The following is a 72,089-nucleotide window of genomic DNA, read 5'->3' on the forward strand; positions in this document are numbered from 1 at the left end:
GAATGAGAATCCTAATCTAACTTATAGAGAACTCACTCAAGGATACCTCCAAAAATCCATTGTCAATTATTTAACGTGTGATAATCGATTATCAACTTATGATAATCGATTATGCATTTAATGAATGCTCAACAGTCAAAAACTTACTTAAAAATTCTCATTACTGCTCGCGATAATCGATTATGGCAAGTCATAATCAATTATCCTGACTATAAAATGAGGTTTTCATATTCAAAACGAATTTTAAGGCAACCTAAGGCAAACAATACATAGAATCAAACATAAACCACATCCTATACATAAATATACTAAATTACAAAAGCTTTAACACAAGACAAGTCTTCATGAAGATCTTCTTACAATAAGAGTACTCGAGACTTGACTTTGAGACATCATCAAAAATTTCTTCCCTTTAGCTTTCAGCTTTATGGAATACTCTTGTTTATAACCTTGTTTTTTGATGTACGACATTTAGGTTTCAATATTATTATGATTCTTAATAAAGGATATTTTAATTTGAGAGTTTGAAAGTGTATCTTACTATTTTGCACATATTTCTAAGACGTCTCCTTCATGACTTATTTTTCTTTTAATACAAATTTTTAAGTATGTTATCTCTAAAGCTTTTATATAGACTTTTCTCATTGATCATGCGCTTTCTGTAATATTCTCATTTAAATAAAACTATGTATTAACATTTAAACATTTTGCGAAACTTTTTGTATAAGACCTTAGGTTTTCTTTTAACTTAAACAAGTGCTTTAGACAAGTAGACACTCCTCTTCTTGCAAAAACATTTATTTAGTATTTTCAATACTTAAATCGATAGAAAATCTAATTCTTTTAAACTATTTTTTATATATATATATATTATGATTATTTTTTAAATAATGTTATTTTCTTATTTGATTTGTTTAAAGTTTTAGAAAATGAAATTCAAAAGCAAAATAATATAATATTGAATAATTGATTTGATTTTGTATACGTGGTCCATTTGTACGCAAGCAACGCTATATCTACACGGATATACACGCTTAGGTAAGTCGTTTTCGTTACGCCACCTCATCCTCTTCTTGCATTATTTTTCATTTAATTATTACCTTTAGTTTGAATCAGATTTTTGTAGCATCATCTATCTTACTATCTTCACATAATTCTACCATGGCTGCAGTGGTCCCTTTCATATCCTTATATTCCCATTCACCCTTTTTCTCTCAATAATTAGGAGTTTCAAAAACAACCATATTAGTATATGAGATACATACTTTTTCTTTTACTTTTCTGAAAAATAGTGCAAGTTATTTATACTCCTCTATTATACCAAAGAGATAGAAATGGTGATTTTAAATTTTTAAAAAGGTATTTTAGAACGAAAAATGTTACAAGACAAATTCAAAATTCAAAAAGAAATATTAGATAGGAAAAAATATTTTTATTATATATTTAAAATATGTTTTCATCTGTGGTTTGACCTTACTTGATCTTTATTCAATAATTCGTTTCTCTCTTTTCAAAAACATTAAAGCTATTCCATTGACTGCAAAATTAAACGAGAGAGTAGTTAAATAAAAATATAAAAGAAATTGATGAAAGAATTTTTTTAATGAACAGTTAATTAAAAATATCTATAAATAAAATACAATAATAGTTGGCACGAATGTAATGGAATGGAATGGAATGTGATAGTAGTACGTATGTTTGGGTGTTATCACGTGCCGACCCACCTTTATAAAAGGAACTGAATGCAATTGCCTGAAATGCAGAAGAAAAATCTAGACACAAACTATTCCACTGTCTCTGCTCTCTGCGTTTTGCTTCATATTTTGTTTTGTGTGTGATAGTAAAGTCTTGAAGCTGGGTTCCTGTTTCTGAACTCAAGCTCAAGCAGGTGACAGTGGCGTGTGTTCTAATACTAGAAAAGCTTGCGGAATCTTGTTCCTTGTTTGCTTTGCAAGATATTCCACCTCTTACACAGACACCCTTTCGCCCCACGTTGCATCATCTTCAACTCTGCAACTTATTGTGAGCATTCCAATCAATCACACGTTGCTTTCTTGTCATGATATTCATTCTAGTTAGTTGTTGTTATTGTTAGTGTTTCTGGGTAAGGCTCACGGAAGATTGAATTTTGACCAAAACATAGGTAGGAGGTGATCAAAGAGATAAATTTTGATTTTGGTGATGATTAATTCGTTTCTTTTCCTATTTCTACTTGATTTTTTGTTTGATCTGTATCATTTTGAGTGAACACTGTTTGAATGATGAATGGGGGGCGGTTTATGTTATGGAACCAGAAAGCTAGAAGTGTTATTGATTTTTGTGTTTGTTGTTATGGATTGGATGGAAGAGAGTAGGACACAAGGTTTGCAAATAATAAGAAATTAATCATTAATCAGTTTTTAAAATTATTATGGAAACAAAAGCATGTCAGTTTTCTTGTAAATTATGTAAATGTACTTATTCAATGGAATTCTGGAATAATATGGAAAATCATACTGAAAAGAAATGACCTTCTGGCAGATAAAGTTTTGGTTCAAAATTGTTTTTGAATGAATCTAACCTAACATTGCATTAACCCTTTGCTCACACTGTAGGTAGACCTTTATCCGTTCAGTAGGAAGAGATGACAACATTGTCGGATATAGGGGTTGCTGCTGCCATAAACATTTCCAGTGCATTGCTTTTCTTTGTGGCATTTGCTATTTTGAGGCTTCAACCTTGGAACGATAGGGTGTACTTTCCAAAATGGTATTTGAAGGGTTTAAGAACAGATCCAGTTCAGGGAAGAGCGTTTGTAAGCAAGTTCATCAATTTAGACTGGAGAGCATATATTGGGTTTTTGAATTGGATGCCAGAAGCAATTAGAATGCCAGAACCTGAGCTTATTGACCATGCAGGATTGGACTCTGTTGTTTACTTGCGAATTTACTTGATAGGGTATGTATGCAGCATTGAGTCAATGCTACTTCAGGAAAGCATGATACGGTTATTCTGATCTGATTTTTTCTGTTTGTGTTGGCAGGCTTAAAATCTTTGTCCCCATAGCATTCTTGGCTTGGACTATTCTGGTTCCTGTTAATTGGACTAGTACTGGCCTTGAAGGAGCCCACATAAGAAACATAACTTCCAGTGACATTGATAAACTCTCTGTTTCAAATGTCCATAGTCGATCTGAAAGGTTTCAATTTCTCCATTCAGTGCTGTTGCAATTCTGCTACTCCATTTTCATGTTTTCTACCAAAGTCTTCAAATTTGAACTGTCCCCATGCCAAGTGTATACTTATGGTGTTTTAGATTTAGCATCTAATTAGGTGAAACCTTAAGCTTATCTTAATTGCTTTTCATCTTCTATAGTGCTTATGACATACCTAAATTATCAATTCTTCCCACCAGTCTTTCTTTCTAGTTCTCGGACAACATCACTTAATTCCCCAAAATCTATTTGAATATTAACATTACTCGTTCTACTTAATTGGCATCGTCTCCCTTGTTAACATTAGCATTGCAAAGTAAGTCACTAATGTGATGCATATTGATGTATACTAAAGTTCTGTGAACTTCTTCAGGTTTTGGGGACACATAGTACTGGCTTATGCCTTTACCTTTTGGACTTGCTATGTTTTGCTAAAGGAATATGGGAAGGTAGCATCAATGAGACTTGGTTTTCTTGCAGCAGAAAAGCGTCGTCCTGATCAATTTACGGTAAACTGAAATTTTCACCCTTCAATATTAAATGTAACTATTTTATATAGAACTATGTGGTTGCAGATTGAGGTTCACTCCTTTGTTTTTTTTACTATAATTTTGTCTGGCTTTGAGCATCTCTGAAAGGAAGTAATGGAATCTGATTTGAGCTTTTAGAGGTTGGAGTTTGTATTATACTTGTTCATTTTCAATGGTAGATTTCAGTTGTATATTTAACAGTTTTTGGGGTCTTTTACTACAACAGAGCAATGCAGTTCTTGTGCATCTTTATTACTAGTGATGAATTCAAGAAAATTGCAGCAGTGATTGAGTTGTCATGCACTAGCTACTCACATTTTTGCTTATAGAAATACTGTGTACTCAGGTGCTTGTTAGAAATATTCCATCAGACCCTGATGAATCTGTGAGTGAGCTTGTTGAGCACTTCTTTTTGGTCAATCATCCAGATCACTATCTAACTCACCAGGTTGGTTCCTACTGTTTACACCCACACTGCTCAAATGGTACTTGCATCTATTATCTCCCTGATTTTCGTATTATGCATTGTGTGGTTTCTAGTTTCTAAGTTTCTCCCCGTACTACAAGGTTTGGATATCTTGTGGCCAGAAGTCACCTTGTTACTGCACTTCACCGTGTTCATAGAATTCAAGTTTATAATTTGAATTGAAATTACATATACATTATTAACTACATGTTAAATGAAACTGGCATGCTTGATTTGAGAAAGTCATTCCTTGTTTTCACCAATAATTACATGCTTTCTACTCTGTTTCCAATTTTCAATTACATATTCTACCATTTCTTGCTCAAATTGCACAAATCTTTGACAACCGAAACCAAGTGTAAAAGAAAGTGTTACTGTTGAAATTATTGGCAAAAATAGAAACCAAAACTGATAATCCTTTCATAACCCAAAATATCCCCAATTTCCCCTTCCATTGTCCTATCTTTTGATACCCAATATACTGTTGCTCTTAACTTGCTGTTTAATTTTCAATTGTCTATTTAGTTTTCTTTAAATTGGTACAAATAGTATCAGCCAATTTATTATAACGTTTATGCAGGTTGTTTATGATGCCAACAAACTTGCTAAGTTGGTTAACAAGAAGAAGAAGTTGAAAAATTGGCTTGTATACTATCAAAATAAACTTGAAAGAACTTCAAAAAGACCCCAAATAAAGGTATTTAAATAGAAATTAATATTCAGTCAAAATTTTATCAGAACCATCCAGGTTTCACTTGAGCTTTCCCTCTTATTTCGTGCTTCCAGACTGGTTTCCTTGGCCTTTGGGGAAAGAAAGTGGATGCTATTGATCACCACATCAATGAAATTGATAAATTGTCAAAAGAAGTAAGTATCGCGTATATCTTCTTTTCTATCACAAAGTTTATCTCATTACACGTGCATAATGAAACCTTCCATGCCAATAATAGATAGACAAACTTTTAAGAAATTTACTTTTATATGAAAATCTACCCTTTTTCATGGATCCACAAATGCTAGTTGTTAATATAAGGGGGCAATTAGAACCGTTATCCTATCCCTCCCTCCCATCCACTTTTACTACCAAGCCAAATCTACTTTAATTTTGCTGAGCTCATTTTAGGCTAGAATTTCCTAAACATTCTGCTAGTTTCTTTACCTTATCGCATGCATCATAGTATTCTGCTATTTTGTGGCAGCCTTTCCTTATTCATCATTTACATCAAAATAGAGAATTTTCCAAATGCTGGCTAGAGTTTGTCCTATCAACTTTGGACTGCAACAAATGCTGAAGAAACTTCTTAATTCAATTTTACTTAGGGCCAATATCAACATAATAGGTCATTTGTAGATAGCTATATTGTGTTTTCATTGCTTTAGTCTCTTTAAGTTTTCTTGATGGTCAGAGGTGATTTTGCAGATTGTTGTAGAGAGGGAAAAGGTCACAAATGATCCCAATTCTATCATGCCTGCTGCATTTGTTTCATTTAAAACAAGATGGGGTGCTGCTGTTTGTGCACAAACTCAGCAAACTAGAGATCCTACACTTTGGCTGACTGAGTGGGCTCCAGAACCGCGAGATGTATATTGGCGAAACTTGCCAATTCCCTATGTTTCCCTCACTGTCAGAAGGTTAATCATAGCTGTGGCATTCTTTTTCCTCACTTTCTTCTTTATGATCCCCATTGCATTTGTTCAAACCCTTGCAAGTATTGAAGGAATCCAGAAAGCAGCACCGTGGCTGAAGCCACTTGTTACTATGTAAGTCTAATCTAATGGCTGGAAATCTCGAGATATGATTTCACTTGCATCACTGGTGATTACTTATTCAAACATATCTCATTTTACAGCCCTTTCATAAAGTCATTCATTCAAGGTTTTCTGCCCGGTATTGTGCTGAAGCTGTTCCTTATCTTCTTGCCAACAATATTGATGATCATGTCTAAATTTGAAGGCTTTGAATCTATATCATCTCTTGAAAGAAGATCAGCTTCTAGACACTATCTTTTCAATTTTGTGAATATATTCCTTGGGAACATACTTACCGGAACAGCATTTCAACAGCTGAGTTCTTTCCTTCACCAACCAGCGAACCAGTAAGTTATTCCATATAGGGAACTCGGTTTTTTATTCTCTGTAGTAATTTTACCTTGTAAATTGCATTACTATATTTCCTGTGTTGTGGGTGTGATCTACTGGTCTTGTGTTAGTACTCAATATATCACTTCTTATTACATGGAAATGGCTTTAATGCTAAATCCATGCCAACTATTAAAAAGTAATGGTTTCATAATCTATACTATGAAATATACCTTTTAATAAACAATATTTTAACATTCTTAATCACCCTCAGGTAGTTTGATTCCATGTATTGATCCAAGATATTTTCTTAAATTTAGACTGTGTCGATAAAATTAAGCACACTTGTTAATCTTTTGGCAGATATCCGGTAACAATTGGCACGGCTATTCCTTTAAAAGCAAGTTTCTTCATTACTTATATAATGGTTGACGGATGGGCTAGTATAGCTGCGGAGGTTTTGATGTTGAAACCGTTAATTTTTTATCACTTGAAGAATTTTTTCTTGGTGAAAACTGAAAAGGACAGGGAAGAGGCCATGGATCCTGGGAGTATCGGTTTCAACTCTGGAGAACCACGTATACAGTTGTACTTTTTGTTGGGTCTAGTATATGCTGCAGTCACTCCTGCTGTTCTTCCTTTCATTATAGTTTTCTTTGGCTTGGCCTATGTTGTCTTCCGTCATCAGGTACACAGATGTTAGATTTTTAATTACAAGCCAATGGTGATTGAATTTTATAAGCACGATTATGATTCGGGTTCCATCAACCATTGTTAAAAAATGCACACGGCACATTTAGAGCTTAGCACCATAATGGCTTATACACGTGTCCCTATTAGTATACTAGTATTTTTAAAAATATTGTGAGAAGTTCCTGGCATATAGTCATACCTAGAAAAATAATAGGAACAATTAATCGTTTAATAGGAACAATTAATCGTTTGAATAGGATTTTGAAGGGTGACTCTGATAGGTATTACAGTCCTACACAAATGATACTTGTGATTAAACTGTAAAACGTATTATAATATCACTGACTTTTCCTCTAGAGAAAGGACCCAAACAACATACAACTTTCTGGTTATTAGAGACAACCAGACTCTCCCACATTAACCTTTTACAAATTACAAACAAAGATAATAACGGCTAAACTGTCCATTCTAACTTTATAGAAGTCAGATGCAACTAACTACGGACAGTTAAAATTGTCTGTCATATAGTAACTAAATTACAGTTTTCCTTCTAGTGTAAACCTTCCTTGTGAACCTATCAATATCCCCTCCATGAAGTTTCACCTTGTCCTTAAGGGGAAAAGTAGGGAACTCCTTAGCAACAATAGTAGCATCCTCCCAGCTGTTTTCAATGGATGGAAGATTCTGCCATTGAATCAAAACTTCCAAGGCACTAGAAGAAGAAGTACGAACATCTAGCACTGATTCTGGCTGAACTTCTAACATAAGATCTTCAGTCAAAGCATAAGGAAGAAGTTGAACATTGGTTGAATAGTAGGCAACAATCCCTATGCGTTGGTCCACTTCATAAGGACCATAGAATCTGGGGCTAAGCTTCTCGTTAGGGCGTTTAGCCAAGGATTGCCATTTATAAGGTTGTAACTTGAGGTAAACCCAATCTCCAACCTGGAATTCCGCCGCATCCTGATGACGACGTTTGTTGACTTGTATGCAGTTCTAGTCTTGTGCTTTATACAGATTTGCTTTTAATTCGTGCAGAATGTCATCTCTTTCCTATTGCAATTGAATTCACACTATGGACCTTGGATGGAATGGTAGACCCTTTTAGCAATAAAAGAGGGTCACGGCCATAGAGAGCCTTAAAAGGAGACAGACGGATAGAAGCATTATAATTAGTATTTAACCAAAACTCAGCCCATGGTAACCATTTAGGCCATTTCCTAGGATGTGACTCTGTCATACAATGCAAATATGTCTCCAGACAACGATTCACCACTTCAGTTTGGCCATCTGATTTGAGTGTAGTGCCAGCCTTCTTGAATAATTCACGCCAAAACCTACTGATAAAAATGTTGTTTCGGTAAGATACAATAGTAGAGGGAAAACCATCAAGCTTTACAATATCTTTGATGAATAAATGGGCAACTTCTTCGGCTGTGAAAGGATGAGCCAAGGGTATAAAATGGGCATATTTGGTTAAGCGATCCCCCACTACCAAAATAGTATCCTCCCCTTAGACCTTAGGTAAGCCACTTATAAAATCCCTTGCACCTTAGGTAAGCCACTTTATAGAAGTCAGATGCAACTAACTACATACAGTTAGAACTGTCTGTCATATAGTAACTAAATTATAGTTTTCCTTCTAGTCTCTGAACCTATCAGACTCTTCTTGATCTTGAGGTAATTGGCTAACTTGTCCATAGGGAGAAAAGAGTTCCAAATGCCCTTGTGTCTGTAGGTCTCAATGATTATCTTATAACTTGTTGTGGGGCATTTCTAATTAGTGTTTTAGAACTAGTTAACTTGATCACCCAGAACATTTCTTTCAATAAGTCAGAATGTGTTCAACTTCAATCTTATCATAACTAAATATCTGCATCACTTTTTTCCGTTGTTCATATGTGGTAATGACCTGTACCTTGTACTTTTTTTCCGAATGCAGATCATTAACGTATACAATCAGGAGTATGAGAGTGGCGCAGCATTCTGGCCTGATGTCCATTTCCGTATCATTTTTGCACTGATAGTCTCACAGATAGTTCTGATGGGGCTTCTCACCACCAAGAAAGCTGCTTCATCGACTCCTTTTCTCATTGTTCTCCCAATACTAACCATATGGTTCCATAGGTACTGCAAAGGCCGTTTTGAATCTGCATTTGTCAAATTTCCCTTACAGGTATGTGGATTTGTCCTTTGGGCCTAGTAATTTCTTGAAGTGCTTGCACTAATATTTGATCGTAGAGTCCTGGTTTCTACTTCTGTCTGTTTGTTTGTTAGACATGATTGAAACAGGAAATATATTATTCCATCTGTTCTATAGGATGTCCTTTTGCCTCTTTCCGACCAATGGTGACATGGCATAGGTTAGATGAAATGTAGTGTGTCAGATTTCATGATAAAACAAATTATGTTGTCCCAACATCTCATTGTGAAGTCTCAATTACCTGTTACAATTTTTGGAGAGTGGCTTGTATATTTGTTGAACAACTTTGCTACCTGCCAATCTTTTTTAAGACAAATCTAATTAAGTGGACTTACATGACTGATCCTCAAACTATCACCACCTTAGTTTAATCTAAAACTAAAATTGGTTTGAAGATACCATGTATCTTGTAAATCAATTTGGACTTGGTATCCAAGCTCCCTACGAGATTATCAACGTACATCTATATTTCTAGTTTCCCATTTCATGTAATTTTAATGTTGTCGGAACTACTTATGCAGGAAGCAATGATGAAAGATACATTAGAACGAGCAATAGAACCTAACTTGAATCTGAAAGGTTATCTTCAAAATGCCTATGCTCATCCAATTTTTAAGGACAGCATGGACGACGACACTGATGATGAGGAGATACTGAGTATGGACTTTGAAACCGAAAGTGCGATTGTGCGCACAAAACGCCAGTCCCGAAAGAATACACCATTACCCAGCAGAAACAATGCGTCATCTCTTTCTTTGTCTGATGGCATTCAAAGTCATCTAGAGCCTTAAAGAAAAATGGAATCACTGTACGTTTGACCTTAGATCATTATTTTCTAGACAGATTAGGATTATGTGCGATGCAATACACTATGCTACATGCTACATCAGTTGACAAAGTTGAGGAAGATGGGCTTGTCTCTTTTAGTGATTCTTGCTGAAGCGATTCATTTGGTGTTTTGGGATTGCAAGATGAAATTACTACATGCAGATCACATAAGGCAGATATTTTCCTAATGCTTAGGATTTTGTTGATTACTAGTGAATTTGCTTCCTTACTGGATGAACATAAAGGTTTTATCTTTTAGGTCTTTCTTATACTCGGGGATAATTGTAACTCGTAAGTCACAAGAAAAATTAGTGTACATAGATTAAGCTCAAATAGATTAAGCTTAAAGGATTGTGGAGGAGGAGATCGGCGACTGCTGTGGCGTCACGTTGCTCCGATGGTGGCATTCAACCGACCACGCCAACATTTCCGCGGTGATAGCTCATTCGCACAACAGCGGTGGTGGAGGGAGTGGCGATGGTTCTCAATTTGAAGAATGAAAGAAGAAGCTCCATTCACACAATCCTCAGTCTGGATGCTTATTAATTATTGTTATTTTTTGTCAAATTTAATTAATAAATATATTATTGTTTTTATGATTAACGTTTAATATTTGTGTTATTGATAAAAATAGATTAATTATAGAGAATTAGTAGTTATGTCATAATTAAAAAATTAAGAGAGATGACAAACACGGATTATAATATTAAATATTCTTAAAAAAACATGATAAAGGCATTTACAAAACTGAATTTTTTTTTCACTAATGAAGGTATTTTCTTATTTTCTTTTTATTTCTAGTAGTTTGTTTTATCTATTTTAACAAGTGCAGCTTAATTTTTGGTTAGGAGAAGAGTAATCGTAACATTAATATTGTATAATGTAACATCTCAAAAATACAGTAATAAAACCATATAATGGAATAATTACGATTAATAATAGCACATGTCAGTTTTAACCATTAGAAGAGAGAGTACGGCTATGGCCGAACGGCTTTACATAACTTCCCAACTAAAACTGTACAACATAAGAGAAATTTTGACCGAACGGTTTACAAAACCAACACCGAACGATCATTCAAAACTTAAAGAAAAAGGTGAACGAACGGCCACCTAACCACACTTACCAACTACAAGCTGAATGTCCTATTGTTCGGTTTTCACCTCGACTTCGACTAAGTTTTCTTCCTCCAAATATTGCTCTTCCAACGCCTCTTCCAGCAGTGTATTTCCTTCTGCTCACATCCACACGGATGATTATTGCAAAGACAAGGACGGACGTACAAAACGAGACAACACAAGGAAAAACACATGGTAAGCTTATGTAATTTAATTCAAGTAATAACATACATTTTCATATGCCAGCACATTCAAATACATTTCAATAAACAAATTCAATCAAAACTCTGATACTAGATCGACTGTCCGGACTGTATGAATTCTGTGTAGCTACGACGTTCGTGCACCCGGGTGATGTAGTAGTTGGAATTCTCATCAGCTGCCACCCGAGGTTAGTCCGTTCCGTCCAAAGTACCCCTAAGGACTAGGACCTCCTGTCGTTCCCACGCATGACGTACCCCCTCTACGTGAGGACGAGTACTCATAGAACATCAAGATGAATCGTCAGCCAAGCATTTCCACATTCATACTTTACCAATTTCAATATCATCCAAGAGTCGTTCCTCCCCGGAACGCTCGTTCAAATTCATAATCTCATATTCATCTCATAAACTCTTCATCCTTTAAAACCTTTCACTTTAGTGTCATTTTCATAATCATTTCTGAGAACATAAAAATACCGAACGTTCAGCCCTCTTCATAACGAGGACGAACGACTGGAACGAGGCAAGGAACTCCCTCGTCCTAGAACAGGATACTACCGAAAGGGGTTTGCTGAAATCTTTAGAAAGGAATTAGGTACCCTATGTAATATGTGACAAACATCTTCTACAACCCGAATCAGTTAAATGAACTGACTCTCGTGAACTCCAATCGAAACTCAAAGAATACATAGAACTGGGAACTCTTGATCCGAGACAATAAAGTGGACATATTAGGACGTCAAAGGACCAAACTTAGAATAATTTACATACAGAAATCTCATGTCAGTAAATGACCGAACGAGGAAAGGAAGGTTCTTCTGAAATTGGACGAACGCTATTTTATCAGGGTAGATCTACTGTAAAAATACGAGCGCTTGGTGTAAGACCGAGCACTATTAAAATTTTGAGATGCTTGGTGTGAGACCGAGCACTACTTAAAATTCAGAATAAAAGATTTATAAATAAGATATCATAGGAATGGTGTTTAGAAACAACTACCTATACAATCATATATATATAGATACCGAATTTAGGTTTACTACTGGATATTTAGAGACAACTACGCTTGACCGATCGTTCAAGCACAACATTACAATAGGGAGGCGCTCGTCCTCAACTAGAATTCTTTCCAAATGAAAGAATCCCATTTCAACTATGTTCAACAGGAGAACCGAAGGTCAATGACCGTCCAGTAACGAACGTATTTTATCATAGTATAATCTCATATACAAAATCATTTATTTCAAATCAGTTTTCTCAACCTATACCTTCATAACTTCAAAACTTTATAAACTTTCTATCAAAATCAACCTTCATATCTCATACATCACATATCATACAGGTTTCATATATTTCGTACATCATACCCTAACTCAGCCATATTTCATTTCATCTCATCAAGTAAACTAACATTCAATTCATCCAACCATATCAACCATCATGCATCAAAATCATCTAATCAACTAAACGAACGTCAAACAGTTCAACAACATACAATTCAAATTAAATTAAATAAGCTTCCCTTACCTCTAGTGTGAACGTACGTCCTTCAGACCAAAACTCAGTTCGCAGAAATAAGATTTCTTCTATCCTCAACGCTCAACCAAACTCTTCAACTAAAACAAGTTACAGAAAACCAAGATTGGTTCAGATAAGGTGACTGCATGCAACCAGAGTTTGGCTTGCATGTTCATACGGACGAACAAATAAAGACGAGAAACTTACCAGTTTCAGAATCAAGAACTGTTCGGTTCAAAGTGAAGCTTGAGACGCCGTGAATGCTTCTACGGTCTCTGAATGATGATCGAAGAAGAGAAAGGGTGAGTTACAGTAGAGAGAAGGAAGGGTTTTCTAGAGAGAAGAAGGAGAAATGGAAAGTCAGAGTTTGGAAAGGAGAAGGTGCATGCAGAAGAGAGTGGGTACGAGTTTTTCAGAAAATCACTTTTGTTTTTCCCCCGTCCAAACGGACGTCCGCTCTCCTGCTGACACCTGCCTTCCACTATCTGATTTTCAAAACTTCCATTCTTGACACCTGGCGTTAGTGCATCAGAGTTTGGGTGTGTTTTTAATGAGTCTGAGCAGGGGTTTTGGGTTCGTTTTCCGAGGTCTAACATATAACATAAACTTTATTTGTTAATTATTATTTTCTTCTTTTAAATTGATTATTTTTCTCTAGTTTTAATAACTTTATAAGCTATCACTAACAATTAATTTTGAACTTCTACTAACAATGGAGTGATGAGAAAAAAAAGATTTAAAATAAATGGTAATGGAGAATAGTGAAAAAAAAAACTAATAATTGGAAAATAGTAAAAAATCCTGAAACTAGTACTTACTTTAAAGGAAAATTATTAAAGAATTAAAGTGCAATTGTTATTAACAACTCATTTATCTTCCTGTTGGTCCTTGACAAAGTGAAAAGGGATCGTTAGAGATGAAAGTGTGAGCTGGAAAGAATAAGGAGTTAGAAGGTGTGATAGAAGATTATAAGAATGGAAAAAATTAAGATGATGTTGAGATTGGAGAATCGAAGATGAAAGATGGTGGGTGAAGGAATTTGTGAAGAGTTAAGAAATGGTGAATGTGTGGAAAGGAACAAGAACTAGCGTCGGGTAGTTGAGGAGCTCGCTTTGAGTAGTTCACGAACTCGCAACTCAATATTCAAATGTCCAAACCTTTTCCATTTTTCTTTTTTTTAGTATTTCCATGTATTGTTTATTATATTAAACATGATTTTGTTTCATGTCAAAAAAACACTACTATCGTTGACCATTAATAACTGATTTCACGAGTTTTGAAAGATCAGGACCTAGGATTTAGATAGAGTAAACTTTGAAAGATGGATTAAATCCAAATTCCTTTAATAGTTTAGGAATAAAAACATAATTAATCTTACTTTAAATTATCTTTATCTTTAGTCGATTTGGGACTACTATCGATTTTTATGTTAATTTGTGTGTGAAACTAGACATTAATGAACGATACAATATGATGACTCATAATGGATGGAATGACATGTCTAACAAACACAAATGTCATAAGAATAAACTTTAATTCATGACTTTAATATCATCAAAGGTATTGAAAGGTCATTGAAAACCATACATTATGGTGTCTCCATAATGGAAAACACGGGGAGTAAGGGAGAAACTTAGGAAGAGACAAAAAAAAAGAGATTATTTTATTAAATAACAAGAGAAAGATAGAATTATTAAAAGTCAAAAGTTACTTTATGATGTGTCTCATTAGACTTATTTATGATAACTTACTTTGTTGTGACTTGTTTTAAAGAAGTATTTCAAGTGTTTTCGGATTTTAAGAAGTGTTAACATTTCAATTTATTTGAATAAGTCATGAAGTAAAACGAGGAAGATGTTGTTTTTTAAGGTTTTAAAAGTCGAGAAATCAAGGAATAGATTCAATTTTATAAAGTTTAGTAAGTGAAGATAGAAAAGTTTTATGTAATCTTAGATGAGAAATGAGAAATTATGTTCTTTTCTTTAATAAAGATATCCATCAGTTCAAAAAAAAAAGTTTCAAATTCTATCTAAGAATTTGAAAATTATTTTAAAAAGATAACAATTGACTTTTCTCATTTTAGATTTTTAAAAAAAGTGTTAGAAGTCTCACATCGACTAGAAATAAGACAGGTGCAAACCTCACCTTACAAGCTGGTTTTGTGGGGTTAAACTCACATTTTAATATGGTATCAGAGTCATGATTAGAGTCTATCCTAGCGAGTTCTAAGTGGGCATTTCTGTTTCCACCCGTTGTCGGGCCGCTATCGGATGATTGGGTGTGTTGGAAGTCCCACATTGACTAAAGATAAGATCAATTTATTGCAAAACTCACCTTACAAGCCGGTTTTGTGGGGTTGAGTTAGGCTTAAACCTACTTTCTAATAAAAAAGACAAATATATAGAAGTCTAAATATTTTAATTAATTGAATTTTTTTAATTGATTATGATAGAATTCTAAAGGAAACACTACAAGTTTTAATAGATTAAGTTTAATTTGTTAAAATAGCTTGTAAGTGATTTTAGTCATTAATTTGTCATTTTAATTGATTAAAATATGAGGATTTAAAATATAAATAAAACACAAAGTTAAGTGATTTTCAATGATTAATAGTTCGGCTTAATCAATTAATGTAGGAAGGTCAAAACGCAAATAAAATATTAAGTGATTTTAATCAATCAAAAGATCAATTTCAGTTAATTAGTAAGATCATAATTGCTCAAGGTTTTAAAATATTTTAATTGATTGATTTGATATTTTAATTGATTAAAATGTTCTTTGCAGTCTTATCAAACTAAACATAATATTTTAATAGATTAAAAATATATTTTAATCAATTAAAGTGTTGTTTATTTCCAATAATGATTATGTGATTCGGAAGAGTTTCCTAAATGTAATATGAAAGTGTAGAAAACTACAACACTCATTCAGTACATTACAAATCACATGACAACACTCTACGTCTTCAAAGTGTCTCAGATCTGTACATATATTTCGACTAATCAAATAATGAGATCATAAATTTACAAGCTTTTTGTATTTGATGGAGATAATTAAGTAATATACTCTATTTGTGAAGACTTAACCAACACTCATGTGAATATGGATTAATCCAACAGGAAAAAAAAAAGGCAAGCAAGTCTAAACAACAAAAAAAATAAGGAAACCTACTTTACCTCCTTTGACTTATAGAAGAAATAAAAGGTTGCATAAAAAAGTACATAAGACATATATAATATTTAATGATATTTATAATGATTGAATCACATACTTAGTATTTTTTGTTCTAGTATAACGAGGAACAAACTCAAGTTCCATCCCATCCCATTTTGTGTAAGATGAGATTTGTTATTCCATGTGTCCTTCTAATGTTATAAAGTTCATAATAACATATTTTTATGTTTTTGTCAATAAATCAATTCATTTCTATTTTTTTGTTTTGTTTTCAAGTTCAGTGTATTTTCATGCTTTTTTTTGTGTTTTAGTTAGTATAGGTTTGTTTACTTCTAATATCTATTCTGAGCATGTAAAATAAGTCAATAGAAAACAATTATGATAAAGAAAAACAAGTTGAAACTCAATGAAGCATGATTAGACAATAAAAAATGATTTTTATACAAATTGTAACGCCCCGTTCGAGATGTTACATGTGATTTATAAGACATTCATTATTTACGAAAAACTTAACCATGATAGTATTGCGGAAAAACGAATTGATAAAAACTTTACTTAAGTATTACGGAAATAAACAAACCAAACGTAAGAACTTTATAGTCCAAGTTCAAATTATAAATTGTTAATCTAGAATTATTACATTATAAAAAATAATTGTCTTAAACGAATTTTAACAGAAAAACCCATAGTACTCCCATGTATCTCGTCACTCTACTCAACATCAACAATATCTGTAATATTATCCGCTCTCGAATAACAACACAAGTTATATGATCATCGCACAATCACAAACAACAACATACAAAATATGCAAGTCATAAACATCTATTTTAGTCATTAAGATGGTATTATCAAACAACCAAAGAAAATAATCATCTCATCTTATGAATGCATATTTATGCCACAATTATGGTTTAATTTTAAAATTTTGATGGAATTCTTGTTCTTAAATAGTTGACATGAAGAAGATTTGTGACAATTGGAGTTATTGGATTTCAAAATTAAAAGGTCTTAAAAAGTGATTTTTAGTTGCATAAATTATTCTTGGAGTTAAAGTTTGATTTATTTAAAGTTTGAAATTAATTGGTCCAAGTTACAAAATGAGTCCGAAATATGAAATTATGAAAATAAACGTTGAAAGAGATAAATGCACCCTTAATTTTCGTTTATAAACTCCCTTTTCCACAAATTGGACTAAATAACTAGCCTCTACTCCTACATTCTGTGGTTTGTCTAAGTTCACCCTAACACCACTTATAACACTAGATTGAATCAAATGTTGCCACGTGGCAATCCCAACTGAACCCACCAGATGGTGTCATGTGTCATTATCCTTGCACTCACTAGCGAACCAAGCAGAACATGCCACATCATCATCCCATCATGTCATCACCCTCTTCTCCATAAAAACTCTAGATCTGGCCAACCTCCATGTGTTGCCACTAGACCGAACACTCTACATTCAGCAACTCCACTACTCCTTTCACTTTTACTTTTATCATGTATTCCACTACATTCATGAAAGGCTAAGCTTCTAGGATTATTCTACTGTAATTTTATTATGGATTATGAGGTTAAGTTGAATTAATGTTTTTGTTTCTTTTGATTATTGATTTGGGTTATCTTTCTTCTATGTCTTCCATTTCTCAATCATGTCAAAAGTAATGGTTTTTACATCATAAGGTGTTTGAATCTACAAGCATATTTATCATATGAGTTCAAAAATTTATATGTTTGATTGATAATGTACTTTCATTGAATTTAGCAACTTTCATATGCTTGAATGAGTTTTTGCTATCAATTGAAAATGTACTTTGATTAGTGGTAAGAATTTTAATAATAATTAATTAAGAATTTACTTTGATTAATTAACTTTTAATTTGGTTAGGAAATTAAAGAATAGACATGATTAAACACAATTGGATTTAATTGAGAATATACTTTAGTTGATTTTATTGTGAATAATCTAGAAAGACCTTGCTTTTGATTGAGAATCTACTTTGGTTAATTGTAAAATCACCCTCAAATTAATTAATAATTTACTTTAATTAATTTGAAAATTTACTTTAATTAATTTGAACTGAAACAATAGTCAATTGAACAATAATTTTTGAATAACTGATGATGGATCTATCTTGGAAAAGTAGTGGAATTAGCCTATTTTATTATAAATTTTTTAAAGTCTCTTGTTTGTTCTTTAATCAAACTGATAGCATTCATAAATATTAATTTCATTAGGATAGATTTTCACTTTTATTTTTAAGCATTGCATTGCATTTTACTAACCTTTCAGAGTCAAGTATTTGAAAATCAATTATGTATTCGTTGGGAAACAACTCAATGTTACTTTAACCCTTTCTAGTTTGTTAACTACTAACTTAGCAATACTGAAGTTACCTTATAAAGTATTATTAATTTGACAACATCAACGACAGCTTATCAAATTTGGTGTCGTTGTCGGGGAATACGCTTAATATTTTGAAATTTTTGATTCTTATTTTTATTTTAATTTTAATTTGTTTCTTTTTATTTTCTGCTAATGCAAATACATTTAATTTAGTTTGAGTTTTTGTAGTCTATAGTTATTTTTATATTGCTAGCAAAGTCTTTATTTTTGTTTTAATTAAGTGTTTCTTTTGAGAAATATTTGAGATTAGTTTGAAAATACTTTGGCTAGGAAAGACTTGGTACTTAAGTTGTCCATTGCGACGCATATCTCTTTTCTAGGAGTGGACTCAAACAAAGTCTTACTTATTTCTTAATTGAAATCTTTCTCTAAAGAAAAAACAAAAGAGGAAAAAAAAAAGTCAAGAAGAGATAAACAACTTCAGGTAGACTATGTAGTGCATGACTTGAGCCAACCTGGGAGAAATTTATCAAATTAACCCGGAAGTTGAACGAAACTTGCGTAAGCTGTGAAAAAGATTGCAATTTTGGTGTTCTACTGAAGGAACATCTTCCACATATGAAGCTACCACATAAGCCATATTTTTAAATAATCGATTTTTCTTCAAAATAATCGATTAAAGCTAATTGATTAAACCTAGCTTTAATCGATTAAATGCGTTCCAGTTTCCCAAATTTGAAAAACTAGCCATATTTTTGTATGCTTTAAAATTTTATCTTGTATGGTTCAATGTATGTTTAAACAATGATTTTTAAGTTCTTTATCCTAAAATTACATGCTTTAAATCTCCTATTGTGTATGTTTGAATGAATCTTTAAAATTGAAATATATTTAGCTTATATGCATACATGCTTTTATTAAGGGGAAGTATTATCTTAGGGGGAGAACTTCAAACACAGCTTTTTAATTATGATAAAAAAGGGGGAGAACATGTTTAAAGCTTATTTGCTTATTTGTGTTTATCCAGATTATTACTAAAAGCTTTAAATCAAAGGAGTTTTTTTATCATCATCAGAAAGGGGGAGAATGATGGCAAAATGATGAAGATGAAGTTTTGATGATGTCCAAATCAAGTCAAGAGAAATCAAGATTCAAGAAGATGTTATGAAGACTTGTATTGCTATTAAAAGCTTTTGTAATAATTGTAGTTTAATGTTTAGGACTTAGATTTGTAGTCGGTTTTGATTCTTGTACTTTCATACTTTGTATTTGTTGTTCAGAATCAAAAACACACGGCTTTAATCGATTAAATCAAGTATTAATCGATTAAAACGTTGCAGGTGCTGAAAACTCAACTGGCACGAAAATAATCGATTAAGACCTATTTTAATCGATAGGTAATTGATTAATCCTTAAAATAATCGTTTAAAGGTGACCGTTGGAGTTTTCTGACTTTTGAAAACTAGTCGTTGTACTCATTTTAATCGATTAACACTTGTATTAATCGATTAAAAGCGTTAAATGGCTGGAAACGAAGAACGAAAGAGTATTTGCATGAGTCTATAAATAGGCTCTCATTTTTCATCAACAGCAACTCTTCCCTTGTGCTCTAGATCTCTGAAATCATTGAGAATTGTGTGTACTCTTGCTCGGCTAAGGAAACTCTTGTCTACGAAGCTGTTGAAGTGCTACTGCAGTGATAGAGGAATAACTGGTTCATCCTTGGTGTAACTATGGAAGTGTTTGGAAGAGGTTCATCATTCGTGAAGTATTCGGAGGAAGTGATTCATCCTTTGTGAAGTATTAGGAGGAAGTGATTCATCCTTTGTGAAGACTTAGAGGAGGTGTAGGTTCACCTCTTGTGGTATCAAGAGAGGTTGATTCTAAACCTTTACAAATTGTTTCTTTGTGATTGTAATTTGTAATCGTTTTGTGATTAGTGAAGTGTTTATCTTGGTTTGAGATAAGTGACTGGACGTAGGATTGGTAAGATCCGAACCAGGATAAAATCATCTGTGCAAATTTCTTTCAACCTTGCTAATTATTCATTTATATAATATGCTTAGTAAGTTTAATTGAGTAGAAATTAAAAGGCACACGTTCGTATTAAAAACCCTCTTGGTTTGTTATTCCGCACTAACAATTCCGCTGCAGCCACTCTGACACAAAGCATTGCCTAAGGACAAATTTTATGAACTTAGGAGAGACTTAAAAGTGTTAGATATGTCTTAGAATGAAAATTTGATCCAAATTTGCATTTTTCGGAAATTAACGCTTAATAATCGATTATCTTTGGACTGAGAAACAATTTTTGATTCAGTAATAATCGATTATCTCACGTAATAATTGATTGTCTTGAGAATTTTTGGCAAAAGAGGATTTTAGTTCGGTAATAATCGATTATCTTAGTTGATAATCAATTATCCCAATTTCTAGAAAATATTTAATGAAACGATGATCGATTATCGTTAGTGATAATCGATTATCATTCGTCAAACTTTAAATAACTAGTAAATGGTCAAAAAATGGCTAGTTTCTTTCTTTGCACTATAAATAACACCCTATAATCGATTACAAACCACTCTTGCACTAAAACTCTCTCAAATTAAGCCCTCAAAAGCTCTTTTCTCTCATTCTCTTGCACCAACCTTGCACCCTCTTCCTTGTACTCCTCTGCCTTTGCAAAATCAATGGCTGACTCTTGCAGAAAAATGCCAACAAGGAGAAGAAATGAAGCTTCTTCCTTTGCTCTTTCTCATGCACCTTGCCCCGCCAACATTGATGGATGGCTTTCAGATACTAGAAAGCATGGAGAGTTCATCCACTTTTGGAAAGACAAGAAAATCATTACCTCCAACTATGTTACCTTGGGTTCGTACAAATTTTATCGATTCCAATTTCCTAATCTCATGGAAGATCAAGGTTTACAACATTTTTGTGGAACAAAAAGGTGAAGTCGATCTCGATCTTATCCGTGTCTTCAACTTCAATCTTCGACTTCGTGATGGCGTCACAACAACAAAAGTCAAAGGTGTTAATATCATACTTGATCATGATATTTGGGCCAATGTGGCCAAGCTACCTATCTGTGATGATGGTGTTAAAGTCCACCTTGGAGTAGATGGTTTCAATCGTCTACTTGCCTTTCAATCCTTTTTACGCAACCCACAACTCTAAACTGGCCGCAAACAACTTCTTGTGGGTGGCTTCAAGGTAGAAGAACATCTTATTCACTACTTAATTGTTTGGGTCTTATGCCCGCACGCCAGCAACCATGCACAGTGTTCTGAATAAGATCTCCCCATAATCTATGGGTTTCTAAATCATATTCACATTGATTGGACCTCTCTCATTGTTGACACCATGATGAAGGCGCAGAGATATCCAACCTATAATCTACCATATGCTCTTCTGATGTCAAGAATCCTTGAATAGAAGGGAGTGAATGTTGTTGGAGAAAAGAAACTCGCTATTCAAGCAACTGGTTTTGAAATTGGAGAAAACACCATGTACCAAATGGGTTTTATTTCTCGTGGAAACATCTTTGTTCATAAATATGATGCTAAAAATGAAGGTGATGATGATGAAGATGCTCATATGGCTGAACCTGTAAATGTAGCTGATACATTTGAAGTTGGTTCCTCAGATCTTCCTTCATCCTCCTTTCTCTCAATTGAAGAACAAATTGCCAATTTATCTAGGCACATGGAGCAAATGAGTCCTCTACAACAATCTATACATGTAGAGCTAATGAAGCTGCAACTCTCTCACCATGAATATTTGTGTGAACGTTTAAATGATTTTGATATTAGGCTAGGTAACATTGAGAGTTACTATAACCTTAATCCTCCTGATAATCCTTCTAGTCCTCCTCTTTAAATATTATTGTAATTTTTTTTCGTATTATATCCTTGATATTTTGAATATTGTATCTTTGATGTGTTAAATCTAAATGCAATTTATCTTCATCCTCTTTAAAACTTGTTTTGACAACTTTTGCTTGGTTGTTATATTAAGGGGGAGCTTCAATTTAGGGGGAGTCTCTCCTACTAGAGATCCTTTTTGTTTATGATCTAAAAGGGGGAGAAACAACATAAATTTGTTTTCATTGTTTAAAGTTATTAATCTTTGTGTCTTGTTTAAGTAAAAAACAATGCAGGATAGACAAAAGTGCTTTTAACAAAGATGATTTTTTATCATCACAAAAGAGGGGAAGATTGTTTCCAAAGAGAAGCATTGATGCTTTGAAGAGATTTAATGGTGATGCATTTGAAGACTTGAAGGAAAATTCACATACCTTGTTAAAGCATATTTTGTAGAAACATTTGTATTACGCTTTATCTTTCAATTGTAAGCACTTAGAAGTTATGTAACTTATTCTTTTGTATTGATTTCTCTCGACAATAATCGATTATCACAAGGTATAATCAATTATCATAAGTAAAATTAGAAAAGACTTTGTCTCGGCAATAATCGATTATCACTAAGGATAACGATTATCTCCACAAGTTATAATTGCCCAAGGTTCGGTAATAGTCGATTATCACTGAGGATAATCGATTATCACTTTTTCCAAAACTCATAACGACCTAAAATAATCGATTATCACTTTTGGTAATTGATTATATCTGGCAATTGGGAGTTGTCTTTGCATTTTTTGACCCCTGGCCTATAAATATAAGTCTCTTAAACCTTTCTAAGGTTACCTAAACTATTGAGAGCACAAAATTGGTTGTGAGGAAGCTTTTGTGTTTAAGTGATTGCTTTATCAAAGTCTTGAAGAAGGAGAAGCTTGTTGTTAGTGTGTCTACGGTGGAAGCAGTTCTCTATCAAGTTGTTCAAGCTGTTGATCATTTCCTTGTGTGTCGAAGGAAGGTGTTTTTTGTATTGATTATTTCATTGTTCATCTTGTAACTCAAAAATGACCTTTTAGTGAAAAGTTAATCACTCATTTTAAAGTGATTAACAACTGGATGTAGAATCTTTTGATTCAAACCAGTATAAATTTCTCTATGTGATTTTCTTTATTCCTTAATCTCTTTAATTCAATATGTTCAAAGAAATTTTTAAATGGAAAACGATAATTTTTAATAGAACCAATTCACCCCTCTCCTCTTGGTTTTGTGTTCGATTTCACGCTACTAAACATTCCACTACGCGATACCAATTCCTACATATTTTCCACTAGCTTCCTCGATCCTAAACAATAACACTCTATCGACCCAAGGATTTGAACCCAAATTTCAAAAACAACCCTTTAAAAATACATACAAAATTAACTCTCATCATGTCACTACATAATACCAAATCAAATTGAATCAATTACAAAATTCAATACCTACAAGGAAGGTCAAATCGAAACACTATGTTGTATAACTTTTTGGCATCCACGACCAATAAAGGACCACCCTCCTACGGTTCCATCGATGGAGTGATATTTAAGAGAGGTTGAACGTCCTCAACATCTGTACCGACGTCATCCTTCTCTTCCTCAAAACAACTTGCTGCATCAGTAAAGGGGCCACCTACTCAAAGAAAGGGGTTGTTGTAACACCCAAATTTTGGGATTCCACGATTACGAGTGAAAATTTAAAATTTTTAAAATCATAATACCATTGCGGAATCCAAATTCAATAAGTCTTTATAATTCAAGAAAAATAAATCAAAATTCTAATTTAATTATAAAACAAAACTCCATATAAACTAGTTTATTCAAACAATCATAAACTCCCCAACTCTCTCAATCCACTCGTTGCACTCTACAACATCCGAACTAACTGCATGATCATCTGCTCCCATATAAAAATGATCATCGCAGGTAGAAACCACAACCACAACATGCAAGAGTGAGCTGACAGAAACAATCATATAAACATACATACTAAGTATATCAATCATAATCAAACACACAACAAGATACATACCTACTGACTATATCAACCATAATCAAACACCTCATACACATAAGTAATAACACGAGGATTCCTAATCTTCTAAACATAACAAATCAATCATTTAAATGGCTCAATCCTTGATCCGTGATCCTCAAACATTACACACCTAAAGTGTTGTACCCGTTCATCAACACATATGTTAACTACATCATCCAATACCATGACTATCAACATAGCATTCCCTTATAACTTCATCATCACTATGATCATCAACATGTGTACCTTCATCATAATTAACCCCATCACCACCTCTATGAGTATCCACAATACCATAACACCATATTGGAAAAAATCAATCACACTCATGTACCATACCTCACCGACGATAACCGCTCCTACAGCCCAATTTTAACTACATCATGCAATACCATGACTGTCAACATAACATTCCCTTATAACTTCATCATTACTATGATCATCAACATGTGTACCTTCATCATAATTAACCCCATCATCACCACTATGAGTATCCACAATACCATAACACCATATTGGAAAGAATCAATCACACTCATGTACCATACCTCACCGACGATAGCCGCTCCTACAACCCAATTTTTAGCCTACCCTACAAATATGTTTAAGTAGTTCCGCAATCCTGCTAAGGAACAAGCCTTCCTACCACATAAGGACAAGGAAATCACCATCACCCCTACACAAGGAAGGTTCAATACCCGAATAACCAATATCTATCTACAGATAAAAACAGGATTTACTAGGTACAATAAGTAGACCTATCTCCCACTCTTATGTTCATCAACCACACATTCTGGTACAACCCAACACTCACCCATGCTCCAACCTCCATCCCAAGTCAAACCTAACCCTAAACATAACCATTAATCCCATGCAGAAACACCTATCATACATATATTTATGCTTACCCAACAATAACAACAGATCATCATAATTCGTAATCACGTATACATGCATTAAAACAAGGATTACCAATCAAGATAATCAAGAATATATAACGTACAACAAACAAACAAGGTAAGCTTCCTCATGCCCCTCAAGAAAATCAAGAATCTAAACAATCATGAATCTAAGAAATCAAGAATGTAACAAATCAAGAACGTAACAAATCAAGAATGTAACAAATCAAGAATATAAGCTCCCCTTACCTTGGCCAATACTAAGACTTTATCTACACCCCACGGATCACAATAAATCTCCCTTTGCACTAACGTTTTCTACAGTTAATCCTTGTCCTATATCCAAGAACGTTTCTCTTCTCTCGTTCTCTTTCTCTCTCTTTTTAATTTCTTAATGGTTAGAGTTTCTATATAGATAGGAGGTGTCTAATACAGTGACAACTATGTTTGGTATTAATTTTTCTTATGTGAAGTATACACATAGGGTACTTTATTTATAATAGAGGCCCATAAGGAGTAATAGCAACCAACTAAGATAAAAGATATAGATAAAATAAAATAAATTTATCTTTAACTTAATTAATTCTGATAAATCCTTATATAATATATTTTATCTTAATATTTTTATTATAATTAATTATGATAAGTCTATCAATAATGTGTATTATTATTATATAGCCATAATATTTAATTATATATAATAATATATCAATATATCTTTTAATTAACTATATAACAATATCCAATAATATCTTTTAGAATATCTAATAGTATCTAATAATATCTTTTTTCAAATAATTATATCTCTTTTATTGTCAAGATTATATCCCCTATTTTCTTTCAACTACTTTTTAAAATAATAAATAAATATTAAAAAAGATTTATATAATATCATTTTATTAAATTCTCACATTATTTAATTTGCATGTTTTTACTTTCTACATCCCCTATTTTAATTTCTTACACTTAATTAATAAAAGGTAAAAGACTTTTTTGCCCCTATACAAAAATATAAATAAAACTAAAGAAATAACATAACAATTATGTTCTAATAAAGTTTTACACTCAATCACACAATTTCTCAACAAAAATTCCAAAGTCTCAAGACTACCTTATTTCTAAGATTTATATTTTTTCCCGGATCTTACAGTTGCTACATCTGATTCATCTTTTTCATTATCTGTAGAGGGACTACTATGTTGAAAGAAAAGGGCCTCATTTCATTGTGGTCTGGATCTCATAACAGCAACCTTCTTAGTCAAACTCCTCAACTGGATATTCAATTCTTCAATTTTCCTTTGGTTGTCGTTTACTTTCTTCATCAAAAATTCTTCCTAACTCACACTAACGTCATCTACACCTTCTTACGACATTGTCCCTTCATCCAAATGAAAGGCACCACATATAATTGGGTTCCCATGGCCTTTCTCGTGAAGGAACCACTCCCACCATATCTATTGACATAAAAAATATGTAGTTCTTTTAATAACTAAATGATCCAAAAGATATCAAGTTAATGCATCCAAAGATATTTAGTTAGTTCATCTAAAATAAATTTAGTTCCAAAGTTAATGCGTCCAAAGATATCAAGTTACTTACATCCTTTTTATGGAACAACAACTCTATTTTCTTTGACCTCAATATACATGAAGGCAATTTAGGATTCTAGGGAAGACAACATCATGATCGGAAACTGCTAAATAGAGACGTTCAACGACCCAAAGCTACGAAAACAATTTAAACCATCATCAACAATAACTCTTTTACAATTTAAACATACCAAACAAAGATCATAATGTTCTTACCTGCAACAATGCAACATTTCCACTAATGCCAATGGAGTCCAAAATCTCACGCTCATGTATGATCATAGATTCCTTATTTAAACTCTTAATCAAAAAATTGTGGACAACACTTGCCCAATCATAATCAAACAACCTATCTATATCATCTAATATTGTAGAAGACATGTTACTAACTACTCTAGATTATGTAACAGCCCTAATTTTCTGAGTGTCATTAAAAGGCGCCAAAATTTAAAATTTCGCAATGGAGAATAATTTTAGCAACTCAAATATTCAAATTCAAATGTTTGCAAATACATAAATCTGTAAAACTTCCTTAAAATAAATAACCACAGACTTTATAAGATCACTGTTGAAAGTTTGTCCCATCTCGCACGTCTACCCGAGATCGAGCATATATGCATCTACCCCCGTATAGCACAAACATTATACGATCATCGTCACACACACAAATAAGTATGAGTGAGCTAATCGAATAAACCTTAATACACCAATACATCATTTACACCATACCTTCCAAACTTTACAGTTATCTTTTCATATAACTTCCAAACTTTCGGTGCTCCAACAATCTCTTTCTTAGTAATTGTCGTTGGCAGATCCTCCTTTATGCAAGAACTTATTCTCCTTTATACTTTCCTCCTCTCTCTATCTATGTCTCTCTATATATGTATTTTTGTGTCTCTATATATTTTTGTCCTTTTTTTTAAGATAGGATATTTATTTATACAATCGTAATATCATCGTAATCTTGTTTTAATTGTAAATTAATTTACAATGAATAATATAGGGACATAATTAGTCTTGATAAAAGTATATTTCAAAAATCAGTCAAATCAAATAATTTCTGAGACATTTATTATAATTGTTATGAAAAAATATGTATAAAATCCTTGAACTCGCTCTTGGGTTGACAAAATTGATTAAAAACAAATAAGATTCATTTTATTTCATTATTATTTGTTATTATATTTTTTCTTTGCTTTAAATTAAAGTTTGAAAATTTGGAAAAAATTTGTTTTATTTAATTTATTATATATATTTTTTTAAAAAAATTATTTTATTTTATTTGTTATATTTTTATTTTCTTTTTTACCTACCATTAAACAAAAATATATTTTATTATTATTCTGTTTTTTATTTTTAAACTATTTATTATTATTTATTAATTTATTACTTATCCGGATGAAATTAGATGTATTTTATCTTTTATTAATAACTACCTAGAATAATCTCCCTTATTAATTTTTTTTCGGATCTTATAATATTATTGTATAACTTTTTCTTTTTATATAATTTGTTATTTTGTGTTATTTTTATAGTGATTTTTATAGTGTAAGTGAATATAAATGATTATATATATATATATATATATATATATATATATGTATTTATTTTTTATGATTGTTTTATCGGTAGCTTATTTCATATATATGTTTGAATTTGTGTGTTTGTGAACGAAACTATCAACGATGAACGTGAGGAGATAATGTTACATATGTTCACTGATTCGAGAGGATGAGAAATAATTTTGGGATTCAATTAAATCTATTTTTGTTTTATAAATTAAGACAATATAATTGAAGTTCCTCATTTTATTACTCAAAATAATATAATTGGATAAGTTTTTTTTTTAAATACGTTTTTCACATTAGGATGAATTTTGAATTTTACTAATTTTTAATAACATATGACATTTCAAAAATCGAAACGTTACAATATCTCTTATTTTTTCGGATCTTACATTCTTGGATTAAGGAAATTGGTTAAAAACAAATTGAATTTATTTTATTTCATTATTATTTGTTATTGTATTTTCTGGTTGAATTAAATTTTAAAAATTTGAAAAAAAATTGTTTTATTTAATTTATAATATTTTTGAAAAAAATTATTTTATTTATTATATATTTTTCGTTTTCCATTAAATAAAAATATATTTTTCTATTATGTTGTTTTTTATTTTTATATTATTTATTATTATTATTATTATTATTATTATTATTTTATTTTATTTTTTACTTTTTCTATTATTAATTTATCCGGAGATGTTATGATATAAAATAAAGTATTTTATCCTTTATTAATAACTGTCCAGAATAATCTCGCTTATTAATTTTTTTTTTTCGGATCTTACAATATTATGATATAACTTTCTTTTTATATAATTTGTTATTTTTGGTGTTACTCTTATAGTGATTTTATATTGTAACTGAATAAAAAATATTAGAATATATATATATATATATATATATATATATATATATATATTCACTTATTTTTTAATCTCTTTCAATAACATTTTCTTCTACAATAGAATTATCTTAAATGAAGTAGAGAAAAAAAAAAATAGTAATTTAAGAAAATCTTTGTAATATAATTTTAAAGCTTAAAATGAAATATTTGTTTATTAAAGTCATTAAACTTAACAACGTAAAGTAAATTTATAATGAATTAAATGTTTGTATAAGTTTATCTTATCTAATAACTTGAAGTTTTAACTGAATGAAACTGAAATTGTAGAAACCACAAAAATAAAAAGGATCCTATAAAAATATGGAAATTTATAGGAAGCCGTGGTGGGCCAGATAAAAAGAAGATAAGGGAAATATGAGATATATGATAGAAAGATAGGGTTAAAAAAAATTGATTATAATATTTACTTGAACGTTAAATGCATAAAATCATGTAAATCGTTGTTTCAAAAAGTGCATCGTATCGTGTTGTGTAGCGTGTTCCCCAAAAGATAGGAAAAGCAGAGCAAAGATAAGGAAGAATCATCAGGTATTAACGTGCATCTCCTTTCCAAGTTGTGTTCTGTGACAAAATTGATTCAAATAGTTTGAATTGGAATTGGGTATTGAAAATTAGGATTAGGTTTAGAATTAGAATTAGGGTTGTTGAATTTTGAGTGAAGATATGCAGATCAGATAGAGGCCTCATGGGGGAGGGTGGATCAATGACTAAGCGCAGCAGCGGCAGCAACAACCTTCACAACCCTCTCGCTCTTCTTCTCCGATCCTTCCACGGCATGTCTTCCATCGAATACCGATTCCGATCGCCGTTCGATTCCTATGCCGTCGCTTGCGAGGCCTTTTCCGAACCTCATCCTCTTTGATATTTCACCTCTTATCTTTCTCTCTCTCTCTCTCTATCTCTTTCTCTCTCTCTCTCTCTCTCTATATCTATCTATCTTCGCGCCATGGCCTCTTCCCACGTTACCGAGAAAGACCCCACCTCCAGATACGCGCGGGTGCGTTACCTTCTTATCATTGCTTTCATTGTTTATTTGTTGGCTTCTTTGATCGATCTTCGTGACGTTCTTATTTTTCAGTATGATGAAGTGCTGGGGAAAGGAGCCTTCAAGACTGTGTATGTATCTCTCTCCGACTCATTTCTGTGGGGATTTTGTTGGTTTGTTATTGAATTCTTTGAATGTTGTTGTTATTTGATTGTTGAACGGGGGCAGGTACAAAGCGTTTGACGAAGTGGATGGAATCGAGGTTGCATGGAACAGGATCAGCGCGGAGGACGTTGTGCAGACGCCGCAGCAGTTGGAGAAGTTGTACTCGGAGGTTCACTTGCTCAAGACCTTGAAGCACGACAATGTCATCAAGCTGTACAATTATTGGATCGATGATACCACAGCCACTGTCAACATGATCACCGAGTTGTTCACCTCCGGGAGTTTGAGGCAGTTCAGTTTTCTTATTTTCCTACACTAGTTCTTTTTATTGTTCTGCCTCATTCGGTTTTAGGGTTTGGTTGGATTGATTTTCTTGATATTCTCTCTGTCGTTTGTTGAATGTGATTCTTTGATCGAGACAAGTGTCTAAACCAATCTGAATCACGTATTTACATTGAGATAGTGTCTTATCCGGTAGGTGTAATTTGAGGTGTGTGCCCAGGGTATTTACGTTCAAATGTGGTTTTCTTCTTCTTCTGTTATAGATTTTCTAAATCTGAAATGGACCAAGCCTTTTGCTTTCTTTTTCTCATGAGCTAAGTTAGCTGAATTCTCCCCATAAGCTGTTTTATTTTCTGTTTCATAGAGTTGATTTTGATGACATTATTTGCCGCTATTAAGTTGATTAAGATGGAACCCTATGTTCTTCTTAATCACTCGTTCACGTTGAAACATGTGTTTTTTGTTTGAAAATGCATGCATTGGTATTCTAAAAAGTACAGGGGTTATGCTTTTGTGCTTTCCTACTTTTGTGATTATCTTATTCATGTGTGTCTTGCCTGTACAGGTACCGTAAGAAGCATAAGAATGTGGATATGAAAGCCATTAAGAACTGGGCACGGCAGATTCTCCGTGGCTTGTGTTTTCTGCACAGTCAGACTCCTCCTGTCATTCACAGGGATCTGAAATGTGACAATATTTTTGTCAATGGGAATAGTGGACTTGTTAAGATCGGAGATCTTGGATTGGCAATTGTTATGCAACAGCCTACTGCCCGTAGTGTCATCGGTAATATAATAGATTTACTTGTGATCTACTTCTGAGGTTATTGCTCAATGAGGCCTTGTAAATTAAACAGATGGCAACCTTTTTCAATCTTGGTGCAGGTACACCGGAGTTCATGGCCCCAGAGCTTTATGAGGAGGACTACGATGAACTTGTTGACATATATTCCTTTGGTATGTGCATCTTGGAAATGATCACCTGCGAGTACCCGTACAGTGAATGTAAAAATCCAGCTCAGATATATAAGAAAGTTTCCTCTGTAAGTCTGCTTTCAGTGGAGTTCGTTAAATATTTCATGTCTGTTTTATTTTTCTCGTTTTTTAATTTTTTTATTTATGACTGGTTTATCTTGTTTTTTGGTCATTACTCATGAATTTGTTTTTTATTTTTATTTCTAGGGTATAAAGCCTGCTGCTCTTGCTAAAGTAAATGATCCTGAAGTGAAGCAATTCATAGAGAAATGTCTAGTTCCAGCATCAATGAGACTGTCGGCATGTGAACTACTCAAAGACCCATTCCTTGCGACTGAAAACGCAAAGGAGATCAATCCTGATATACTGCAGCTGCCTAATAGTCCTCATATCAAATTGATGAATCCACCAGTGTGCAAGCCTCATCCCATGGAGATAGATTTTAACTCCAGGCGTAGCTCACCAGGCTCGTCTGTGGGAAGAATTGAGGAAATTTCTCAGGTTTCAACTTTTGATCTTGTGAAGATGACTGAGAATAACGAATTTAGGCTAAGAGGGGAGAAAAATGCTGAAAGTACAATTTCACTTACACTGCGAATTGCAGATGCACGTGGTGAGATATCTTCTGTTCCCCTGTTACTGTGTGGTATATGCCTGTTGTTAATACTTAGTATATATGTATGTAGGTGGAGCAAGGAATATCCATTTTCCATTCTACATCGATTCTGATACAGCAATTTCCATTGCTGAGGAGATGGTGGAACATCTGGAACTCACACATGAAGATGTGTCTGTCATTGCAGAGCTAATACAAGATATGATTGTTAAGCTTGAGCCCAACTGGAAGCCTTTGTGTGAGAACCTCTCATCTGGGACAGATCATTACAGGGCCCCTTCAGAAGTTCAGAATGAACAGTTGAGCTGTGATTGGCCATTACAATCAAGTGATTACGATATGAAGACGATGTATGAAGATCTAGTTCGTCCGGGGCCTGTGGATGGAGTTTATCAGGAGAAGCAAGAATCTGTTATGTCAGATATATCAGCAGAGTGTGGGATTACGATTGCCTCAGATTCTAAAGATGTGGAACCCGACATTTTTATTTTTGATGAATTCTGGGAGGGGTTTGATGTATTCAATTCCAATTCAGATGACAGGTTTAGTGGACAAGAGGATGGACAAAAGAATCATTCAGAAAACTCAGAAGGCTCTCTAATCAATTCATGTTGCAGCCCATCTAAAAACTTTGACATCTCAAGCACTGGTTCTCTTACTATAGTTGACAAAGACCCTTCAGACGACCTGCAGTTGGAGCTTGAAGCAATAGAAACACAGTATCAACAATGCTTTCATGAGCTTGTGAAGATGAGGGAGGAAGCCATAGAGAATGCAAAAAGGAGATGGATGACAAGGAAGAAGACACCGGTTACGTGATGCATTAGGATGATTTTGTTTGATTGTTTTTGTTTTTGTTTTTAATAATTTTTTGGCATTCTTTAACATCATTCTATTTCTGATTGCTTGTACGTTTTGCTTTGATGTTCTGATTTTTTTGCTTGACGGGATATTGTTTTGTTGGGTATGGGATTAATGGCTTGCATATGATAGGCCGTGTTATTTTTTAGATACAATTTGGATGGTGACGAAAGAAATAGAGCTAGTTTTTGATTAATTACTATGTGAGTATATAATATCATTTTTTGATTAATTGTGTACAGGCACGTTACATACTGACTGATTTGTTGACCTTGTGGATTGCCTAGCCACGTGTAATTCTCTCTTCTCATCTTCAATGTAATATATATATATATATATATATATATATATATATATATATATATAAAGTATCATCACAGGGAACAATATATTTTTAAGATTTAATTCGTTATAAGTGTCCTGGTGAAATTAACGACAACTAACATGTAAGTTATTGATAATACAATAAATAAAATAAGTTTTCTAAACACGTGAGGCTTCTAAATTAATTTTTAAAAACCATGGGTCAAATAAGAAATATCAAAGAAAACCAGATAACTACTTTGTAATAAGTACTATTTATTAAACTTAATGACTACTTTACTTAATCTATCACTACTAAACTTTTGAACGGATTTACTTAATTTTGTAGATTTTATGTACGTTTGCTTTATGTAGAGTTAAATGTTTTGGGTTAAATGTTTTTGGGGCTAGGTTATCTCTTTGTGTTCTTTATAAGTGCACATAATCTCGTGTGTTCTAAATACATTAGAAATTGAGTTTATGTTTTCTCTCTTATTGGTTTAACTTTTGTCGGTTTAATATCCAATTTTGTTTCCAGTTTGGTTGACAAATTTAAATTTACTTTATCGTTAGAAAAGTGTTTGAAATGGGTCCTTACTTGTAAATTTGTAAGTCAAATTAGTCCCTTCCGTTAAATATAATCAAACGGAGTTAATGGGTTGACAGTAGTTAATAGTTATGTGTGAAAATATAATTGTGTGCATGCTTACGTGTTGGTTAATTAGAGAAGAAAATGTTTTATTAAGAAATTGAGTTTTTATAAAATCAATTTCTCCATTCTTAGTCAAGATAACAACTCATATTCAACCATCGTCATAACCATATTGCTACTCACAACTACTACCAACACCTTTTCACCATCTTCACCTCCATGAATGTCCATTCCTATCCTTCTTATCATACTTTTCTCTTATTTCCCCTGCTTTCAACCAAAAACATAACACACTAAAAACAGATTAACAATAACCCCCGTTACGTTCATTATTACCATTCCCTCAACCTACATTCTCCATCACCACTGACCACTATCATAACTCGTCATCTTCTTCTCTCCATTCTGTCTAGCACCTGAAAAAAAATTGAGAAAAAAAATCAATCTCTTGCAAGCTCGGTAGAGGTGTGGGCAGCGACTAGGGGCTTAGTCTCCAATGGCACTAGCGCCGTAAAGAGAGAAACCCCAACCAAGAGTAGACCGGTGATGAACCCGATAGGAGCAGACCGGGGTGGCGTCTGCATCGCTCTTGGTGAGCATTACGGAGTTGAAAAGGAGGAGAGAAACCCTAATGTTTGGAAGAAAAGAAAGGGGAACTCTGATGGTTCCCCTGGCCGCAACAAGCGTTGTCGGCGACAATCCCGGCGACGACGACCTCGTTTGATGCAGTTGCAGCGATGACTCTGGCAGCGGAGAATGGTGGGAAGCACGACGGTGAGGGCGCAGCGCGGAGAGGCGTGAGTACTTCTCTCGCGTGCGAAGAGAGGCAAGAGAGGAGAGGTTGGCACAATGGTGGCGGTGACTCTGACGACGATCGGTGTCGCCGGCGACAGTTTTGCTGGCCAGTGGGATGCGCGACAGTGTTGAGCTGATGGAAGGCAGGGCTGCTGCCACGGTTAGGAGTGAAGAAGAGACTCTAAACTTTGTCCCAAGAGAGAAAAAAGAAAAACCCTAGTTTCTAATCTGAAGGAGCTTTGGGCCTATACAACAAAACTCTTTCTTCTCTAATTAACCAACATGTAAGCACGAACACAATTATATTTTCACACATAACCACTAACTATTGCCACATCATCATCCTATTAACTCCGTTTGGTTATATTTAACGGAAGGGACTAATTTGACTCACAAATTTACAAGTAAGGACCCATTTCAAATGCTTTTCTAACGAGGGACTAAATTGAGATTTGCCAACCAAACTGGGGACAAAATTGGGTATTAAACCATATTTGTCAATCCGGTGAACCCATTTTACACCGGTACTATGTTTTATTTTGGAAATTGTTCCTTTTAAAAAATTTCATCTTTATTCTTAGGTTTTTTCTAGGAAAAATGTTTTTTTAACAATTGTTTTTGACAACTTTTTGACAACGCATACGTGGTACTTTATGATTGGTTCACTTCAAATATTTTTTTAAAATAAATTCAAGCAGACCAATGAAGTAGTGACGCATGACTCATTGTCAAAAAGTTGTTAAAATATCATGATCCTTTTTCTAGCTACCTTTTGTTACCGTTGTTCTGCACACCACCACCTAGTCTGGTCTTTTCGTTGTTTGATCTAGTGACATCCTCCAAGCCAAGTGACCACCATGTAAAAAAGTTTGTAGTGATCGAAGCTCTAACGCGCCTACACCTTTTTTGTCTTAGTTCACTTTAATATTAAGTGACCAATAAGCTAAATTTATAATTTCAATATTTTTATTCAATATGTACTTGGATTTTAATATTAAGAAACCAAGTGGTTTTTCAAATTTGTTAAGTAGCTTGTCATTTTAATATTAAGAAATCGATAAGCTCTCACGCACCTAAAGTTTATTTTTCTTATTATTACGTGGCAATAGTGTCAAATTTGATATGTGGTTGGCCACTTATTATATTACTACTGGACAATCTCATTATTGCTAAATTAGTAGTTAATAAATTAGATAAGATTAAGTTAGTTGTGAGCCATCTTCTAACTAATATAATTTTTTTTTAATAATTGATTTTTATAAAATCCTATTCATAGAGTTAACAAACCACAATGCAAATATTAAAAGATAAAAGTAAAAATCTATTCTAATGAAATTAATATTGAAGATTGATATAAGTATAAGACAAATAAAAGACTTTGAAACAATTATATTAAAAATATGTTAATTTCACTACTTTTCCAAATTATATTCATCATCAATTAACTATATATTATTTATATTATCGTTAAATTGATTATTGTTTTTGAATTTAAATTAATTAAAGTACATTCTTAATTAATTTGATAGCGATCTTACTACTAACCAAAGTAGATTCTCAATTAAAAGCAATACATATTAAGACTATTCATAATAAATTCAACAAAAGTACATTCTCAATTAAATCCTATTGTGTTTAATCTATTCCTTTATCTCCTAACCAAGTTAAAAGTTAATTAATCAAAGTACATTCTTGACTAATTATTGTTAAATTTTTTAATAATAATCAAAGTACATCCTTAATTGGTAGCAAAAACTCATTCAATCATATAAGAGTTCCTAAATTCAATCAAAGTACTTTCTCAATCAAAACTAAAAACCTTTTTAGACTCATGTGATCAATATACATATAGATTAAAATACCTCACTAATTAGCTATGATGCAAAGACCATTACATTATGAAATAAAAGATTTCATCAACAGAAAAGTCAGAATCCAAGCTCAATCAAGTTCTATATAAAAAGACCAAGGGAAAGCAAACAAGTATTAAGACAAGATCATTTAAAGAGAATAAATTGTCTAACATATCGAGTTTTAAAGTTTAACCAACAACTTTTAACGAAACATCGTTTCCAGTGGAATATAATGTCTGGACAAAGTACATTCTTATTAAACACTTATAAGAGAAATCATGACATGTGAAGTACAAAAGATTAAACAATATTTGACAAAATACATGTCTAGAGAAAGAAGCAATAAACACTATATATCTTATCAATTGTCACTACTTAAAAAATCTTAGACTCGCGCTAAACGCTTATATTATGAATCATGCTTCAACATTCTATCAACGTATAGATCATTAAATGCATGTACGTATTGCACCTTATCTATTTTGCTTTTTCTATCTTTATATGTGAAAATATTAATAATACCAAGATCTACTCAAAAGCACTGCACGTGAATCAGAAAGAAGTTGTGAAACAGGAAGAAACTCCTCGAATGTTTCCTAAAGCTTTATGTCATACCATACCTGTACAAGCTCTTATTGCGAAAGTAATGCTGCTCTTCCTAGGGCATAAAAAAGTACATATCTTTCTATGAGAAGCCATTAATTCTTGTCAATATCGAATTTCGTCCGGATTGATTTTTGGCTTTACTGTTCTCCTATGTTTTATTATTTATTTATTTTTATTTTTATTTTTATTTTATTTTATTTTTATTTTTATTTTCGTTTTTTATATTTATTTATTTTTTGTTATCTATTATTATTTTGTTTTTATTCTATCTTTATTTATATAAATTATCTTATTTTATTTTATTCTCCCCTTTATTTATTATTTCCTTTTTATTTTTGTTTTGTTTTACCTCTTTATATTTTATTTTATTTTAATATAATTAATATAACTAACAAGAAAAAAGAAAAAATGTGTGCGGAGCGAGAGGGGACAGAAACGATTTTCTGCAGAGAGCAAAAGTGGTGGCAGAAGTGGTTTTGGCATACAGATTGGCAGAGACGATTTGGACATACGGATTGGCAGAGACGATTTGGATATACAGATTGGCAGAGACGATTTGGATATACGGATTTGGTCAGTACATCAACACAAAAAAAGCAGAGAAGAAGGAGGAGGAGAGGGGAGAGTAAAAAGAGGATTTGGCACTGCTTCTCGGACCTTCATCTTCGATCATCATCCAGTTTCCGTGAGGGCATCCAGCATTTTCACCCGAAAAGAAAGATAGAGGTCGGCTAGGAAGGAGAAGGGATCACCAGATTCATGTACCTAACAACAGCTAGTAGAGCTCCAAGAGGTAAGCACACCTTGCTCACTCGTGTAGTCATTGTAAGCTTGCTGCATTATACTTCATTTTATACTTGATGTTGCTCTGTTTGAGTATGTATTGTTGTGTGAATCCCTTTCGTCGTCATCGTCCAATGTATAATCACTCTCCCTCTTCAACCTGAAACCTCTAAGACGCATTTCTTGTCTTTTATTAGTGATAGCCACCCTTACCCAACAGTACTATCGCCCTCCCATATTCACTCTTTGATTTCCTATATATGATTCAAACAGAAGAGACCAAATCAACTTTCAAAAAAAACCCTGCACACAACCCCTTGATCATCATCAACCTTGACTTACTCCGTGAAAACCCCTATGGCCATGTTCCTGCAAGAGAAAAGCCTGACTCATTATTTCCAGATTCATCATCTTCCTATTTCAAATTCCCCCTGTTAAAAAAAAAGATTCCAGCATGTCATGAACCAACTTCTCATAATCTTTAACCACAACCACATCAAAAGGAAATACCAAGCAATTATTTCACCGTACACTATGTTGTTTGGTTTAATCAATCAACCCTAGCACAAAAGGAGCTGTAGACGGTGGTCGGTTGGGGGAAGGAGGCGTCAGTGCACCGGCAGCGGCTGGTCTCGGTGGGATCAGGAAGAACTCATCCCAGGGAGTGTGTTTTTGTCGTTCACGAGAAGAGAAAGAGAGGGCTGGGACGCCGCGACCGGCGGTAGCTCCGGTGGAGTGTGGTGTCGCTGGCGACGCCGAGACTAGTAGAAGGTGGTGGCGCAGTGGCTGGTTCGAAGAAGTAGTGGTGTATATGCGACAGAGGTGGGGAAGCAGGGCTTGGCCGCTATTAATGGCGCGACGACGTTCAGTTCCTGCGGCCTGGGCTGTTGAGGGGGAACCCGGTGGCACGATGATGGAGGAGACGAGGGCGTTGTCGCGACGGTCATGGGGGTTGGCGGTCCTGGTGGCGCTTGCGATGAAGGCGAACGACACGATTTTAGGGCTTGGGGGGCGTTTCTGTGGCCGCGACTCATTACGACGACGGAAGAGAAGCGGCGGCAGGCGGTGCCCAAGGTGGAAAAGCCTCAACCCTAGGCTAGTGCGAGAGAAACGAGAGAGAGAAGGCAGTGGCGCCGCGGTCGGCAGTGGTTCCGGTGGCGCCTAAGGTCGCCGTCGACGCCAAGACCGGTAGAGGGTGATGGCGCGGTGGCCGTTTGGGTGGAGGTGAGCGCCTCTGGTCTTCCTCACTCAGAGAGAAAGAGACCCTTGGTCTCATTTGAGTGAAGTGGCGCAGAGAATGGGAGAACCCCTAAGGGTTTCCTGAGCTGCTAAAGAACGAAAAGGCCTTGGACCTGTTTTTGGCCCAGTTTGTTTCTTTTTTTTTAAATAATAATAGATAAAAAATGAAAAATAAATATAATAGAAAGCCTTTCCCCTTCGCACACTCCCATTCCTCATCCGCGCACTTCAATACATTCCTTGGGCCTGGGCCCAGACCCATCTCTTTCCTAAAAAATAAAAACAAAGGAAATAAAATTTCTTTTCTTGTTGTACCCCCTATTCTCACTTCCTCACCCCCTTTCAGTTTGGGTTTAGGCCCCATCTGTTTATAAAAGGAAAATTAGTTTAGACACCCCATTTTCTCATTTGGGCACCCCGCACTATTTGTTTTATTTTTATTACTTATTTATTTATTTGCTTTTCTTTATTTATTTTATTTTGTTCCCTTATTTATCTTATTCTATTTGTTTTTTTATTTTATTATTTTTATTGTTGTTATTGTTTTTTATTGTTTTTATTTTATTTTATTTATTTATTCTAAATATCTATTTATTTTAAAATACATATTTAATAATACATAAAAAAAAATATTTATATATATATATATATATATATACAAAATTTACTAAAATATTTTAAAGGTTTAGGCACATATGTGATCGCACGCATGGTCCTTGTGCTAAAACCTTTTCTTCTTCTTTTCTAAAAAAAAACCAATAAAATATTTTAAAGGTTTAGGCACATGTGTGATCCCACGCATCGTCCTTGTGCTAAAACCTTTTCTTCTTCTTTTCTAAAAAAAATAATAAAATATTTTGAAGGTTTAGGCACATGTGTGATCACACGCATCGTCCTTGTGCTAAAACCTTTTCTTCTTCTTTTCTAAAATAGAATAAAAATATTTTAAAGGTTTAAGCACACGTGTGATCGCTCGCGTCGTCCTTGTGCTAAAAAACTCTTCTTCTTTCTTATAAAAAATTACAAAAATACATTTTAAAGGTTTAAACACACGTGTGACCGCTCGCGTCGTCCTTGTGCTAAAAACCTCTTCTTCTTTCTTATAAAATATTACAAAAATACGTTTTAAAGGTTAAGCACACGTGTGACCGCTCGCGTCATCCTTGTGCTAAAAATCTCTTCTCCTTTCTTATATAAAAATTACAAAAAATACGTTTTAAAGGTTGAACACTCGTGTGATCGCCCGCATCGTCCTAGTGTTCAATACCTTTCTCTCTTATTTACGTAATATTAAATGAGGATATGGGTGCTCGTGCGATCGTCCACATCAGCCTAGTACTTAATATCCTCAATATCAAAAATTTTAAATAATGGTATGAGTGTTTGTGTGACCGTCTGCGTCGGCCTAGTACTCATTACCTTCTTTTTTCTCAAAAATACCAAAAGTACATAAAATCTTCAAAAAAAAAAATTAAAAACATCTACTTTTTCAAACAACAAACAATCGTTTAAGCCAGAACTACGTAACCCTCATTTCTCATTTTGAATGAGAATACGTAGGAGCAAGGTTAATCCTTGTCGGGCCCAAAAAAACTAAAAAATATATTTTGTTTCTTTAGAGTTTTATTTTAGGGGATAATTAAACATTTTAAAAATCACATCATATTCGCGTATTTAGTTAAAGGTACTGCCTTCGGGCGGGCATTGTAGGGTGCTAATACCTTCCCTACAAGTAACCGACTCCTGAACCCAAAATCTCATTTTCGTAGACCATGCCTTATCAGTTTTTGGTTTTTCCGTAGTTTTCCAGAATAAACTATGGTGGCGACTCCAAATCTCTTTTTCGAAACCCGTTTCTTTTTTGGATCATCGTCCCGTCGCGATTCCGGTTGCGACAATTCTCAAGAAGGTCAACTCTCTCAAAGTAACGTTCATCTCTCGAAAAAAACTATATAAGGAGGACTCACACAAAAGAATACAATAACTTTTGCTATCAGTGTATTGTTATATTGTTATTCTCTCTATAAGCTTACGTCGTTTGAGCGTATTCATAGAACAAAAGAAAGAACTTCACAAGTTCTCATATTTCATTGTATTATACTTATCCTTTCACTAAGAGTTACTCAAATCTGTACTCGTAAACAAATACTAATTATGTTTGGATATTTTGAAGAGAATTAAAACACTTGTATTATTTAATTGAGGAGAGTTAAACATTCTAGACGGTTGTCTAGGGTTGATACCAAGAGTGGTTAAACTCAGACTAGTCAGGATTGACTAGGGGAACCAAGAGTGATTTATAATACTTGGGAACCAGGAGTGGTTGATAATACTCGGTGTATACTAGGAATGGTTGATACTCGTTTGTAATCTTGGATAAGATTAGTGAAACCCCTTAATAGTTCTTATGGGAGATTGGGCGTAGCTCAGGATTGAGTGAACCAATATAAAATACTTGTGTTATTGCTTTTCTTGTTTAGAAAATAGTTTTCCTAAATGCTTGCTTGAAAACATAAGCATTTAACTACTACTGCAATTTAACTAACACTTGCTATATTTATTAAATAATGTTCTTAAGAAAAGTCTTGAAACACTATTCAAACCCCCTCTTCCCCTTCATAATGTTTCCTTGTATTTAAGTTGGTATCAGAGTTATTCTCAGGGGTTAGTTCTTCTTTAGACTTGAGAAAACGGTCTTGATAAGTGATGGAAAACGAAGTGTAGAAAAAGTGATGTCAATTATCTCAACCAAGAGGGGGGTGAATTGGTTAGCCCAGTTCTTTTCAAAAGCTTTTCAAAATCTTTAAGGTTTATTGGAATGCAATATAATAAGTATATGAACAACAATAAAAGAAAAGGAAGAGAGAGATCAACACAAAGATTTATATTGGTTTGGTTAAACTTACATGCAGTCTTCCCTCAACAACCTTAGTTGAAGGGAACCACTATAATGATAGAGTTATACAAGCAAGAATAAAGAGAGCTCCCCTCTCAATGCACTCTCCTTCCCCAACTTAATATCCCTTATAGTACAAGATGTGAATCACCTCACAATCTCACAACCCATAAAGTAGTCCCAACTTTTTGTAACCTTAGAGCAATCCCAACGCTAATATGCAGAACACACACGTTCTCTTCTTAGCTCATAACAACATGGAACACAATCCTCTTGATTGTAGGTAGACACTGATCCTCAGAATATACACCTCAAGTGTAGAATATGATCAGCAATGTGTACACTACAAGAAAAAATTGAATTACATACAACCAAAATTCTTATATAAGGCCCAAAATCCGTATATAACGCTTGGTTACATACGGCTTACATATGGACAAAAGTCCGTATATAAAACTATTGTACCTAAGGTATGTATGAATTTATCCATTCCTAGTTAGGCATGATAAATATCATATACTTAGTTTATGCATTTTTAGGGTTGTAGGACATGCAAGTCAATGGTGGAATCAAAGATAATCTATGGTTGAGAAAGGTAGAAAATCTCCAATTAAAGATTGGTGTGACTTGAGAGCATGAACAAGAGAAAAAGAGAGATTCAAAGAAGAAAAGATGAACAAATGAGAGAGATATAAAAGAAAGAAAGAGTTGAAAGAAAACAATGTTTTGCTACCTTAGAAGAAAAGCTTAGAATTCTTAATGATAAACAAGAAAAAGTCCAAAAGGATTTAAGGAAGATTAAGAGAAGAAGAGAGGAACACAAAAGAAGGAAGAAAGAACAAAGAGAGAATGAGGAGTATGAGAAAAGAGAGAAATGACAAAGAGAGAAAGAGGAACAAGTAAGAAGAGAGAAAAAGGAGGATGAAAGAAGAAGAGAGTATGAAGAGAAAAAAGATAAAAGAAATGAATGAGAAATAAAAGAGAGAAAAGGAAGAGATTGAGATAAGAGAAGAAGAGAAAGAATTACTAAAACCCCCTACCATTCCCACAATCAAGGTTGAGACTAAGATCATGAAGGTAGTTTTCTAATCCTTGCACTTTTCTCAATACATCTAACCATCTTTCATAACTCCAACTTTTACTTTTGAAATTTTTCAACTTCTTTTTCACTTCTCATTATTTTTAACTCCTTAAATTTTTCCAAATCAAACTTTGAGTTGATGTTACCTTCTAGGATACAATTAATTCAAAGTAAAAACAAACAATTTTGTGGAGTAAACCTTCAAATTTTCAAGTAAATTCTCTTGAAATTAGCATAACGTCTTCTTTAAATCTTTCATCTAGATACATATTGCTTGTGGCCCATAAGATTATTAGTTTTGTGTTTGATGACACTTGCATATGGATCTTTGGTCCTGGTGGAAAGATACACAAATTAACCAATAATAAGAAAAATGTTTTTGTCATAAAAGAACATGAAGATTTGAGGATAATTTCTTTTCAAAAGGGAGGGTATGATGACATATCCCTAAAAATTAACTCTTTTGTTGGAATGGATAGTCTTTCAAACATATACATCTAACACAAGATAAATAAAAGCTTCAAAGATGCTCCTACTCTTGATCATTCATTTGATTTAAGGTGTATCATTGTTGGGAGCTAGATTCTTCATTTACTCACTATTATAACATTTGTTCTAACTTGTGTTATAAAATGGGTATTTGACCCTAGTGAAGAAGCATACAAAACTCCAAAGAAGATAAGGAAGTTTGCCTTATTCCATGTTGAAGATTTGAGGGCATATCTTTTTCAAGAGGGAGGGAATGATGGCAAATCACCTAGCCATGGTCAAGCACTTTCAAAAGAGTGGAAGCCATCCAAAAATATGACATCAACTCTAACTTGTGGGCCACCTTTAGAGCCATCATGAAGCATGTATTGAAGAGTAGTGTAGGATATCTAGGCCATTGTATTCAACCATGTAATGTAGGTTTGTTTAAGGCTTGTATCAAGGCCTAAGTAACATAGGATTTTCTTTAAGTTAGACATCCAAGCCAAGTGGAAAGTGTGTGCCATGTGTCATGCATCCATTGGAGAGGATTTGCTTTTTAGAAGTGGCCAAATGACACCCTAAGAGTGGAGAGGATTTCCTTTTGGTAGTGACCACATGTCCCTCCACCACTGGAGATTATTTGTTTTTAGTAGTGGCCACATGGCACTCTAGGAACGAAGAGGATTGTGTTTTGTGAGTGACCACATGTCCTCCCATCATTGGAGAGGATTTTTTGACAGTTGTCCATTCCTTAGAAGGCTTCATTTTTTGCCAATGAGAGCAAAGGTAGGAGATCATGCTTTTAGGGTTAGAAGAAGACACCCTTAGCCTATAGAGGTGTCTCCACCCTTGTATTTCATCTTTGATGTTGAGTAATGTTATGCTGTCCATTTTTTGTCATACTACTCATCTTAGATCAAGACTAGAGCAATCCATGAGGCCCCTCTCATCACCTTCCTCCTTGAGTTGACCTAACCTCTCTTGGAGCCACCAAACACTACATCACCACCACCACATCTCCTAGATACCATGAGCTTATACCCTATCCACACCTTATCTCATCATCTTTGAACCATTTACCATCACATTTCCGCACCATTCATCCAAGGAAACACCTCTCTGTGCACATCTCCTAGCCTTGGCCCAACCTAGCCAAGGAGGTTGCTATCAATAACATTACTAAATTCCAAGATCAAATACAAAGGTGGAGACACCTCTATTTATAAGTCAAGGTGTCTCCTTCTAACCCTAAAATCATGATCTCCCACCTTTGTTCTCATTGACCAAAAATGAGGTCTTCTAAAGAGTGGACAAGTGTCCACAAATCCTCTCCAATGATGGGAGGACATGTGGCTACTCACAAAGCACAATCTTATCCATTCTTAAAGTTCCATGTGGCCATTACTAAAAGAAAATCCTCTCCAATGGTGGAGGGACATGTGGCCACTACCAAAAAGAAAAATTTTCCACTCCTAAGGTACCATGTGGCTACTTTTTTAAAAGGAAATCCTCTCCAATGGAAACATGACACATGACACATACTTTCCACTTGGTTTGAATATCTAACTTAGGGAAAATCTTATGTTACTTAGGTCTTAATACAGGCCTTAATCAAACCTACATTGCATGGTCGAATAAAAGGCCTAAATCATACACTATTCCTTCTTCTTCCATGATGGCCCAAGTGAAACACACCTTTGTTTCTCCTTCTACGAATGGTTCTTCTTGAAGGAGTTTGTTCATACTTCTAGTGGTTGGAGCCTTGGCTATAAGTTTGCCATCAATATGTTTTTTACATGAAATGGATATCTCCATACCCTATATCTTCTTGTTTTTTTAATGAAATATTGAAATAATAAAATATGGCAAAATCTATACCTAAAACAGGTTCGCGTAAAAATGTACGTATTGGTTCGCGTAATCATACTCTTAAAATATCAAAAGGAAACTATTTATGTTCAAGTTAGTTTTAACAATACTATTGTGAATAGTATTGTGACTATATGCATGAGGTTGGGTGATTTCTTGGTCTTGCATCGGTACCTGTGGATTCAAGGTACACAAAAGGAAACACCTTTTACCTCTTAATCTACAACAAGAAATGCTATTGGAACAATATCTAATCAAGACATGCAATGAGAAAAATAATGATGAAAATGTCTGACTTCTAAAGAGAAGCGACATTAAGAGCTCGTATATACTATTAAATTTTATAAGAGATATAACTCATGTCACATGCTAAAACTATATTTCCCTTGTTTCCTTAATTTCTTTTATATACTATGTATTCTTTATCACGTTCTTATTTCCCACATCGTCGCAAAACCCACTATTTGGTTATAGACAAAATCAAAATCGAACATCTAATATTTTATAATTGGCAATGCCATCCAAATCCATGTTAAGATTATAACATAATTATAATGATGAAACAATTACAATAAGATATTAAAAATGAGTAAAGATTATGAAATCTAATAAATTGTATACGAATTTATTAATTTTAAGGAACCATTTGATCCACTCTTACAATGGCAAAGAGTAATAAATTAAAACTGAAAAAAAAATATACATATCAAGGGTTGCATGCATTAGGAAATATAAAAAGAACACAAAATCAGTATGTTTGCAATTATCTTAATAGGGTCGGGAAGAGAGCACATAGGAAGAACCCAATAACTATGAGTGAAAAATTGAAATTTGGGTGAGGTGAAGAGGTACTAGAAGGAGACATGGGAATGTCGCCAAAAGCAGTTGGGTAAGAAGTTGCGGATTGAGGCAGTGAAGACGGAGAAAGTGTGTCGGTGTTTCCTCCAACTCCCACAGTTATGTGAAGCTTTTGATGCTTTTGGCAATGACCAAACTCTGCACTGGTGAAGTAAAACTCCCCTACTGATGTAATGTTGAACAACGAGTTCCCATTGTTCATGTACAAGATTGGATCTTTAAGGTTGCAGCTGTTGTAGGACTCCTCTGTCACTTGAATCAATGAATCTTGGCTTGGTGGGTACAGAAACACTGCACATATTCGACATATTAGTGTTGAATTGGCAAAGCTTTTGCAAAGATGGGGAGTACTGGATATGAAGGAAGAACTTACAGAGGGAATCACCGATCTTGAGGTTGTGATATTTGGACCATTTGTCATAGACTCGTGAATTTGATGAAGTGGGGATCCCCCAGGAATCTAGATCTCCAACTTTGTATTGGTCACTTTCCACCTTGGTTTGGATTTGAACCCAAGTAGCAAAGAGATACACCAAAAAGAGATTAAATCTAAAACCTCTAAGAAAGGGCATTTTGATTCTGACCAGGAACTGGAATTTTCCTAGATTTAAGAAGCGAGTGAGCAGAGATGTGGAGAGAGACGTGTAGTGCGCCACTGCAAGCTTTTGAAGATGATATCAGAATGATTCCTTAGTGTCAATTTACCTTAAAGCCCTCTTCCTCCTAAATACTAATCAAGTATATGACCAAAAATTGATGGTTTTTGTGTGAAAAATAAAATGTGGTACTGTTGTTGGAAAAAGATGACATGAGTAAAAGTAAATGGTTGAACGAAGAAAAAAATACACATCACACACTTTTATATTTATTTGACATAAATTATACAGATAAAATGATTTAAAAAATATAAATTTTTATATTATTTTAAGAAAAAAAAACTAAAAAATAAATAAAAATAATATTAAATAAATGAAAAATATTTAAATGCGTTAAAAAAAATGCTTGATTTGAGAGTGGAAAAGTAAAAAATATTACAAGGGGCTATAATTGGCATGTGGCAGCTGGCAGTGTGATTGTGTTTGAAAGGTTTGGGAGTTTCATAATTGTTGTGTATATGAGAAACAGTACTGTTACATAATCATGTGGTACATAGATATGGCAGCAAGCAAGCTGTGGAGGCACATCACATGGTTTAGTAAATGCATACAAAAACAATTCTGGTCCTGTAAATTCTATTTAAATATTTACTAAAAATGTAATTACCAATATTTTTTCTTTAAGATAATGCAATTTTTTTTACAAAATTAAAAATAAAAGCTAATGAGTTATTCAATATAATTTACTAAATTATTTAATTGACTTAATAATGTAAAAAAAAGAATATTTCTAAAATAATAGATTGCCGACATATTTAATTAATTATATAATATTTTAATAAAATTTATATTATAATATCAATGTATAAAAATATTATTTATTAATTACAATTTAATTAGACATAAAATAACATGAACATTTAGATTGCGACATGCACAATAAATGCTAGTTTCATGAAATAATAAATGTTTAAAATTAACTATTGATGCCTTTGTTTTTTGCTTTTTACTTGATCCTTCCTTACGTTTTAATCTCTATACTTAATCAAAGATGCAGCTTTTTCAATTGGTACAACACATTAATAATATACATCTGCAATAAAATATGAATAATGATACTTTAACAATATTTTTTTTACAACATTTTAACATCATCGTGTCATTATGTGATTGGTCCATGTTAGTGTTTATGATTATTATTATTGATTGTGGAGTAATTTTGGACCAATCACAGAATGACACGTAGATAATGTTAAAATGTTGTCAAAAAAACGTTGTCAAAGTATCATTACCCATAAAATATAGTTCAAGATATATTAAATATATTAAATGGATAATGATACTTTAACAATATTGTTTGACAACATTTTGACACGGGTCACGTGTCAAAATATGACTAGTCCATATGGAAATGAAAATAAAAAATGTAAAGTGACGTGGAAATAGAATTGGGGGCAGGGTTTGAATTGAGAGGGTTTCAATTTAACTTTTCAGAATTTGAATTTGAGGCACTTTTAGAGAGAGAATGCGAAAATTTTACAGAAAGAATCCAAGCTCATAGAGAGAATTCGAATCCTAGAGAGAAGTTCTTCCCTCCCACCCACCCACCCATTTTCGTGCCCATTAAGAGCGTCGCCGAAGTGTCGGAGTGCCAGAGTTCCGCCGTTGAGGAAACCCACCAACCCACCGATGTAGTCACAGCCGGAGTGCTGGAGAGAACCCGAACCCTAGAGAGAAGGACTTCCCTCCCACCCTCCCATTTTTGTGCTTCTTTCGAAAAGCGTGTGTTTTGATCATCATTTAGCATCGTTGTTGAAATTAAAGGTTCTTGGAGATGCAAGTCAATATTAGAAGTTCAACAACACCTTGATGTAAAGGTGTCATTTTCGGAGTTGGTCTGCGTGTGCAAAACCTTTTCCTAAAGTACCCACTTATTTTGCCTTCTATACCACTACTGTTTCTGCGGCATGAGTTTGACAAAATATGCTTCCTTGTCCACGAAATTGCTCATAAGTGGCATAATAATTGGTTACACATCACTTTTAAGTTTAAAAAATGACGATACATAAATTAGGCGTCCAAAATGAGTGTCATCATCCTAGTTGACCCGCCTGTGCAAAACCTTTGCCTAAAGTACCCACTTATTTTGTCTTTAATACCACTTATGTTTTTACAGCAAGAGTTTAACAAAATATGCTTCCTTGTTCACAAAATTGTTCATGGCATAATAATTGGTTACACATTATTTTAAGTTAAAATAATGATAAGACATAAATTAGTATCCTCTAGCCTGTACAAAAGAATAACGAAAGATGCTAACAATGACTGTATGGACAGACATAGCTCGGGAGAAGCTAAATAAGAGTCGAGGTGCCCAGTTGAGGCTTGAACAAAAGCAATACTGTCAATATTGAAACCTTAATTCAACTAAAGAAGAAGCTTAGAGAGAGCTGCAACAGTTGTCTAAAGATTTGTAATCATTGTATCACACATTGAGAGGCACATTAGATTAGGCATACAATTGAAACATTCCTCCTGGAAACTCGTAAGGGAAGTATTGAAATCAAGATTTAGGGTATACATATGCATGAACTTCTCCGTTAAGTTCAACTTCTGGAAACATGAGCACCTCAATGTCAAAACTTGGCATGCCAAAACTCTTTGTGAAATATCTCGTAAGAAGTCCTTCCCATGTAACATATCCTGCAGATGGGCTACTCGAAGCTTTTTATTAACAGCACACATCAGTGACAATGCATGTTCTCCATTTAACACACATGATGATTCATTACGTACATCAACAACTTCTATTTCAGAAGCATAAAAGTTCATGCACAAGTCAAGAAGTCGAGCAATATCAACATCTTTTAGGTCCATCAATTAAAATCTCCAGCTTGCACAGTTTATGATTGAACTTTTTAACCTCAGCCTTGAAAAGACTTGCCCAAATAAAATAATTAGGCAAAACACCCTGTCTCCTGCAAGAATCAACATACCTGTCTTCCAAGGTCTTGATGTAGATGGTCATGGTGATCGCACAACACACAGTGATTGGAGATTATCTCTGATCAACACTTATGGAATCCAAAGCGGAAAAATTTATTTATTTATTTTCAAACCGAAATAGATTGGAGTATGTATGTCACAATGCAAACCACACTCTGATTCAAATAGTTATCTCTTTTCTATCTTTCGTACTTTATTTTTTTTCTTTTTTCAACATCCCCACCTAGCACCATTTTAGAGATTCCAGAACCAACTTCAACAGTAAATGTTAGATGTAATTTTTTAGATGTATTTGCATCTCCAGTTGGATTCAATTCAAGCGGTTTGATGAAACTTGAAAGTACCCAGTTGGCATCTCAAGTAGCAGCATATGCAGTTACTCGAATTGCCACTATGATGGTTATTCTGGACAGAGAGAAAGACGAATTAAGAAAGACAGAAACCATAGAACATCCTAAACTCTAGGTTCTACATCATTTTCTTCTTATAGGTTGAGGAGTTGTGATGTTTTCATAGGTTGCCTTTGTCATCTCCTCATAAATGCAGATGGTTTTTGACAAAACTATCATAGAACAAACATCTTTCACCGTCCCAGGAGCCGCCAAGGAGATCGTGCTGCCCTGTCAGGGAAAACAATCCCACCTGGTATAGCAGGTTCCCAACGGAGCTCAACCGGTAAAAGTCGGTTGCTTAGAGTGGTTAAGAATTGACTGCGGTTTAAATGATTGCAAGCTGTTTTGACCACTCTGGTTTAGTCTCCCCCTCCGACACTGGTTCTGGTGAGAAGAGAAAAGTTTTTGTGAATTCATGTTGCTTCTGCTTGTGCGTTAATTTGCTCGCACGGTTTGAGGATTTTTTGGCTTAGATTCTGCAACAGTGTGGATGGGGTTTGATTTGGTCAACTCTAGAGTGAGGTTCTCCGAGACAACGTGCGACCTCGCCAGTGAGCGGTTAAGCCCATGATCGTCCCGGTAGGTGCCAAACTAGAGAAAAGATTAAGGCCTAAGATAGCCTTGCTGTACCGAATTGTCACCCGGCCAAGGTTGAGCACGATACACAACGATAATGCTGGGGTCAAAAGACTAGGTGATTGTTTTTCACTGTACGTTCCACCGTATGTGCCAAAATGTGTAAAAAAATGTGTCGAGTAAGACATTGAACTCCTTTACTTAAAACACTCAGTTTTTTTTATAGTACTCCATCATTTAAGTTATGCTATTAACTGTCTCTTTTTCTTGTCCAAATTGTATAAAAACATTCGGATACAGTTTGTGTAATAATATGATAATAAAGATAATTAATTAATTAATAAAAATAAATTATCAAATCTCAAATATATATTCTTTTAATTTTCAATCAATGATTATTATTCTCATGTTCATTGGTAACGGTTATTGTTCAAATTAATTATCAATGACTTTTCCGGTCGATTTTCCTCTTTACTCTGAAATGCTTTCCAAAACTTTGGTATTGTTCCGTGAAGGTTGAAAGCATGTTGGTAGAAGGCTTTTAACATCCGCAAGGGTATGGATTTTAAGTTTATCATATCTATAGTAAGGGTAATCAATGTACTCAGTTTTGTTAACATTGCTCTTGTTAAGATTGATTTTTCTATGGTTTGATTCTTTAACATTGCTCTAATATGAGCTCTATAATAGGCACAGCCAGGCCAAGGGGAGGGAGGAGGGAATGAAATTGAGCTCAATGTGTTGTCATGACAGAGATGGATTTGTTCTTATTGTTGGGATTTAAAGCATCAAGCAAGGAGATGGCACTGTAGCAGTTTGTTAAATCCTAATCACAATCTAAAATAAAACAAGATATGACACAAAAAATGAGGTACCATTCTGATTTCGAATGATTGAGAACTGTGTCAGGCAACAGTGGTCCACTTTGAGTTTGACGGCTTTTTACTGTTTGGCCTTTAATTTTGCTCATAAGTATATCTTTCTGTATATTAGATGTCATTGCCTATCATGTTGACTCATTTCTCTTCCAAATATTGGGTTCCTGGATTTTGGTTTCTGGAATCTTCTTGTTTTTGTTTAAGCATTCATTCTGCTCAGTCTGTTTTATATCAATAGTCCGTGTCTGTGATGTGATTTTATTCAGTGGTGATTTCTCTGAATTCATTTTGCCAGCACCAGACTGGGAATCAATTGCACCCTGTCATGGCAACAAAAGAAAATGATTTGTGGCAAGGTCTTCTCACAGCCTTGTAATTGGTGAAAAAATTGTTTTTCTCTTCTTCCCTCATCTTAACAATATCAGCATCATCCCTCACCTAGAAAAATTGAAGACATTAGATCTAATCTAATAAGGGCTTTTACACGATTCCAAAGAGGGGGTAAGTCAGCAAACAGTATTTTTACAGAGAGTTAGGGAGGCTTAACATGTTTGAAGAATGAATGTTTCAGTAACTTCTCTGCTGATGGCCTTTTTGTTTGGTCTTTCACTAGGCACATAGCAACCATTTCCTTAGAATACTGATCACAGCTGGAAATACTTTAATTAGACAATGGTTGAACCAGAAACACATTATGAATAACAACCATATCAGAACCATAATTCAATTTTATGTGCCATGAGTAATGAACTAAATAAAATTGCATGTATCATAATTACAACTCGTGTAACAGTCCATCCAGAAAGAACAGCAATACCTTAGACAACTTCTTATCACGATCATAATCAAGTCCAGGAGGGGCATTCTGTATGGTCATTTGAAGAACCTATACATGAAAAGAAAAAAACCAAAGTCATCTAATATTACAAATTATATCACACAATGTCAACATCTTTTTAGACACTGTCTCTGTTAGGGATTGGAAGGTATACGTGAGAAGAGAAGAAGAAAGTATACGAGAGAAGAAAAAGGACACTAAACAATGAAAGGCGGGAAGAGATCGAGCCGAATGCTGGAAGGCGGGGAGAGATCGACCATAGAAAACGGTGAGAGAGAAGAAGAAGGGCACCAAACGGTGGAAGGCGGGGAGATGTCGAGCCGAATAATGGAAAGCGGTGAGGAATCGAGCCGAACGGCTGAAGGCGGTGAGGGCTCGAGCCAAACGATAGAAAGACATGAAGAACTAGAGCCGATCGGTTGAAGAGTTACTAGTAGCAGTTAGAATGGGCGGGAAATAATTATAGTAAATAGGACTATATCATAGGGAAAATATACATGAGAAGAAGAAAGTATACGAGAGAAGAAGAAGGACACCGAACGGTGAAAGGCGGGAAGAGATCGAGCCGAACAGTGGAAGGCGGAGAGACATCGACCCGAACGATAGAAGACGATGAGGGTAGATGTGTCATTTGAGCCCCTGGCCCATGGGTTGACCCTAACCCCTTTTAAAATCAAACCCCAATTTTCTAGCCCACTTAATAGGGGGCTTTTTAAAAGCCCCAACCCCTAAAGCCCCACATAAAGTGGGCTGGGGTAGGGTTAGGATGAGGCTAGCCCCCAAACTAAATTAATTCACTTTTAATGTTTTTTTAGTTATTTCTTTTATTTACTTTACAAGTTCAATAATTTTCAAAATTTACATGATATTTAATATCTTTTTAATTAAATATAAATGTATAAATATTGATTTTATAAAAACTTATTTAAAATAATTTTTTAATTATAAGTATATTTTAAATATATAATTTTATTATTTTGGAAAGTTAAAAAAGAAAATTTTTATTATTATTTTTATTTAAAAGAAAATGAAAAAAATTTCAATAAAGAAATTATAAAAGTAACACAGTTGAAAATTCGATTTTTCAATAATCGAATTCTGATATCTATATAAATATTTGAAATATTAATTATGGATAGATTTTAAATTCAAATCTACTTATTGGATGAATTTTTAATATCGGTGTAAAATTTTTATTTTTTATAGTTTGTCATATAAAATTCTTTTGTTGAATGTTTTGTATAGATATATATACATTAAAAAATTAAACCACAAACTTTGTAAAGTTTAAAATTAATTTCACATAATAAAAGAACTAACTTTTTAGTGAAAATCCTTGTTAGACAAAATTCTTATAAATATCACATATGTTAGTATACAAGATCTAGATGTAATCCTAATGGTTATAAAATCAGATTTTTTTTCCAACCTTTTAGATTAAATTAATATTTTAAAATCATACTTATCTTTATCCAACAAAGATCGTTTTATTAAATTATTTATCATAATTGAGCCGATTGTAATAAAAAATAATTAAATAATAGATACAATATTTTTAAATAAATATAATGTTATAATTTATAATACTAAAATTAAAATTATTATTGTATTTAATTATTAACATATAAAATAAATAAAAATTATAATAATTATAATAATAAATAAATTACTAATAAAAAAGACAAATGAATATAATATAAAATATATGAAAAAGACATAAAAATATATAAATTGATGTAAATGACTAAATTATACGTTTCATAAATTTTTTTTAGAAGAATTATATAACTTTGTAAATAACAAATATTAATTTTATTAAATTTGGAAAATTAAAAAAGTTAAAAAGTTATTAAGTCAAAATTTTAACATGTTCACACCAATTAAAAATAATGTAATTTTGATCACAAATCTTAATCGAATGATATTGATTTAAACTAGTGACAAAATAGATTACCATCTATAAATAAATTCGTTAGTCCATCAAAATTTTACAAATTAAATTACATTTTTTAACTTTTAAACATATTTTATGTGGATATCTCTGAACCGTTAAATTTACAAACCAAAATTAAGAAACCAAAATTAAGATAAAAAAATTATCAAAACAAAATTTGGAAATTAAGGAATAATTGTATAAAAGCATTTTTATTAAACTAATTAATATAGAAACAGTTATGAAGTAGAAAATTAATTTTATTGGTAAAAAAATATAATTACACATGAATCAATTATGGTTATAAGTTATTACTAACAAAGATAAAATGAAAGCTGGATAAAAAATACACATGATTTGTGATTACTTGTATGATGATATTATGTTTCTGGACGTTAAATTTTGTAAAAAGGAAAGCCCATGGGCTGGCCCTGGCCTATAGGGGTTTTTAGCCCTGTGGGCTTTTTTAATAAAGAGTTTTTTTGGCCCTGTGGGCTTTTTTGGCCCCAACCCACATGGGCTAGGGCCAAATCTTATTAAAGGAGCTCATTTGACAGCTCTAGGTGAGGGAGAAGAAGAAGGGCACCAAACGGTGGAAGGCGGGGAGATGTCGAGCCGAACGATGGAAAGCGGTGAGGAATCGAGCCGAACGACTGAAGGCGGTAAGGGCTTGAGCCAAACGATAGAAATACATGAAGAACTAGAGCCGATCGGTTGAAGAGTTACTAGTAGCAGTTAGAATGGGCGGGAAATAATTATAGTAAATAGGGCTATATCATAGGGAAATATTTGGTATAAGATAATTATAGTAAATAGAGCTATATTCTAGAGAAATATTCAGTATAAGTTATTTATAGTAAATAGAGCTATATTCTAGGAAAATATTTAATATAAATAGAGCTAGATTCTATGGTTAGGGTTATGCTTTTGATTATTGAGTTTGTTAACAGGCGGCTGCAGTCCTGTAAGGGAGGTTATGCTCCCAACTATCCTTGTTTAGAGAATTCTATTACCATTAATAAGAGAAATTGATTCTATCATTATCTTTTCTGCTTTTTGTGATCGTGGTTAATTAGGATTCCAACCCAGGAATCTAACAGTCTCTTAGAAACCATTGGATGTAAATACCTTCATTGGAGGGTATTTTGAAAATGGGGTATGACGATGAGCCAAAATTGCTAACAATCTTCCACTGGTCACAAATATATTATATATATATATATATATATATATATATATATATAAATCCTTACAGTTGTGTTAAACTTTATGAGCTCAAAATTGTCATTATATACCTTAAACATATCCAAAAGTCTCGTCCATTAATTATATCCGCATGTAGAACCAAAACAAATTTCATTGCACCAATTGCAATAAAACCTAACAATGATCACTAATGCTAACGGAACCAAATGACATAGATTCATCATAAAATGTGTATAATTAAAATCATGTGAAGATGACCTATACACGTCTATTTTCAACTGATCCTTACTTTATCTTAATGAGATCAACATAATAACTTTATTGTACAAAGTTTAATTTCTAAATAATAACCAGAATGTATGCATACATGAAAATCACTCACAGAACACAAACACACAAAAGTGACTAACTCCCATTAAACCAAAGATTTCGCAAACTATAAAACACCCATATGAGCAATATGCTCATGAAACACCTTGGGTGTAAGAGCCTTATTAAAAGGATATACCATCAAGGAGTTTGTCCCTAAGTGTTCTATGGAAATCCATCCACTTTGTACTCTTTCTTTAACAACTGATTTTGATGTCACAATATAACCTGAATGGTCTTTCAATTCCTTGCATAATATGTAGCCTTGTGACAAAAATCATTCATATACCTTGTTTTGATGCCTCATAGGATGCTACAAATTCTACAATCATAGTGAATAAACTCATAAGGGTTTGCTTGGTACTGGGGCAAGAAACCACACCACCAGCTAGCATGGAAATGTAACCTGAAGTGGATCTTAAACTATCTTGACATCTTGCAGAATTGTGTTAGAATACTTAATGATCGCTAACTGATATAACCTTATATACGTGAGCTTATAAACCTTTGTTCTCTTGAAAAAAACCCCATAACTTTATTGGTTGCTTTCCAAAGATCCATTCATGAATTGCTTAAATATCTACCTAAAATCCCAACTATGTATGCTATATCTGAATGCTACAATTTTGGACATACATCAAACTCCCTACCGTTGAAACTTAGAGAATCTTCTGCATTTCTTGAATTTTTAAAGTTTCTTTTGGACATTAATTGAGACTGAACTCGTCTCCCTTAACAATTTAAGAATCCCTTGATTTAATATCCTTCACGTTAAAAATTTTTAGTATGTCATCAACATACAAACCCCTTCCTTTTTTAGTATAGCCATTCACCACAAACTTTATACCTCTTCATATTACCATTAGAACCCCTTTTGATCTTAAATATTCACTTATTACCAATGGGGTGGTAATGAGACAAGTTCTCAAACCTTATTGTCTTGCATAGATCCATACTCCTCGTGAAGCATAGGTTTTTTAGGATCTTGAGTTTGTTCTTATAGAGGTTTTGAACTTACTATAGGTTTTGAACTTTATGAATCACATCACTTCCAACTATTCTTCCTCTAAACTTTATTCTTCCCCACAAACTCAATATCCTCAAAGAATATTATACTTAGTATCATGAAATTCCATATTTAAGGATTCAAGATAGGAAGTCACCGTATGATGAATATATAGATTATTATTTGCCAAAAGTGAATTGGTTTCAAATAAACTTGAATTTTAAAAACAATCTAAATTCATTATTTTCAAACTAACATAGTTAACAAACTTTATCCAAATAAACAAATGAAGTGAAATTTCACCTAGATGATTGTACAATTGAATTATCTTTCGAAAACAAAAATAGAAAATCAGTACAAAATAATAATCTAAAACATTTTATCACTTTCATCTCTACCGACTTGACATCTTTAAATAGATCCATCTTTCAGAATCAATTCTCTTCCGGTAGCTTAGGCATCCCTTTCTTTGCACGCCAAGCATGATATTTTGTACAATCCTTCTTCATGTGTCCGACTTTATTGCAAAAGAAACATTTATCAAACTATTTTTGTTTCTTTTGTGATAAGCCTTTAGGAGCATCACTATTAGGATTCCTAGTTTTCTTCCTTTTGTCCTTGTCATTAGAGGTATTGGTTAAGTGAGACTTTCAGTGCTTTCTTGCTTCAGTCTCTCCTATTTTTTAACACAATATGAAATAAGCCCATTAAGAGACCATTTCTCCTTCTGATATGTATATGAAACCTTAACCTGTCAAATTGAATAGGAAGAGAGATTAAAATAAGATATATGAGTAAGTTTTTTGAAACCTCAAGTTTCAACACTTTAAGTTTTGAAGCAATGTTAGACATCTCCATAATGCACTCGCTCACATTTCCTTTGTCTTAATACCACATGGAAACCAAACTTTGAAGAAATGCACTTTGCAACACCCCAATTTTTGAAATGTCAAGGTGCAATTTTTTTTATACATTTAATGATTTATTTTATATATATATATATATATATATATATATATATATATATATATATATATATATATATATATATATATATATATATATATACGTATATGTATATATATATATACATATACATATATCTACATATACGTATATGTATACATATACATATATATACATATACATATATATACATATACATATATACATATATACATATATATACATATACATATATATATATACATATACATATATATATATATACATATATATATATATATATATAATATATATATATATATATGAAGGACCCAAAATTACTAACACATTCTCTTCAAAATCCTCCGTGTACGCAATCTTTATAAGATGCAAACAGAGCCCTCGTCCATGAACTACATCACAACCCACAAACTTTGCTCCACTGTGAAGGAGCAATGTACCTTCAGCACGTTCGGGTGATCGATCAGACTCATGGTCTGTGCTTTCCTTCGTAAATCATCTTGCTGCAATATCAAACATCGATTAATTAAATGATTGATCAAAAGCGAAATCAAAGAGTAGTGAGGTGGAAAAAGATACAAACTAGATTGATCTCATAGGGATCAAGATCCACACATTTGACGAGAACCACTTGATTGAAGGGAAGATAGATGGCTCGAAAGACGGTGGCGGTGGCGCCATAACCAACTTCTTTTAGAAGCTTGTATAGTCGGAAGGGTTGATGGAGAAGTTTTGGCTATGGTCATGAGTCCCTTCCATTTGAATTCACTCAATGAATGTGGTGATCTTTATAATTGAGGGTGATAATGACGATGATGTTGTTTCAACAGAATCCACCACTGCTTCATCGAACTTAGAAGCAATTTTCATTTTCAGTGGACTATTGCACACTTTTGGCTCACAAACCTGTCTTTATTAATAAATTAATTAATCTTACTACAATTGCTGTCTAAAGTCTATATTTTTATTTTAAAGATGGTTATGTTTTTGTGACATCATATATCATAGAAATCATAGAAACAAACCTGCATATGAAATAAAATATGTACGTCACATAAATACATACCAAAATATATTTTTCAATAAAAAATAGAATTATAATCATATATGTTTCATAGAGTGGTGCAACTACTCACGTTTTGAAATGGACCAAAAGTCCACCGTAAGAAAAAAACAACACTAAGACATAAATACAAAAACCATATTAGTTTGAGGAACTAAAAGTAACTCAAAAACACCCAAAAAAAGAGTAAAGAACGAAGGAACCAAAGCTCATTGTGAAGAAACACATTTAAGAATGAAATACCACTAAGGAGGGGTTCATTGATAACGATTGATTTTACCGTTATCTGTGATGCAATTTTGATACAAAATCAGCTCTTTTCTAATTTGTAACTTACTTAATCCTCTCTTTTATCTTAGTTTTATGAATAATGGTGTTTTGGGCTACTTTGATGTAATTTCATCTATAATCCCTTTATTTTGTAGCTAATAATGTGCTTGGAAAAATCTCCAACAATGTACAGAAGAAGCAAGCAAATCGACAGAAAAAAGAAAAAGATGCAGTGCAGAAAAGTCAGGCTGGGGGCCCTACGTCAGGGGCCCTAAACGCCACCTAGTCAGGCTGAGGGCTCTGGGTTAGGGGCCCTGAGCGCCACCTGCACCAATTGCACAGAAGTTGATTTCTAGTGTGCTCGCGTTGAGCGCCCTTTAGTAGGGGCGTTGAGTGCCATTTTTGCTGTCAGAATTTCTCCTTGGGCGCCCCTTTAGGGGCTGAGCGCCAGGCACCTCGCAAGCACGCCTGGGCGCCCCCTTCAGGGCGCTGAGCGCGAGTCAGCTACACCGCAAGACGCTTGATTGCCCTTAGCACCAGTCTTGTCATAGTTACGCCTGGTTGCCCCACTTAGGACGTTGAGCGCCAGCGACATTATCCCATAACCCAATTTTGATCTATTTAAAGGCTTTTACACATTAGGGTTGATATCTTTGGACGGCTGAAGCACAGAAACACAATTTTTGACCCTTTGGAGGGAGATTGGGATGCGGGAGCTTTCCTTCTCACTTTCTAGGGTTTCCATTCATTCACTCTTCCATTGTACACTAAGTTTCTCCATGAAAATGGAGAACTAAACTCATTTGTTGTTGGGGATGATGTAACCTCTAAACTTTCATGTATTTGAACATGTTTTAAATAATTTATGCTTCTTTCATTGAATGTTAGTGATTTTCTTCTATTTGTAATGCTTGTCTTGTTTTCGCCATTCATGACTTGATGTTTGATTTGTTTGAGTATTGGAAAATATCTTATGAATCATGATCTAGAGGATTTCACCCAAAGGGAATATTGCCTAGGGATAGGACGTTTGGTTGTCTTAAGCTTCTTTTCTTAATGCAGAATTAATTATTAGGGATTCAAGGGATTGAGGTCTAATAATTAAGGCTAGGCTTTTTATGTCGAGGGATCGGGTTCTAAGTAATTTCATAAGTGACATTAACATTCCAATGAAGAAGATGAGTTCTAATATGCATAAAAGTGATGTAGGTGAAATCTAACCCCAACAACATCATCATCTCATATCATCAATATCATTCATTCATTCTTGCTTTTAGTTCCAAAAGATCAAGATTTTACATTTAAGTTTAGATTTACTTTTATTGCATTTTACCCTTAATCATTGGAATCATTCTTTAGTCTTAAATCGTTAAGGTATGACACGATTGTTTAGTAACACGAGTCTCTTGGGAAACGATACTTGGTCTTAGCATTTTATATTACTTGATACGATTTGGTACATTTGCCAATGCATTAATATTCATACCACGTCATTGGAGGCAATGACAACGACATTGGAGTCAATGACCACGACGTTTAGAGTCAATGGAGCAGTATTGGTAGAGATGAGGAACTAGTGGAAGAAATGCTTTCTATGACTTATTATGATAGGTGAAATCCACATGTCGTAATAAGGTGACCAGTGACATTTTTATAATAAAAGGAATGTTATTATGACGTACTTTGAAAGACTTGTCATAATAGATAAATATGGTAGTATTTTTGTAATAAAGTTCATAATGTATTATGACGGGTCCAAGAGGATCTTTCATAATAGGCCTTATTATGACTGTTGATTCACCACCTATTATAATAGGTTGGACGTGGTGACATTTTTGTAATAAAGTTCAAAGCCTATTATGGCAGGTAGTAAACGCTTCTCTTTGTAATCATTTCTTCTCTTTAGATGATGTTTTCCACTTCGTGGCCTCCATTGCATCGACATTGTGGTCTCCATTAGCTCTCCTTGCCTTTGTCTCCGTTGACTCTCCTTGCCGTCGTCTCCGAGAGTAGGCCGACAATCAGGTTTTGTTTTCATATTCTATTTTCTCACCCCTAATTCTATGAACGTTGTTGTTTCATGATTGTTGGCCATCTTTGGTGATTCCCTATTAAATCTTGTTCGTAGTTTCTATTATTCGTTGGTAGAGTAGTACCGACTGAAACGAGTACAATGGTTCCTATATCGAAAGTTTTCCTACCAAAGGGTTCCAAGTAATCGTGTCCCGTTAAAATGAATGACGGTACGAAAGGGTACTCATGACATTGGATAAAAATGAGAAAGTAGAGCACTATATAAAGATAAAAAAACCCATTAATCCATTACCTTAAGGTTTTGGGTAGAGATTGGTGTCAATCCCTTATGTGGTTGGGCTTAGATCTCATTGGTGTTGTCTCCCCCTAGTGAACCTCCTCATCAATAGACCCAACATGGTATCAGAGCTAGGTTGGAGCCTATCGTACCAAGATTTGTGTGGACATATTGTTCCACCCACTATCGGACCATTCCTTAATGTCTAGTCTCATGCTTGAGATATATATACATCAGCGTGAGGGGATGTGTTGGAAGTCCCTCATCGACTAGAGATAAGACCAATTTATAGTATATATTTGGGTGCAAATCTCACCTTACAAGCTGGTTTTGTAGGGTTGAGTTGGCCATCATAATGAGATCAGTACTTGGTAAATCCTCATCTTTGTTCTTCTTTTTTTCATCACTTTGATTTACATCTGCCTTCTTTTTATTTAGGAACCTGGTGAATCTTTCTGCCTCCAAATCTAATCTTTCTATTCTAGATTCCAGACTGTTGATTCCAATTTTCCTTCCTTGGAGTGAACTTTGGAATAATCCTGTTTCAAAAGACTCATAGAATCTGTTAGTGACAGAGATACATTTATCATTGCAAGTAACATGCACACAGTCAAGAACAATTCACTCTTCCTTAGTATTGGAGAAACAAAGGCTATTTCAAGATCGAGTAATCGATTATACAAAAAGAGTAATCGATTTGCTTTTCAAATAACTTTTGAAAACTAGCTTTGGTGCCAATTGTTAGAATTGATGGACTTTGTTTCTCTACACCAAGAGAGGGGGGGGGGGTGAATTGGTGTTTTATAAAAACTTGCACTTTTTAAATCTTTTTCGCAAACTTTAAGGTTCTTGAAATCTTTCTTGTGCAACAATCAACTGTGTGAAATGAAACAGTACATGTATATGCATTGACAATGAAAATGTAAAGAGATAAAGAAGAGAAAAACAAACACAGTTTTTATACTGGTTCGGCCTCAATGTCTACATCTAGTCACCCTCCCAATCAACCTTAGATCAGAGAGTAATTCACTATAATGATCAGAGTATTACAGCCAAGGCTTTACAGAGCAACTCTTAAATGTAAACACCTCACAAACACTCAATCAAATATAGAAACAACAACACATGTCAACACAGAATAACCCGTCCCTGTTGCAGCAAACCCTTTGAGATATCCCCTCTCAAAGTCAAGAGCACACCACTCTTCTTCCTAACGCTCACATTCAAGGAAATAGCAAATCCAAGATTGTAAGTTTTCTCTCCTGATCAATCAAGATTCACCTTCAGATGTGATAAAGTGATCAGTCAATGTAGTCAAGTAAATTGCTTCTCAAGCATGCTTCAAGATGATCCAATTCTTCTCGTTCTTGATTCTTGGATCTTTTGAGTAATTTGTAAAACTCTCAAATGAAATCAATTAGATATGAAAGTGTAAGTATGATCAATCGTTACAGATTTTCAAACAATGCGTCAATATATAGTTTTTATCAGTTCTGACACAAAGCAATCGATTACTAAACTTATGTAATCGATTACATTAAACAGATGTAACAGAATTACAACAAACTTAGCTCTTGATTTAATACACAATTAATGTAATCGATTCTCATTAAATGTTGGTCAACACACATTTAAAAATATAACTGTTATAACTAGCAAGAAATCAATTTTCAAACATAACAGACTTAATTGAATACACAAAGCATTTAATCGATTGAGCTTCAATACTTAACAGAATTTTGAAAAATTTTCTTTCCAAAGACTCATCACAACACATTTGAAAATGATTTATGCAAACACACGAGTTTTAATCGATTCAACAACTAATGTAATTGATTCAAACTAGTTGTTTTGCCACAGTTAAAAACCATAAGCTGTTTGATGACCTTAGTTGATTACTACAACATTGTAATCGATTTGGTCATTTAGATATGCTTTTTGTGCATGTAGTATTCATAACACAGAATCATACATTGTGCATACACAAATATAATCTCATCATAAACACGATAGTATGTAGTCACATTAGTATGTTCAACATTTGCATTTATCACACATTTTATGCAATTTCAAATCAACATAAGCATTGATATAACACACATAAAATCCTTTCTGTTGTGCCTTGACAACATTCATGTGTTTTATTATCAGTGTGTTGTCATCATCAAAAACCAACATATCAGGGACTGGGTTCAATTATCACATGTGCTCCCCCTATCAACAATCTCCCCCTTTTTTGATGATGCACAACCATGATTAATAAACCAACCATGATGTACACAGTACACAAACAAAAAATTATTTCACAGTTTCAACCATATTCAATTATCTCAATCAAAGTTCAATTATTTCTCCCCGTTTAAGCATTAGCAAAAAAGGATATATAACAAAATGTAATTGAAACAAAGATATTGAATCATATAGAGATGCATCAAGCATGTTATCAGAAAAAAATAATGATGCTCCCCTTGCCAACAATATTCACATGATTTTAATATTTTTCCCCTTTTCTTTAACATGTGAACAAGCATATTACAGAATACAACACTCCCCCTATCAGTATGCATATCACATTTAAGTATTTAAGATGCATGATAAAGATATGACAGAGTATCTATCATCCAAATATGTTCAAGCAATGTACCAGGAGATATTACAGATATAGTATCAAAGCAAATTAGTCTTGTGATTTTCTTTAATGCTTGATGTATCTGGATTAGTTTTCCTTGTCCTGAGTTATGAACCTGGTTGTTTCTTAACATTTGTATATTTTTTACCATGACCACTTCAGTGATTATGGTCCCTTATAGTTGATGTGCCTCTAATTTTTTGTAAGCAAATACATCTTCAATAGTGGATTCTTCGCTTCCTAGCAAGGGAAAAACTAGGGGTGGGCAAAGTACATTATATTGCACTATACTATAAAAGTTTATAGTTAACTATAAACCAACTTAGAAAAACTGCACTAAACTAAAAAATAGTTCAGGCTAACTGAACTGAACTATTTTTTAGTTCACTTATAGTGTAGTACAGTTCAGTTAACTAGTTTTTAGTTCACTATAGTGCAATTCAGTTAACTATAGTGCAATTTGATGCAAAGCAAATCCAGTTACATTATTAATTTCATATAGACCAGCAAAACATGAATCTTAGGTGAACATAGATTATGCTAGCTAGTAAACCAGAATTAAATCTAATCATGCAAAAACTTTCTGATCATGCAAAAACTTTCTGAGTCGAATATGATAAAATAGATTTAGTAATGAATCATCATAATGTCCTTTTTTCTCTCCAACATTATAAAAAATAGAGGACTAAAATAGATTTAGTAGCCAGATGATGCTTTGTTAGATTCACTAATTGTGTGAAGCAATATGACTAAAATAGATTTAGTAGCCAAGTTTTAATTGTTTCAAAATTCAAATATTTCTCATTGGGACTCAAGAGTATAATACTGCAACCTGTAATCTCCAAATCTACTCATTGATTTCATAGTGGCCTCATCTTTCACTATTCCAAGTCTAGTAACAAGCATCTGAATTATATTCACTCCGGAATTAAAGCAACAAAGAACGAAGCCCTATTCTCAGTACTGTAATGAGTTAAGAAAGGTCATTCAATAAAAGAAATTGCAACAGAGCTTTGAACAGGCTCCATAATTCACACACTATAGAATTACCTAAATAGTGTGTTGGGATAAACTTAAATTTTAGGTTTTTATTAATAATTTTTTTTAAATCTTATTTTATTAGTTTTTGAGTCTAGTAATATTTAGTTTGATTTTGATAGAGATAAAATAGATATAGGTAGTTTTGATTTTCCTTTTATTTAGGAGAGTATTATTTTATTTTATTGATATAAGATAGAGAGATTAAGTAGATTTTATTTTAAGTTAGTTGATATTCTATTGTCAGTTTTTATTATTTGTACTTGGCCCAATGCCTTATTTGCACCTATTTAAAGGTTGCCAAGGTTCAATGAAAAGTAACCCTAGTGAATTGAAGAATATTATTATTTGTGTGGGTCACGTTTTTTCCCAACAGTGGTATCAGAGCTTTATGGTCTGAGTACCGAGAGAGAGAAAAAGAGAGAGAGGAGAGAGTCAAACACCTTGAGAGAAAAAGTGAGTGCTTGATTTTTTTAGTGAGAGAGATGGCAAAGGTAGTCAATGGGATGAGTGTGCCACAATTGTTAAAAAATACCAATTACGACAATTGGTCTTTGCAGATGAAGGTTCTTCTTGGATCCCAAGACGTATGGGACATAATGGAGGACAGGTACAATGAACCCGGGGATGATGAGCATCAGACAGTGAACCAAATTGCTGCATTGAAGACACGAGTGAAAGACAAATCGACTTTATACTTTCTGTATAATGCAGTGGATGAATCTGGATTCGAGAAAATAGATAATGCAAAGTCAGCAAAAGAAGCATGGGAAATTTTGAAGGTGGCATACAAAGGAGATACTCGCGTGATGCAGGTCCAGTTACAAGCTCTCAAAAGAGAGTTTGAACATGTGGAGATGGATGAAAATGAGGGAGTTGTTCGAGTATATAACTTGAGTGCAGAAGATGGCCAACCAACTTGGAATGAATGGAGAAGAGGTTCCTCCTAATTGGGTTGCGAAAAAGATCTTGAGAAATCTGATGGATGATTTTGAAAGTATCGTGGTCACTATTGAAGAGACAAAGGATTTGTCAACTCTCATTGTGAAGGAGTTAGTTGGGTCATTAAAAGCCCACGAATTGAGGAAGAAAAAGAAAAAGAAGGAACCCGACGATCAAGCACTATAGGTACAGTTTGACTCGAATAAATCTCGGATTACTCAGAGCCGAGGTCTTGGCGGCAGAGGGCGAGGAGGCCGAGGCTGAGGTGGACGTGGCCGAGGTAATTTTGAGAATGATGATGAAGAGAAAATTGGTTAGCAGAATTGGCGTGACCAAGGACTAGGGAAAGGCCGAGGAGATCGGTCAGGAGTTGAATGTTTTAAGTGTGTCAACTATGGCCACTATGCAAATGAGTGTAGATCAAGCAAGTGCTACAATTGTGGTAAGATAGGCCATACTGCAAAGTATTGCAAGACCGAGACAAAGGGGGAGACGAATCTCCTTACTGAAGATGTTGAAGAAGAGTGAGGAATCCTGTTGATGGCTAAGAGCTCGGATTCAATGGACATGGAGAACCCGATCCCAGCAATGGATGAAGTGATCTCGGTAAAGGATGCAACAATTGTGGAGAAGGAACATTTGGAGAAAGAACTCAAACAAAAAGATGAAGAGATTCAACGGATAGGGAGGCTTCTAGATGAACAAAGGGTTGAGCTTAAGGAGGTGAAGAAGGTGGCTCTTGAAAAGAAAGAGAAAGCATATAGCATTCATGAACCAAATAAAAATAAGGAAGAAGAAGATGAAGAAGAGATGAAGGCTGATGAGATTTCTACCAACTCGGTATGGTATCTAGATACTAGGGCAAACAACCATATGTGTGGAAACAAGAACTTTTCTGATAAACTCACCAAGGTGGAGGCCAAATTTATGTCTTTCGGAGATGACTCCAAGGTGGCTATGAAAGGGCATGGAACAATCCGACATATGCAGAAGAATGGACAAGTTGGAGAGATTAGGGATGTTTACTATATTCCGGAGCTGAAGAGCAATATTTTAAGCATGAGTCAGATAATTGAAAAAGGTAATTCAGTTTTTATGAAGGACCAGGTATTATATTTAAAGTATAAGCATGGTCGTCTAACAACCCAAGTAAAAGTAAAGAAGAACCGGTTGTATGAACTAGAGCTGAAAATCTTGGAGAGAAGATGTTTGAAACAAAATATGACTAGCAAGAGCTTGGATAACTCCAACTCAAATCTGATTGGAAGAAGCAAACCCGGTGTAGGATGATGCACATGGAAAATGGAATGAAGGAAGGAAGAATTTAAGTTTTTGGGGGAGTTTATTGGGATAAACTTAAATTTTATGGTTTTATTAATAATTTTGTTTAAATCTTATTTTATTAGTTTTTGGGTCAAGTAATATTTAGTTTGATTTTTATAGAGATAAAATAGATATTAGTTTTGATTTTCCTTTTATTTAGGAAAGTATTATTTTATTTTATTTATATAAGATAGAGATAGATTAAGTAGATTTTATTTTAAGTTAGTTGATATTCTATTGTCAGTTTTTATTATTTGTACTTGGCCCAAGGCCCTATTTGCACCTATTTAAAGGTTGCCAAGGTTCAATGAAAAGTAACTCTAGTGAATTGAAGAATATTATTATTTGTGTGGGTCACATCTTTCCCAACATAGTGGCTAGCAGAGCATGAACATCAGCCCAATGCTTATATGTACAAGTTTCCTTTTTAATTTCTAAACATTAAAAATAATTTTTGAGAATTCTGCTAAGACAAACAAGATATTTAATAAACACAACAATTCAACATCTATTTTTAAATCACTAATAAAATTCAAAACACTCTTCAAAAGAAAGCATAGCACAATGAAAATCAAACAAAATAATGCACTACTCTTTGATTGTAAACGCATAGGACATCAGTTTTAAAGAGAAAAAGCAAGATAGCAATAAAGCATTTTTCTTCAAAAATTACCACGGTCGAAGGGGACAACAACACCCTTTGGAACAAATCACTTACAAATCATTGATCTATCAGTCCCTAGAGAAACAATTAAGTCCTTGGCCTATTCTTCTATTGGTCAACAAAGGATTAATCAACACAGTTAACAAAAAGCATAGGATGAGAGCACTAAAGCAACAAATAAAAAGAATAGGTCGAGGACTTACATCGGTGCTTCTTTAGTGTAAGCACAAACATGATATGATGACATGTCTCTACCTTGACATCTTCGAAGCCAAATCCACAATAAAAGCCTCCTACTCTCCCTCCTCATGCTCATGAACTATGGTCAAGATCATTGAATGGTCGACCAGTCTGAGTGATCGATACCATTAAACATTATCCAATCAAGATTATCGGTCCCAGTGATTGATACCATTAAGCATCATCCAATTCGTTAATCATAAGTTTATCTCAAAACCTATAAATACAGGTGAAAAGTAAGAAGGTAAGTGATTGCCTTTATTGTGAATTTAAAAATTTATTGTAATTTAATCACTAATTTAAACGTCGGAATGTCTTTAAAAAGTACACTCGAACGATTTGAAGCTAAGACAAAGAAGGATTTTAATCAAGTGTGTGCAGAATAATCTAAACTGACTTGAAGAAAAATGTAAAAGAGTATTTTGTAAAGATTCACTATCCTAAGTTTGAAACACCGTCTATTAAGAGATTCGGGCATAATCAGTTTTCTTCAAGTCTTTCGTTACCAAAAGATTGCTTCTACCAGCCTTGATTAGATTGGCACTTAGAATTACGAAAGTTAGAAATTCTGTACTACATTTCATGATTTATTATAATAATGGTTATTAGAATTGTCTTATGATAACGAGAATAATGGCATCTAGATGCACCACTATTTAAATTTAAATTGTTTTTCTTTAATTGAAAACATTAGAACAATTATAAATTAAATTATCTAAATGTTAAAACATCTCTTTATACAATGTATTAAAATGGAGTGTCAACATCTTATACTTTGTAACAACATTTGTGGTGATTTGAGCCATCTAGAAAGTTACGATTGTTCCAAAGATTAGATTTGGATTTGAAGCGAAAGGGAGAAGTTTATCTTCTAAATTTCTTTTTGCTTTTTCCAAAACACAATATATTTATTTTGCAATATAATTTCACTTAAAACCCTTTAAATCTAAAAATGTATTTAAAACTTTTGTAAATGAAATTAATTAAATTTTTTCATGTACCAAAAGTATTTGTACTCAAAACTTATTAATAACACTAAATAATTATAAGTGACATATATTTATTAAAAGATATATAATAAATGCTAATAAATTCCATGTAATAAATGTTGAATAATAAATACTAAATAATAAAATCTGAATATTAAATCTTATACATTAATTGCTACATAATTAGTAACGTGCAATAGTTATTATACATTAAATATATTGATCAAATTTTAAAAAAGAGAGTTAAAATCATAAATGAGAAGAAACCAATTGAGCATTATATATTTCTTTATGACATTCACGAAAATCCTTACTTTGGATATTTTAATCAATTTATTATTATTATTATTATTATTATTATATATATATATATATATATATATATATATTATATATATATATATATATTATCCAACTATTGTTGTGAAAAAATGATCCAATATATTATTGTTATTCCTTTATTTGTTGACTAATCATGTTAGTCATAAAGTTATCATTGTGTTTTTTTTTATTACAGTTGTTTCATTCCAACCTATCTAAAATGGCATAGTACTATGTGTATTTTTCACTAGTGTAGTAAGACACTTTTGTAAGGATCTGATTCTCAATGAAAATATGTTTTATAGTTTATTTATTTAAGCACAAAATAAAAATTGTTAAAGATTGAATTAATAAAAAGTATGCATTAATTACTATATACATTTTCATAGCATTCATGAATGAACGTAGGAGGTTAAAATATCATATATATATATATATATATATATATATATATATATATATATATATATATATATATATATTATGTGTGTATGTGCTTGAGATTTGTAATTCATTGTAGATGGTAATAGTTGAGTAAAAGATGATCAATATATTGTTGTTTGTCCTATATTTGTTGTATAGTCATGTTAGCCATAAAGTTTATGGAATTCACACTATACTAAATGAAGACTTAGAGTTGGAGAAACAACTTAAACTTATTAATAAGTTTCCGATCAAGAGTATTCATGTATTTTAAAAAAAAATTTATATTTCATCATATGTTTCCTTTAGTTGAAGTTGATATCATACCCCAAGTTCAATAATTTTCTTATGTGTTTTGTTTTGAATTTTATAGACCGAATTCAGAAATATTGTTGATTGCATTGACATTTACAAACAACCATCATTTGACCATCATTTACTAAAGGATCATAAGTTACAGGTATATAATTAAAACCTTTAATTACAAAAAAATTTGACTGTCATTTTCTTTTCAATATTTTGGGGTTAACTTTCAATCCTTCTTTTACCATGTTTTTCATGCTTTGAAATTCGTTTGTATATTGTTTTATTTTTAGAGAAAACCCAACCTACTAAATGTTACGAGAGAGTCAAGTCAAGAAAATTTAGAACCTACATTCATCTTTGGATTGGATAAGAATAAATGTCCGATGGGGACTGTTCCTATACCGAGAACAAAAAAAGATGACGTTATTCAAGGAAAATCATTATTAAATGATCATATATTGGTTCAAGACCTTCTTGGTGTTCATGTAAGCTCTTTTTTTAAATGTGGTTTAAAACATTGGTGTTTTAATTTTAAAATTCTATTCCATCTAATTTTTTCAATTTGAATATTTATTTAACTATATTGAATATTTTAGCTTGCAGAAGTTTCCCTTAAACCACATTTTGGACCTTATTACGGAGTAAAAGGTACAAATAGTATTTATAATCCACGAGTTGACACCAAGTTTCAAATCTCTATGTCTCATTTATGGGTTCAAAATGGTCCCATAGAATCAACTAACAAAATCTCATTAGGATGGCATGTAAGTTGAAATATTCACAATTAACTTTTTCGACTTATATATGTGGGTGTTTGTGTTTGCGTTATGTATGTTTTGACATATACGTGTGTGAGTGAGTGAGTAAGTGAGTAAGTGTGTGTTAGTGGTCACACGTGTGTATGAGTACGTGAGTGCGTGTGTGCATGCATGTGTGTGTGTTTGTGTGTGTATATTCGTATATTTGTATTTTTATGTTTCTATATTGTGTGTATGTCTATATTTGTATGTACTTGAGTTTGTGTGTGTTTGTTTTTGTATGTGTGCTTTTGTGTATATGTTTGTGTCTGTATATTTTTGTTTATTGTAATTAATCCAATACACTTACTTCAGGTGATTCCACAACTATATGGTGATTATGGAACCCACTATTTTACCTCGTGGACGGTAAGAACATATCTTTACATTTGGTTTATAATATAGAGATGAAACATAGATATGTTCCTTGATAAATGTTTGGTACTTAACTAAGGATATTGTTTTTTCTCTTTTTGATT

General features: G+C 33.4%; 3 protein-coding genes and 2 pseudogenes across 5 annotated transcripts in view; 3 read left to right on the forward strand and 2 right to left on the reverse strand.

The window, feature by feature from the left end:
* Positions 1 to 1,748: 1,748 nt before the first annotated feature.
* On the forward strand, positions 1,749 to 10,602 carry LOC124847030 (hyperosmolality-gated Ca2+ permeable channel 1.2-like). 2 transcript variants are annotated; one of them, XM_088094111.1, is made up of 12 exons: positions 1,749 to 2,022; positions 2,595 to 2,937; positions 3,023 to 3,178; positions 3,567 to 3,702; positions 4,070 to 4,171; positions 4,770 to 4,886; positions 4,976 to 5,056; positions 5,610 to 5,950; positions 6,040 to 6,285; positions 6,632 to 6,956; positions 8,904 to 9,137; positions 9,686 to 10,602. In XM_088094111.1, the coding sequence occupies exons 2-12, from the start codon at positions 2,624 to 2,626 to the stop codon at positions 9,953 to 9,955; spliced, it is 2,322 nt and encodes a 773-aa protein (XP_087950237.1). In that variant the 5' UTR covers positions 1,749 to 2,022; positions 2,595 to 2,623; the 3' UTR covers positions 9,956 to 10,602. The 2 variants fall into 2 exon arrangements, with proteins under 2 accessions (XP_087950237.1, XP_087950238.1); XM_088094112.1 differs by having other exon boundaries at positions 2,599 to 2,937.
* A 19,079-nt stretch (positions 10,603 to 29,681) lies between these two features.
* Positions 29,682 to 33,318, forward strand: LOC124847025 (putative serine/threonine-protein kinase WNK10; annotated as a pseudogene). The gene is made up of 7 exons (XR_015780762.1): positions 29,682 to 30,236; positions 30,318 to 30,355; positions 30,453 to 30,680; positions 31,237 to 31,457; positions 31,556 to 31,713; positions 31,853 to 32,258; positions 32,332 to 33,318. The product of XR_015780762.1 is annotated as a putative serine/threonine-protein kinase WNK10 (transcript).
* A 12,956-nt stretch (positions 33,319 to 46,274) lies between these two features.
* On the reverse strand, positions 46,275 to 47,183 carry LOC124847028 (early nodulin-like protein 8). Its single transcript, XM_047324416.2, has 2 exons — positions 46,902 to 47,183; positions 46,275 to 46,819 (listed from the first exon to the last, which is right to left on the reverse strand). The coding sequence occupies exons 1-2, from the start codon at positions 47,098 to 47,100 to the stop codon at positions 46,434 to 46,436; spliced, it is 585 nt and encodes a 194-aa protein (XP_047180372.1). The 5' UTR covers positions 47,101 to 47,183; the 3' UTR covers positions 46,275 to 46,433.
* Positions 47,184 to 51,831: 4,648 nt separating this feature from the next.
* LOC148195736 (uncharacterized) lies at positions 51,832 to 56,717 on the reverse strand (annotated as a pseudogene).
* A 13,879-nt stretch (positions 56,718 to 70,596) lies between these two features.
* LOC148195737 (protein neprosin-like) overlaps positions 70,597 to 72,089 on the forward strand; it is a 2,400-nt gene continuing 907 nt past the window's right edge. Inside the window, exons 1-5 of the mRNA XM_088094916.1 lie at positions 70,597 to 70,772; positions 70,881 to 70,967; positions 71,104 to 71,298; positions 71,410 to 71,577; positions 71,926 to 71,979. Coding sequence (XP_087951042.1) covers positions 70,626 to 70,772; positions 70,881 to 70,967; positions 71,104 to 71,298; positions 71,410 to 71,577; positions 71,926 to 71,979 — 651 coding nt within the window. The 5' untranslated portion in view covers positions 70,597 to 70,625. The remainder of the gene's footprint in view (positions 70,773 to 70,880; positions 70,968 to 71,103; positions 71,299 to 71,409; positions 71,578 to 71,925; positions 71,980 to 72,089) is intronic.

The sequence above is a fragment of the Vigna umbellata genome, chromosome 7, assembly GCF_029865625.1.
Source record: "Vigna umbellata cultivar VRB3 chromosome 7, Vumbellata_1.0, whole genome shotgun sequence".
In the NCBI taxonomy this organism is placed as follows: Eukaryota; Viridiplantae; Streptophyta; class Magnoliopsida; order Fabales; family Fabaceae; genus Vigna; species Vigna umbellata.

Bases quoted from the DNA above. Each gene is read 5' to 3' on its own strand.
- LOC124847030 (XM_088094111.1), top strand. From the start codon at position 2,624: ATGACAACATTGTCGGATATAGGGGTTGCTGCTGCCATAAACATTTCC. The intron at 4,887-4,975 runs GTATTTAAATAG...TCGTGCTTCCAG, and splicing joins CAAAAAGACCCCAAATAAAG to ACTGGTTTCCTTGGCCTTTG. The intron at 6,957-8,903 runs GTACACAGATGT...TTCCGAATGCAG, and splicing joins ATGTTGTCTTCCGTCATCAG to ATCATTAACGTATACAATCA.
- LOC124847028 (XM_047324416.2), bottom strand. From the start codon at position 47,100: ATGCCCTTTCTTAGAGGTTTTAGATTTAATCTCTTTTTGGTGTATCTC. The intron at 46,820-46,901 runs GTAAGTTCTTCC...GAATATGTGCAG, and splicing joins CAAGATCGGTGATTCCCTCT to TGTTTCTGTACCCACCAAGC.